The sequence below is a fragment of the Macaca mulatta genome, chromosome 17 (assembly GCF_049350105.2).
Source record: "Macaca mulatta isolate MMU2019108-1 chromosome 17, T2T-MMU8v2.0, whole genome shotgun sequence".
Taxonomy (NCBI): domain Eukaryota; kingdom Metazoa; phylum Chordata; class Mammalia; order Primates; family Cercopithecidae; genus Macaca; species Macaca mulatta.
This window is the reverse complement of record NC_133422.1, coordinates 29,725,754-29,797,842: the sequence shown is the minus strand read 5'-3', so window position 1 is coordinate 29,797,842 and position 72,089 is coordinate 29,725,754. Positions and strand designations below refer to the sequence as shown.

The window sequence follows — 72,089 nt, the reverse complement described above, 5'->3', positions numbered from 1 at the left end:
AGCAGGAGTATTCTGGGGAGACATGGCCAGCTAACTTCACAATTACTTAGTCTGCTCCAGGCTCTCCCAAAATCAAGGTCTGCTTGAATTTTGCCAGTGCTTTTGTTCCATGGCCTAACCTTGACCTCTTTTTCAATATCTTTCTGCACGTAGGTTGCACATAGCATCATCTCCTACCTAGAAGCGTCCTCTAGCTATGAGCAAGTCTCTCCAATCCTGTTTTCACAAAAGAGGCTTCCATGCTTACCTAATTCCCTGGAGGGCAAGCCATCATCCATCACTGTGCTACAGGGTGGTCTCTAGAGCTATCACATCGTCCACTTCACTGCTTCTCTGATTTCTGCTCCCAGACCCTGGGAAATCCCTCTCAGTCTTATGGGTGGGATGAAATTTTAAAACAGCAGTTCTCAATTGGACCCTTGTGGGTAAAAGCCACCTCCCTTCAATCCACACTCAACACTTTCCCATTCCCCATTGCAATTTTTCTTTGTTTACTTTTTTATTATGTGTGCAGATGTCACCCTCACTCTTAGAATGAAACCCCATAAGAGCAAGAATTATTTAATTCATTTTTAATATCCCCTAGGCGCTTTTTCACCAGCATCTGGTTCTAAGTTTTATTCATAGCAGGCGTTCTGCAAATATTTTATTTACTTACTTACTTTGTTTGTTTGTTTGCTTGCTTGCTTGCTTCCTTGCTTTAAAGAGCACCTAGATTTTGAGGCCAGGGGAGTGTGCTCATGGCCATCTTAAAGTTTCTTCAATATTTTGATTACTAAAGCCAACTGACATGAGGGATATAGGGCTAGAAAGAGCGGGAGCGCAAAGCAAGTCCAGAATTCTTTCTTTTGATTTTCTGTAATAAACTTGCTCTGTAAATACGGTACTTGCCCTCCCAAGGCTGCAGCAGGTCCCCATTCTGACCACTACTTCAACATGCATCACTCTTCCTGCTCTGCCTAACTTTGTCATTGCAACAAGCTGCCAATCCTTCTTCAGGACTCATTCAAGGATTTCCTTCACTGGAGAGACTTTCCTGCCTCCTGCTGAGGCTCCTCTGCTCTCAACCCCCATAGGACCCGATGAGAATCCCTAACATATCCCTTATCTGTTTGACTAGTTTGACTGCATGGAATAAACAACTCCAAAATACAGTGGCTTAAACAAGATAGAAATTTTCTTCTCGTGTTAGGAGAAAAAAACCAATTATGAGTAAGCAGTTCAAGGTTGGTAAAGCTACTCCATGGAACCATCAGAGACCTAGGCTCCTAAACTTCAACACTCTTGTACTTGGCTTCCATACTCAGGGTCACTTCATGTTTCAAGATGGCTGCTGGAGTGTTAGGCCAGAAGAAGGAAAAAAGGCAACTAGGAAAAAGCAGCCCCTTCTTCTCCGTTAGCTTCCTTTAAAGCACTCCTGGGAAGTCCACATGGCACATTTCTATTTACATTTCCTTACACAGACAATATTTTTGCTTCTTTATGATTTTCTTAATAATATTTTCTTTTCTCTAGCTTGCTTTCTTATAAAAATACAGTATAAAATACAGTATATATGTATTATAAGGAAGAAAAAACATGTTTACTATTGATTAAGTGGAAGTGACACACTAAAGTGGATTAAGTTCTCCAACCTCATCATCTTCATTTTAAGTAGGTTGAAGAGAAAGATGTGGGATTGGTCTTGCTGCCACAGGGGTGACAGAGACAGGAGAAGTAGACACACTTGGTGTAACTTTACAGAAAGACATCATAATTTCTGCCTTTTTTGCTTTTTCATTTCTTGAGAAATGATGTTTCTGTATGGTACCAATTTTTCTTTCACCATTTGCTTTAGTTTTAGTGCCCATACCATGGAAGAGTCCATGCGTAAAAGAAGTCAAAAGCAGTCTTGAATAATCACCCTTCTGCCAGACAGTAAACTGTCAATTTGTATTCTGGCACTGCTTCTGGGTCATCTTCCTCATCACCTGGCAGTGGTTCAGAACCACTCATCTCCATCAAGTCATCCTCTGTTAATTTCTCTGGTATGGTGTCTATTAGCTATTGAATTGGATAACTGGAGTAACAAGATCCATATCTTGAAACCCTTCATCTTCCACCTTTATTGCCTTATCCACAATCTCTTTTATGATTTCCCTGGTTGGCTCCATCATAAATCCTGTGAAGTCATGCACAACATCTGGATACAGTTTTCTCCAGCAAAGATTTATTGTTTTAAGCTTGATGGCTTTCATGGCTTCTTCTATAACAACAATGGCATCTGCAACATTGTAATCCTTCCAGACTTTCAGGATGTTCTCTTGGGCTCTATTCCACAGTATTGACAGGGTACCATGTGTAAGGAGGCTTAAAGGTCCTGTGACTCCTTGATATAGAGGCTGAATTAGAGACGTTGTGGTTGGAGGCAAGTAGACCACTCATCACCTTCAATGTTGAAGGCATGAGGCTCTGAGTGGCCAGGGGCATTGTCTATTATCAAAGGAACTTTGAAAGGCACTCCCTTAATGCAAGGTGCTTCCTGACTTCAGGAACAAAGCATTGTTGGAACTAATCCAGACTAAGAGTTGTCCAGGCCTTCTTCTTGTACAACTGAAAGACTGGCAGCTGGTGTTTATCTTTTCCCTTCAAGGCTTGGAGATTGGCAACTTTCTGGATATGAGCAGCCCGGTCATAAACTTGACTGCATTTGCACAAAACAGTATAGTTAGCCTAACCCTTCTGGCCTTAAATACTGGTGCTCACTTCTTTTCCTTACTAATAAATGTCCTTTGTGGCTTTTTTCTCCCCCAGAATATGGCACTTTTGTCTGCATTAAAAGCCTATTTGGGCAGATATCCTTTCTCTTCAATGATTTTCTTTATACGATATGGGAACTGGTCTCCTGTCTCTTGGTTGGCAGAAATTGCTTCTTCTATTAGCTTGATATTTTTTAAGCCAAACTTTTCCCTAAAATTATCAAACTATCCTTTGCTGGCATTAAATTCTCCAGCTTTAGATCCTTTACCTTCCTTTTGCTTTAAGTTGTCATATGATGACATTACTTTTTCTCTAAACATATTAGAGTCTACAGGTATGGCTTTCTTGTAGCAATCCTCCACCCACACTAAAGCTACATTTTTTCAATACAAGATTAAACGTATTTCACAAAAGTGCAAGATTTCCACACCTGCTTGTGTCACTGCAGCAACAGTTTCACAAATTTCCTTTTCTTTTTTTACTATGGTCCTTACGCTGGATTTACTTATTTTGAAATGGTGGGCAACTGCAGCTGCAGACCTCAATCTATAGTATGTATCAGGCAATTCAACTTTTTCTTGTACTGTCATTACTTTTCTCTGCTTCTTGGGAGCACTTCCAGCATCACTATGGTGTGATTCAAGATTTACTGTATTGTACCAAACATGATGAAAAGTACAGGAGAGGATTGTAGCCCAAGATGGCCAAATAGGAACGGCTCCAGCCTCCAGCTCCCAGCACGAGTGACACAGAAGATGGGTGATTTCTGCATTTCCAACTGAGGCACCGGGTTCATCTCACTGGGGCCTGTCAGCCAGTGGGTGCAGGACAGTGAGTATAGCCCACCAAGGAAGAGCCGAAGCAGGGCGAGGCATCGCCTCACCCGGGAAGCACAAAGGGGAAGGGAATTCCCTTTCCTAGCCAAGGGAAACTGTGACACACAACACCTGGAAAATTGGGTCACTCTCACCCTAAGACTGCACTTTACCAAGGGTCTTAGCAAACGGCACACCAGGAGATTATACCCGTGCCTGGCTCAGAGGGTCCCATGCCCATGGAGCCTCCCTGATTGCTAGCACAGCAGTCTGAGATCCAACTGCAAGGCAGCAGTGAGGCTGGGGGATAGGCACCCACCATTGCTGAGGCTTGAGTAGGAAAACAAAGTGGCTGGGAAGCTAGAACTGGGTGGAACCCATGCAGCTCAAGGAGGCCTGCCTGCCTCTGTAGATTCCACCTCTGGGGACAGGGCATAGCCAAACAAAAGGCAGAAGAAACCTCTGCAGATTTAAATGTCCCTGTCTGACAGCTTTGAAGGGAGTAGTGGTTCTCCCAGCACGGAATTTGAGATCTGAGAACAGACAGATTGCCTGCTCAAGTGGGTCCCTGAACCCCAAGTAGCCTAAGTGGGAGACACCCCCCACTAGGGGCAGACTGACACCTCACACCTCACATGGCCGGGTACCCCTCTGAGATGAAGCTTCCAGAGGAATGATCAGGCGCAACATTTGCTGTTCAGCAATATTCATTCTTCTGCAGCCTCTGCTGCTGATACCCAGGAAAACAGGGTCTGGAGTGGACCTCAAGCAAACTCCAACAGACCTTCAGCTAAGGGTCCTGACTGTTAGAAGGAAAACTAACAAACAGAAAGGACATCCACACCAAAACCCCATCTGTACGTCACCATCATCAAAGACCAAAGGTAGATAAAACCACAAAGATGGGGGAAAAGCAGTGCAGAAAAGTTGCAAATTCTAAAAATCAGAGCATCTCTCCCCCTCCAAAGGACTGCAGCTCCTCGCCAGCAACAGAACAAAGCTGGACGGAGAATGACTTTGATGAGTTGAGAGAATAAGGCTTCAGACGATCAAACGTCTCTGAGCTAAAGGAGGAAGTTCGAACCCATCGCAAAGAAGCTAAAAACCTTGAAAAAAGATTTGACAATTGGCTAACCAGAATAACCAATGTAGAGAATTCCTTAAATGACCTGATAGAGCTGAAAACCATGATACGAGAACTACGTGACAAATGCACAAGCTTCAGTAACTGACTCGATCAACTGGAAGAAAGGGTATCAGTAATTGAAGATCAAATGAATGAAAGGAAGCGAGAAGAGAAGTTGAGAGAAAAAACTAAAAAGAAATGAACAAAGCCTCCAAGAAATATGGGATTATGTGAAAAGACCAAATATATGTCTGATTGATGTACCTGAAAGTGATGGGGAGAATGGAACCAAGTTGGAAAACACTCTGCAGGATATTATCCAGGAGAACTTCCCCAACCTAGCAAGGCAGGCCAACATTCAAATTCAGGAAATACAGAGAACACCACAAAGATACTCCTCGAGAAGAGCAACTCCAAGACACATAATTGTCAGATTCACCAAAGTTGAAATGAAGGAAAAAATGTTAAGGGCAGCCAGAGAGAAAGGTCGGGTTACCCACAAAGGGAAGCCCATCAGACTGACAGCAGATCTCTCAGCAGAAACTCTACAAACCGGAAGAGAGTGGCGGCCAATGTTCAACATTCTTAAAGAAAAGAATTTTCAACCCAGAATTTCATATCCAGCCAAACTAAGTTTCATAAGTGAAGGAGAAATAAAATCCTTTACAGACAAGAAAATGCTGAGAGATTTTGCCACCAGCAGGCCTGCCCTACAAGAGATCCTGAAGGAAGCACTAAACATGGAAAGGAACAACTGGTACCAGTCACTGCAAAAACATGCCAAAATGTAAAGACCATCGATGTGGCCGGGCGCGGTGGCTCACGCCTGTAATCCCAGCGCTTTGGGAGGCCGAGGCGGGCGGATCACAAGGTCAGGAGATCGAGACCACGGTGAAACCCCGTCTCTACTAAAAATACAAAAAATTAGCCGGGCGCGGTTGTGGGCGCTTGTAGTCCCAGCTACTCGGGAGGCTGAGGCAGGAGAATGGCGTAAACCCGGGAGGCGGAGCTTGCAGTGAGCCGAGATCGCGCCACTGCACTCCAGCCTGGGCGACAGAGCGAGACTCTGTCTCAAAAAAAAAAAAAAAAAAAAAAAAAAAAGACCATCGATGCTAGGAAGAAACTGCAACTAATGAGAAAAATAACCAGCTAACGTCATAATGACAGGATCAAGTTCACACATAACAATATTAACCTTAAATGTAAATGGGCTAAATGACCCAATTAAAAGACACACACTGGCAAATTGGATAAAAAGTCAAGACCCATCAGTTTGCTGTATTCAGGAGACCCATCTCACATGCAGAGACACACAGGCTCAAAATCAAGGGATGGAGGAAGATCTACCAAGCAAATGGAAAACAAAAAAAAGGCAGGGGTTGCAATCCTAGTCTCTGATAAGACAGACTTTAAACCAACAAAGATCAAAAGAGACAAAGAAGGCCATTACATAATGGTAAAGGGATCAATTCAACAAGAAGAGCTAACGATCCTAAATATATATGCACCCAATACAGGAGCACCCAGATTCATAAAGCAAGTCCTTAGAGACTTACAAAGAGACTTAGACTCCCACACAATAATAATGGGAGACTTCAACACCCCACTGTCAACATTAGACAAATCAACAAGACAGAAAGTTAACAAGGATATCCAGGAATTGAACTCAACTCTGCACCAAGCGGACCTAATAGACATCTACAGAACTCTCCACCCCAAATCAACAAAATATACATTCTTCTCAGCACCACATCGCACTTATTCCAAAATTGACCACATAGTTGGAAGTAAAGCACTCCTCAGCAAATGTAAAAGAACAGAAATTATAACAAACCGTCTCTCAGACCACAGTGCAATCAAACTAGAACTCAGAATTAAGAAACTCAATCAAAACGGCTTAACTACATGGAAACGGAACAACCTGCTCCTGAATGACTACTGGGTACATAACGAAATGAAGGCAGAAATAAAGATGTTCTTTGAAATCAACAAGAACAAAGATACAACATACCAGAATCTCTGGGACACATTTAAAGAAGTGCATAGAGGGAAATTTATAGCACTAAATGCCCACAAGAGAAAGCAGGAAAGATCTAAAAGTGACACCCTAACATCACAATTGAAAGAACTAGAGAAGCAAGAGCAAACACATTCAAAAGCTAGCAGAAGGCAAGAAATAACCAAGATCAGAGCAGAACTGAAGGAGATAGAGACACAAAAAACCCTCCAAAAAATCAATGAATCCAGGAGCTGGTTTTTTGAAAAGATCAACAAAATTGATAGACTGCTAGCAAGACTAATAAAGAAGAAAAGAGAGAAGAATCAAATAGATGCAATAAAAAATGATAAAGGGGATATCACCACCAACCCCACAGAAATACAAACTACCATCAGAGAATACTATAAACACCTCTATACAAACAAACTAGAAAACCTAGAAGAAATGGATAAATTCCTGGACACATACACTCTCCCAAGACTAAACCATTGTTCTATTCAGGGAAGAAGTTGAATCCCTGAATAGACCAATAACAGACTCTGAAATTGATGCAATAATTAATAGCCTATCAACAAAAAAGTCCAGGACCAGATGGATTCACAGCCAAATTCTACCAGAGGTACAAGGAGGAGCTGGTACTACTACTTCTGAAACTATTCCAATCAATAGAAAAAGAAGGAATCCTCCCTAACTCATTTTATGAGGCCAACATCATCCTGATACCAAAGCCTGGCAAAGACACAACAAAAAAGAGAATTTTACACCAATATCCCTGATGAACATCGATGCAAAAATCCTCAGTAAAATACTGGCAAACAGAATCCAGCAGCACATCAAAAAGCTTATCCACCATGATCAAGTGGGCTTCATCCCTGGGATGCAAGGCTGGTTCAATATACACAAATTAATAAACATAATCCAGCATATAAACAGAACCAAAGACAAAACACATGATTGTCTCAATAGATGCAGAAAAGGCCTTTGACAAAATTCAACAGCCTTCATGCTAAAAACTCCCAATAAATTTGGTATAGATGGAACATATCTCAAAATAATAGGAGCTATTTATGACAAACCCACAGCCAATATCATACTGAATGGGCAAAAACTGGAAACATTCCCCTTGAAAATTGGCACAAGACAGGGATGCTCTCTCACCACTCCTATTCGACATAGTGTTGGAAGTTCTGGCCAGGGCAATCAGGCAAGAGAAAGAAATTAAGGGTATTCAACTAGGAAAAGAGGAAGTCAAATTGTCCCTGTTTGCAGATGACATGATTGGATATTTAGAAAACCCAATCATCTCAGCCCCAAATCTCCTTAAGCTGATAAGCAACTTCAACAAAGTCTCAGGATACAAAAATCAATGTGCAAAAATCACAAGCATTCTTATACACCAATAACAGACAAACAGAGAGTCAAATTATGAGTGAACTCCCATTCACGATTGCTTCAAAGAGAATAAAATACCTAGGAATCCAACTTACAAGGAATGTGAAGGACCTCTTCAAGGAGGACTACAAACCACTGCTCAATGAATAATAAAAGAGGACACAAACAAATGGAAGAACATTCCATGCTCATGGATAGGAAGAATCAACATCATGAAAATGGTCATACTGCCCAAGGTAATTTATAGATTCAATGCCATCCCCATTAAGCTAAAAATGACTTTCTTCACGGAATTTGAAAAAACTACTTTAAAGTTCATATGGAACCAAAAAACAGCCCACATTGCCAAGACAATCCTAAGCCAAAAGAACAAAGCTGGAGGCATCATGCTACCTGACTTCAAACTATACTACAAGGCTACAGTCACCAAAACAGCATGGTACTGGTACCAAAACAGAGATATAGACCAATGGAAGAGAACAGAGCCCTCAGAAATAATACCACACACCTACAGCCATCTGATCTTTGACAAACCTGAGAAAAACAAGAAATGGGGAAAGGATTCCCTATTTAATAAATGGTGCTGGGAAACCTGACTAGCCATAAGTAGAAAGCTGAAACTGGATCTCTTCCTTACACCTTATACAAAAACTAATTCAAGATGGATTAGAGACTTAAATGTTAGACTTAAAACCATAAAAACCCTAGAAGAAAACCTAGGCAATACCATTTAGGACACAGACATGGGCAAGGACTTCATGTCTAAAACACCAAAAGCAATGGCAACAAAAGCCAAAATTGACAAATGGGATCTAATTAAACTAAAGAGCTTCTGCACAGCAAAAGAAACTACCATCACAGTGAACAGGCAACCTACAGAAAGGGAGAAAATTTTTGCAATCTACTTATCTGATGAAGGGCTAATATCCAGAACCTACAAAGAACTCAAACAAATTTACAAGAAGAAAAAAACAACCCCTATTGCAAGAACAGAAAACCAAACACTGCATGTTCTCACTCGTAGGTGAGAATTGAACAATGAGAACACTTGGACACAGGAAGGGGAACATCACACACCAGGGCCTGTTGTGGGGTGGGAGGTGGACAGGGATAGCATTAGGAGATATACCTAATGTAAATGACGAGTTAATGGGTGCAGCACACCAACATGGCACATGTATACATATGTAACAAACCTGCATGTTGTGCGCATATAGAACAACCCTGGAACATAAAGTATAATAATAATAATAATAATAATAATAATAGTAATAAAGTACAGGAGAACCCAAAGAGATCACTTTTTAGTTTGATACACAATTCCTTAGCATCACACAGCATTTAAGCGAATATTCCCAGCAGGGGAACTCATTGCAATAGCAACTGTAGGTGGCTGCAAAATTATTATAGTAGTACAGCATGTACTACAGTTAATTTTATGCAGCTATGATTTGATACTGTATCATTACTTTTAAATATTTCTACTGTAAATGATGCCATGTATGGTCTCTTTGCGTAAGTTTTAATAAATTTTAGCTTTCTATAATAGGTTTGTGTATATTTTATGGTAGTAAATCACAAAGTAGACTAGTACCTACATATATTTTATGGATTCATGATATACCCCTTTTTCTAGGCTAGTTTGTCTGCAAATTTTTTCAAGCTGTTGCAAATCACCAAGAAATTTTCCAATATATTTATTGAAAAAATCCATGTATAAGTGGACTCACACAGTTCAAACTCATGTTGTTTAAGGGTCAATTGTACCATCTATTTTTAAGACCCTGGAAGGAAATAAGATCAGGCTTCAAACAAAAGACTCTGCATATAGTTTATAAGGATTTGACAGAAGTAACAGAAACCTGATTAAGCCAAGGTATTATTAGAGAATCTAAACTGACACGTAAATATGGAAGAATTGTACCTTGTCAGCATCCTATCTCTCTTGACTCTGAGAATCCAGTGTCAGTTGCTCTTTCTCTCTGATTCACTAGAATCAAACAGCTTTCACAGACCAGCGCAAGAGGCTAAATGATTTGCCTGCTACTAACATGTTTAGAGAGAAATTCAAATCTTCTGGCTTTAAGTGTATTAAATTACTCAACATTAAATTACTGACCATATTGTCAGTTCATGGCAAGTTTCAGTTGATAGGTTCTTTTTGATCAGTGACCAATGGTCATTTCCCAGTTTTGGTTTCTACCTAAACTTCACTGCTGGTCAGCCAGAAACTCAATTCACTCTTGGGTGGCTGGGTTTATTCCCATCAAATGGAAAACACTTCTGGTTAAATAGGAGTTTGCTAAGAAAATGTAAGGATAGCACAAATTGATGAACAAGTACTAATCAGCCCAATTTGGTGAATCTTCCATGAATAAAACCAAATCTAAGTTCCACAAAATATCTTGATGACTCATTTTCATGGGAGAATATGTTGTAGTCCCAGAGCTCTCTCTGAGGACACAAACACTTAGACTTCTGAAATAATTTGCCCTTTGTACAAGATAGACTCAGCTAAAAGAAACTATAAAAAAGTTATTAAATTGTTTGACTAGTTATTCTACTTTGACACCATGAAAAGTCTAGTTCATAAGAGATTTTCAATATTTAAATAATTTTTAAAAGAGTTAATGGTTTTGAAAGTGTACTGTATAAAAAATAAGGGCAGCTTTTTCAACTTTTGAATACCAAATGTGAGACCCTGTGAAATGGAACCCAATATGACCCTGTTTTAAATGTCTATATTTATTGTCTATTTTATCCTGGGAACAAGGCCTAATCCAGAGACATTTTGAGCTCATCAAATATGTAAATTGTTTTTCAAACACTTTGGGATTACCACAAAACCTAAATTGTTTTTAGCCAACCAAGCACTTTCTCTCTTTGGTTTCAAAAGCCAATTGTATTTTTTTTTTTTCAAGAAAATTTAATTCAGATGTTTCTGATTCACTTGCACTTAAATAATTAAAATGCTATTTTGCAAGAACTGATTGGTGTGCAAGAAAGCTCTTGAGTCCCTTGTCTAAGATTCTTTAAATCTGTTTTCTGAAAAACATGAAATCTTGCTTTGCCAAAAGTAAACCAACTCCAATGGCACATTTGGGCCGAAAGTCTGATTTCAGAGCAAATCCAAAGCTATTCATTTGGAGAAGGTTGAATCAGGCCAAGGCATCTCTTTCAGAGGCTTTGCTGAAAACCTGCTTCTAGGCCCAGGTAGATTTCCAACACAACATGCTGGGAGGGAGTGGTAAAGGCACAGAAGTTTTTATCACAAACACAACTGGAGCGTCTCAGGCTGGTAATATTTATTTTTAAAGATAATCTTGCTTTAGTTGATTTCCAAGCATCACTAATGCTTCAAGCTGAGATTTGTTTGAACCATGAAAGTTCACATTCATATTCCCAGGAATCTACAGTTCTCTATCAGAATTTAAGTGTTTGGGGTTGAGGGCAGGTGTTACTTCTATCAATAGCTTCTGAAAATTACTATAAGGATATTCTGGATCATCTGAATGACAATCTTGGAGCCAATAACCATTGCACAAACACATTTTTGTTTGAGATCATTGTCTGACTATACCAACTAGTTATAAACCACCGCCTACTAATGAGTAAGGCATTGATTGCCTCCTCTCCTTCCAATCCAACACTATCATTGTGAAGACTCAATGGAATAACACAGGGAATGAGAATCTAGCACATTGGAAGCATTCCACAAATAGTAGGTACCATTATTTTGCAGGCTTTCCTCCAACACATGACACTCAACAGTATATAGTTTTTGCCACTTCTTAAGGTGAAACCATTAAAAATAGTCTATATCAAGTTATTGCATCTAAGTGCAATATCAGCCCAGGTCATATCAGTTTCCTGGGTTTCCCTAGCAGGTTCTAAGACTGTCTCCCCTTAACCTCTTAGCTATGAGATCCAGAAGGTATCCTGTGGCCCTTAACAAATTCTCACCTACAGCCAGACTTATAGCTGTTTTAAGGGAAATTTAAACCACGAGCCATTAGCAGTGAATATTCCTGGTGTCCATGAGGAGGGGATGTCATAATACATATGCCATAATCCAGAATACTTCATGTTAACAAAAGAAACTCTTCTTAAAATTCTGAGGTTAATAATGTCAGTTTCCCTGTCTTCAAGGGAAAAAAATCCTCCAGGTCTCTGAAAATTTTCTCTCTGGCTTCCAGATGGAACACCTAACCTTGAAGGAGTCTCGGGGTTTTGTCCTTAGTTACACCAAGATCACACCATCGACAAAGGCAACTGGATATAGACAATAAAAAGCCATTAATGAGGATTCTACTGGTTGATGCAATTGAACAAATATGTATTAAGCACCTATTGTCAGTCACCGTGCTTGTCGCCATTGAAGACAGAAAACGAGACCCAATGTGGCACCTATCCTCAAGTTAACGCGACTTGAGAAAAGCAGATTAGATAGAAATACAAATAACTAACAATGCAAGCCAGAATGTGAAAAATTTCATTAGATACACATAAAAAGGTCTAAGGTAGCATAAAGGGAAATGAAAGCATGTGACAGACATGCCATCTGAAATGCCTCTAGAAAGAGTGGTAATATTTAACAGTGAAGGACAATACCATAAGTAATTAATTCGTTTTCTACTCTCAACGGTTTCCCCATTAAGGGGTTCAGGCAGTATCTTTGTATACCCAGCTGTTAGTGCCTAGAAAATAATAAATGCTGATTAATGTTGAATTCAGTAATGAGATCATCAATAAAGTTTTTAAACTTAATTTATACTTGGAAGGTACAAATAAAGGCTGAATAACTGAATAAGTAAATGGGTTGAGTACTCCAAATAAATTAACTTTTTGGGAAGATCACATCACCTACCTCATTTACCAGGGAAGAAAACTGAAGTGCAGAGAACTGACTGATGGGCCTGGCCCTGCTCACAGGGCTGGAGAGTAGCACAGCCAAGACTAGAACCTCAGACTGTTGATTCTCAGTGGCCTTTCCACTCATTCCAGAAGCAAATCACTTTTTATTCTCAGAATTCAACTGAATTCTGCTAAATAATCTCTAATTCAAATTTGTATGATTTTATGGCAAAATGGAGCTTAACTATGTCAATTCCTTTATCTCATAGCTGAAGCCAGATTGATTTCTCCACATCACCATGGTGATAGCTGACTACTCTCTACAGGACCCCAACTCCAAACGAAAGGACTTCATGACTGGCTCTGGGTCCTGCTGATCAGGCCTGGCTGGGAGAAGCTGGCATGGAGTCTGGGGCACTCCCCCAACAACAGGGCCACAGTGTCAAGGGTGCATGCCCCCAACAGAGCCACAGTGTTGAGGGTGCAGAGATGAGTGGAGAGGGAGCAGAGGGAAGCTCAGGGTCACTGAAAGGATTGTTTTATTTTATTGCATTTTGTTTCTTTTTTTTACAACTGGGATCCACATTTCAAAACAAAAGAATAAGACTTCTGGTAGATTTCCTCAAAGGCAACTACTGAGAGATTTGCCAAAGCCATTGCTCCGGGGTTGGTTTACATAAACAAGGGCATTGGAAAGCCATGTAATCTGAACTTTTCTCTCTGGCCTATGCCAGCATTTTAGCTGCCAATAAGTAGACATGCTTTTTGTTTCCAAAAATAAAAAGTTATTATACTCTTGCTACCCTTGGCCACTCCACGGACGATCACTAAGAGAAGAGGGATGCACTTTGTGGTGTTGTTTTTGGAAAGCTCCTGTTTAGAAAACTCTTGAGGGCATGCTGTCATGAAGGGGCTGGCTGCTGTGGACAGGCGGTGACCATCTAATGGAGCCCCTGGAAGTACCTCTCCTGCCAGGGACACATGGCTTCCATTAGTCAAGAGCGTGCTGGCTTTCTGACCTGGAGTTCTCTCCCATTGTCATACATATCTGGTGCTTCTCTAGCCTGGACATGAAGGTAAAGAAGGGAAAACATGGAAAATGGTACATCTTCTGTAACTCTGAAAGAGAAAAATATCCTACGTTACTGTCAGGAAGGACTCAGAAATGTCAGCTTTCTCTTGAAATAATAGAAAATAGGGGAAGTTCTGAAATCGCCATTTCAAACCGTTTTTCTCTGCTCCCCACAGGAGTCCTCTCCTCACACTCTGTCTTCTACTCGGGGTGACCAACTTGTCCCAGTTTGCCTGGGACTTTCCTGGTGTTGGTCCTGGAAGTCCCTTAATGGCCCGTATACAAGGAATGCCATCTTACAATTAATAAACATAGAAAAACAGGAAATAAGAAAGAGAAACATCAGGCCAGCCTCCACTCCTGCAGGCACCATTCAGAATTCTCCAAGGAGGGAAGAATATTGTCTTCTAGGCTGGAAGTTAGAAAATGAGCACAAATATCAAGAGTTCTTATAATAGTCTATTGTGAAAGATTTTGAGACCCTTGCACTTAATATGACTTGTGCAAGAAATTTCATCATTACTTTTACATTTCCAAAGTTAATTTTCTTCTAAATGAGTGGTACCAGTGAAATGCTCATTCTACATTCCTCCAATCTCTGCTTCTCTTGTCACACCGCCTTCTCCCCGTACGACCTTCCTGCATTCCTCTTACAAGTACCTTTGTGATAACATTGGGCCCCCTGGATAATCTAGGATAATGGCCCTATTTTAAGATCCTTAACTTAATAACATCTGCAAAATTCCTTTTACCTTGTAAGGTAACATATTCACGGGTTCTAGGGACTGGGACCTGGACAGCTTTGAGGGGGCCATTAGTCCTCCTACCACAGGAGGGGAGAGGCTAGAGGTGGGAAGGGAGGTGGGACATAGAATGGTAAATCAAGATGGTCTGGCCTCCTCAATAGCAATAGGCAAGATTTCTCCCTGAGACCTCTACCAGCTAGCTATTCTCCCTGTATAACAGGAGTTAATGCTCCTCACAGGCACATTTCCGTGAAGAATGCTAGACTTTCCCTCCACGTCTTAAAGGTAGGGCCAAAAGCTTCATCAAAACTCCAGCAGGCAGCTAAACTTTTTTTTTCTAATGTGGATATTAGAAGTAAAATCACAAAACAGAGAAGCGTAGGAAAGAAGAGATTTAATTTGGGGGTTTAGAATATGAATGGGTCACAGCTCCTCTTTTCACCAGTGTTTTAGCTATGCTTATGCAGAAATGCTGTAGATTTAAAACAACTGTTTTATTCCGTTAAGGATAAACACTGAAGAAGAAAATGTGTATACAAATGTACACACAAATTACAGAGTGGGACTTGCACCACTCAGCATGTTGAATGGTATGGATAAAATGAACCAGAGCTATTTTATATCAGAGACAAATATAAGGCAGAGAGTCCCCAAAGTCGGCTTGCATGAGGGTTTTGTTGATAGCAGAGGTTAAAGGATGCACTTAGTCATCCAGTCACTTGGCAGTCTGAGGCTTCCCTACCCTCCGTTATCCCCGAGGAGCTAAGCTACAGTAGACAGTGTCTTCATGCAAGGGGCACTGAGCACAGGCCTCCAGTCTTACAAGGCTACCTCCTTGCCCAGAAAGGAAGGAATCCTGCAGATTGGTTATAAAGATCTCCATACAGGGCATTTGGTGTGGAGATAAACATAAACCATGCTTTTTCCCCTATAATTATGTTTACAATCTTTTAAAAATTCAACTTCTGCAGTAAATCTAAGTGCCAATGTGAGAAGAGCTAAGCTGTCCATTTTCACTTTGCCAATTTCCACAAAGAGAAACAAAGATTTTTTTCATGTGTGCAAGAATTCCCAAATTTAGTCAAGACTGGAATTTCACTGTTTTTATTTTTATGGCAGCAGTGTTTTGCCCTTGGGGTGGGAGGAATAAAGAAATGGGAAAAAGAGACAATTTGCCATTAGCTTAATGGGAATTGAGGGTGAGGGGTGAAAATCACAAACTATTTTTGATTTTCTTCATGAGTGATTGGGTCAGTTATTTGGTCAAGTCCATAGGAGGATGTCAAATAATGCTGATACAGGGACCTTGAAAAATCACCTTTTGTTTTTGTGGAAAAGGGAGAGAGGAAATTGAGGTGAAACTGCAAAATGTTTCATTTTTTTATGAAACCAGCAAAAGAGAAGGTCCTCTTCAGCCGCCAGTGCAAATGTTTTTGCAGAGTTCAACTGCCAAGTGTCCTTTGATGCCTGCCAATTTTCATAATTGAAAGATACCTTTTTAAATGAACTTGCTGGTTTTCTATTGGGCTAGAGCAACCTTCCCACATCTCGGTCATTCTCTTCCCTCCAGCAAGGCCCAGTTCCTTCAAGGACTTCAGTGAAGATATGTGACACTAGAAGGCATATTGCCATAAGAACGTAATACTCTGTGACACTATTTTAGACCAAAGGGATTTTTCATCATAGTTTAAGACTTTTTACTACAAATTACATAGTGAAATGCAAACCAATAATCTCCAAGCAGTGTCAGACAATCAGTTCATACATGAGAACCCTATTGGTCTGCTATGAATAAAACCAACTCTCGCCTTGTTATTGAACAGCTTTGCATAAAACCTGAACTGGGAGAATAACCAAAGAAGCAGAGTGAAGGCAAACACTAGTGTCTATAAGAAAACTATTATTTTTGTAGAGGGAAAGGCTGCAGAAAGACACCAAAAGTGTGTTTGCATTGCACTTCATCAAGTCATTTAATAAAACTGCCATTCCTAACACACTACTGGCTACTTTGGAATTGTTTTCGCAGTAACTCAGCAGGAAACTAACATTTGAACTTACCAATCTTTTGAGTTGCAAATTCAATTTTAAACTTTTTATTTACAAAGCCTCAAGAATATCTATCACTCCAGGCAGAGGAATGATAATAACATTACGTTTTATGAATTATTACTTTCCAATCAAGGGTGACAGACTTGCTTTATAAGAACAGGGTGAGACTTTTCATAAGCAGTAAAGTTCCATCCAAGTTCTCCTGATTCTATTTTGCCAAAGAAAGGAAAGGATATTACATTTTAAAATAAAATTCCTCCAAATAAAATCCTACCAACGCTTAATGTCTGTGAGTTCTTGTGGTGGCTTTATGTTGTAAATGCTAAGGTTTTATATTACTTATATAAGCTTTAGTCTCCCATAGAGCTGGCAAACAAAACCCAAGAATGCTGAAACAGCTGTAGTACTGTATCTGAGTCATTTGGACCAAAACAGGCACGGGGGCACGAAGCCGGAGCAGTGTTCTCTCAGGCCACTACAACTCTCAACTTTTCATTTCAGCTTCCAGACAAAAACTAGTGATGGCTGCGAATCTCATGAAAACTCAGCGAGGCATACAAGTTGGATATTAAGGCAGGAACTCGCTAATATTTTTATAGGGTCACTTCAAAGGAAAATTCCAGGTTCTTAGAATTAAATCCAATTCCGTAGAGGCTTTGATTCTATTCTTGCAAAGGGTGAATCTTACAGATATCCAAACAGCCAGTGCCAGTCAAGAAGAGATGTATTTTAAATAAGAAAGCCACACAGGGATGGTTACAAATCCTCTACATTAAACTGCGTTAGTTTACACTTCCATTAATTCAGAGTCAGTTACAGAACTGGCCTGAAGTTTGGTAATCAAATCAAGGATAAAAAGAATTATAATTTAAATAGTTTAAAACAGTTTATTAGTCTTTTAAAAATAATTTAGAAGGATTTCTTCAATTATAAATCACTGACATGTTAATTATAAATAATGTTTAAAGAGTGGCACTCTAATTGCAAATAAGGCTCATCTGTAGGTCTTCCAAGATCCCCTGCAAGGCAGCTGTTCTTTGCATACATAGTTCAAGTTACTCAGTGTGTGAGAAGGTGGTAAACTCTTTAGCTTTAAACACAGTTTATTAAAATGTGTGTCTCACAAATTCAGGTTGCCTCATTTCCATTAGCCTAAAATAGTAAAATGTTTACTGCAGTCCTTTAGTACACATTTATTCTCAGACCACCAACTCCTTGTGGAACCTTAGGCAAGTTACTTAACCTCTCTGAGCCTAAATGCATTCCTCCAGAGAAATATTAGTGCCATTCAATTAATGAGCTAATGTATATAACACACTTAGTAGAATACATGGAACAAGGTAGGCCCTTAGAAAATGATAGCTATTATTGATACTAGTTGTCAGGCCTCTGAGCCCAAGCCAAGGCATCGCATCCCCTGTGACTTGCACATATAACCAGATGGCCTGAAGTAACTGAAGAATCCCAAAAGAAGTGAAAATGCCCTGCTCCTGTCTTAACTGATGATATTCCATCACAAAAGAAGTGAAAATGGCCTGTCCTTGCCTTAAGTGATGACATTACCTTGTGAAAGTCCTTTCCGTGGCTCATCCTGGCTCAAAGAGCTTCCCCACTGAGCACCTTGCGACCCCCACTCCTGCCCACCAGAGAACAAATCCCCTTTGACTGTAATTTTCCTTTACCTACCCAAATCCTATAAAATGGCCCCACCCTTATCTCCCTTCACTGACTCTCTTTTCGGACTCATTCTGCCTGCACCCAGATGATTAAAAAGCTTTATTGCTCACACAAAGCCATTTGGTGGTCTCTTCACATGGATGCGCATGACACTAGTTGTAATCATAAAAACGGATTATGAGAGATTCAGCTGATGTTTTCAGTCACTAATTTAGAATTTCTCAGATTTTTTGAACCATAAATCTATAATAATTAAAAATGATTTTGACAAGAGTTCAAGAGGAAATAGGTCCCTTGTTTGCCAAAGGGATTTGGTAAATAAGGGTTGGGTATCAGTGAAGAAAGCCATGTGAGTGAGGAGATCCACAAAGACTCAGACTGATCACTGAGATAAAAATCATATTTCACCACGTCCCCGGCCGCCTTCTCCTCTACACTCCAAGTCTCCAGAAAATGATGGTCAACATGCTGATTTTAATATGACCGCTTTGAAACACTTGTGCCCCTTCACCTCAATTTTTGGGAAACCTCATTTTTCTTAACTCTCCAAGGCAGTTTTCCAGCCAAGGAATCTATGAGCTAGTTGGGTAGAGCTAGTTGGGTTCTTAATCCAAAAGAATGTCAGGTTTCAGTGTCAAAAAGGAAGGGAATCTGAAGCCATTCTCACATGCAGCACTGTCTTTCATATGGTAAATAATGCTTTGGTGGTGAATGCTATCAGTGTCTGTCTCTACTCAAAAGATGAGTGCGGGTCTTTTCCCCTTAAGTAATTAGAGAACAGACCTTTTTTTCTAAAACATATATCCTAGAAAGATATGTTTTGATATCTTTATTGAGCTCTTTCTACATGCTAGTTATTGCTCTACATGCTACTGAGGAAAGAGGAGTGATAAGACGTGGGTTTTGTCCTCCACTTACAAATGCAGGTACCATGTGCAGGACCTATTGCTATTTGCAGCTCCAAGTCTTAGACCTATGGTTTTGTCTCTAACCTTCACCTAGAAAGAGACATCACAACCCAGCATAGATCTCCGTTTTATGCTTTTCCTTGCTTAGGAGGAGCTGTATTATACAAATTTCCTTTGCAATAAAGATATTCATCTGATAGGCAAAGGCTTTATTTCGTAAAAGTGAGTTCAAACAAGCCTCCAGTGATCTGGTCAAAAAGGAAGTTTACTTCTACTTCTTCTATTTTAAAAGGATCATTTTCCAAAATATAATTTTCCATTTCTAAAAGTTCTTCCTCAGCTCTGCCACTTATCTGCTGTGAGAGATCCTGGCCAATTTGCTTAACCTCTTGTGCCTCAGTTCCTGCATCTGTAACATGGGAAAATAATAGCCCCTGCCTATAGGGCTGTTGTGGAGGCATAAATGATAAAAGACAGAAGTCTCTTGGAACAGTGCTTGGCATGTAGTAAGCATCCAACAAAGGTCAGTCGTCATTATTATTGTTATTTTTCTTTTTCTTTTCCTTTCTTTCTTTCTTTTTTTTTTTTTTTAAGACAGAATCTTCCTCTGTCACTCAGGCTAGAGTGGAGTGGCGTGATCTTGGCTCACTGCAACCTCCACCTCTCGGGTTCAAGCGATTCTCCTGTCTCAGCCTCTTGAGTAGCTGGGATTACAGGCACCCACCACCATACCCAGCTAATTTTTGTATTTTTAGTGAAGATGGGGTTTCACCATCTTGGCCAGGCTGGTCTCGAAATCCTGACCTCGTCATCCACCAGCCTCAGCCGCCCAAAGTGCTGTAATTACAGGCATGAGCCACCGCACTTGGCCATCATTGTTATTTTTCAACTACATTAATATTGGTTGTAGTATTCTCCTGCTAGGTTGTTAGGTAGACACTGTGATGGAGTGTCACAGATGAGTGAAGTGGTTTTATATGTATTATAGTATCTTCTTAGTAGACCAGAGTGCCATTAAACCCTTAACCATGCTATGTAGCTTAGAGAATAAAACCACTAAGAGTATAAAAACTTTATTTTAGCCCCAGTTCTTCTATGCATTTGCTGTGTCATTTTGGATAAGCCAATTGCTAGGATCACCAGGTAAAAATATAGAATGCTCAGCTAAATGTAAATTTCATATAAATAACATTTTTAGTAGAGTATAAATATGCCTCATGCAAATGATAAGAAGTTATTCATTATTTACATGAAATTCAAATTCAGCTGGAAGACTTGCATTGTAATTTGTTAAATCTGGCAGCCCTGAGCTTCAATCTCTTTATAGATAAAATAATGATATTGAATTAGGTCAGTGTTTTCCTAACCCTACAGAACATTTTCCAGGAGATATGTTTTAATAAAAAGAATCCATTCCCCAATTAATTAGGGAAATGCAACTGGTTGTTGCCCCCTGTTAGAAATTTACAGTATAAAGTAGTATATTGAATGTTACAGAAACCCCAGCAGTAAATAAACCTGCTTGACTTTGTTTAAGCCACATTTACTCAAAGTATTTCTTCACAGGATTGTCCCTTTGCATTTATAAACACCTCTAGAACACCTTTTGGGACATGACAGACTAGATGATACCTAAGGATGTTTCTATCTCTAAAAGTTTAGGATTCTAAGGATCCAAGATTGAAATTTTGCAGTCTTGGCCAGGCACAGTGGCTCACGCCTGTAATCCCGGCACTTTGGGAGGCCAAGGTGGGTGGATCACAAGGTCAGGAGTTCAAGACCAGCCTGACCAACATGGTGACACCCCATCTCTACTAAAAATACAAGAATTATCCAGGTGTGGTGGTGCGCGCCTGTAATCTCAGCTACTCAGGAGGCTGAGGCAGGAGAACCACTTGAACTCGGGAGGCAGAGGTTGCAGTGAGCTAATATTGTTCCACTGCACTCCAGCCTGGGCGAAGGAATGAGACTCCATCTCAAAAAAAAAAAAAAAGAAAGAAAGAAAGAAAGAAATTTTGCAGTCTTACAATAAACAAAATGTAAGCATTAATAATCTACTTAGTATAAAGCGTCATCCATACAGACAATATTTCTGAGGAGAATCCAATACCTGGTCTTGACTAGAGCAGGTGATGCTACCAGAAACTGAGAATAATAATCTTTTCACTCACCTATTCAGCACTCAACATAGTATCAAATACAGACAACTAAATAGTGTTGAGCATTTGTTTGACTGTAATGTCTATCAAAGTGACATTGCATTCAGTCAGCATTGTTTAGAGAAGGAGTAATGGTTCAGCTGACTCCACTTTTCATCAAGGTTGCCAGGTGAATTAAACAAAATTCTGTTCTTATTAATTCAATATAAGTTCAATAAACGGTGGCTCATTTAGGTGTGATTAAGAGGAAATTTCAGAATTCTTCAAAAAATTCATTGAAAAATAGAACTTGAAGTGATGTCAGTGAAAATGACAAAGTAATGACTTCTGAAAATCCTTTCCCCCATAAAAGTAATGAGAAAACCAGCAAAAATTGTCAGAATTAACTTTTTCAGAAGTCTAGAAAGGAATCAAAAGCTTGCAGCAATCCAGAGAGTGTTTATTCAGAAAAAATGGCTGAATCTCAATAAGTACAGAGAGTTTTGTGGCATTTTAATTTGTCCTATTCCAATCCACTCTACCTTCTCCAGCTCTACAGTAGATATAAAATAACCCACAATCTCAATGAAAAGCAGCAGCATTGTAGTCACTGGAAAGGGCAAAACAAGGTTGGAGCTTCTTCGAATCCCCATTCCCAGAAAAATATAATTATTTGACCTCTCTGGAGGTTCCCTGGAAGACCCTACTCAAAATGTTGTCCTTATAAGATCTGCTTCAAAAGTCGTCTAATGCAAACAGCCTTTTCCTGTGGGGCATTTGTTGACAACAATCTGTTGAATATTGCAGCTCCCTGAAGCAGTGAAACGCAGTTGATACAAATAATAGACTAACCAAAGGCTTCAAAGGAAAATCTGAGATGTTTATGGGGAACTTTGAAAAGCTGACATATTCCTGGGAATCTAAAAGGCTGCATGCATATGTGGAGCCATGTGCAAGTTCAGGACTATGCATACTGTCAGGAAAAACAGAGAATGCCCTGTGCTCTCAGTTCTGGCTAAACTTGAAGCTTCGTATAAGCAGGAAGTAAAGGTTAAGGCAGAATTGTCAAGTTCTTGACTGAGTGTCAAAGCCATGCTCCAAAATGTACACAGAACCTCTCAGCAAAAACTTGCGTATTTATTTCTTCCAGGCATGTAAAATACTTTCTGTCTGATCATTAGCTGACCACTGAGCAGAAAATTCGGTAGCTACTCATAACAGTAACAACAACAAATACAGGCTTTGTATTTAGTTCAGAAACCACTACCACCAGCAAAGAACTGGTTCAGAAAACCACTACCACCAGCAAACCCTAGAAGGAGGAAAGTCTGATTTTCAGTGCCACATCAAATTATTTTAAATACCCAGCTTCCAGAAAAAAAAAGGACATGCAAAGACAAAGAATAGTCTGTATACAGAAAAAATAGCACAACCAACAGAGATTATCCACAAGAAAATACAGCCATAGGACTTACTAGACATAGACTTTAAGTCAGAAATTTAAAAAATGGTCAAAGAACTAAGGAAACCATATCTAAATAATTATGGTAAGTATGAGAATGACATTTCAGCAAATAGAGAATACAAATAAAGAGAAAATCATAAAAATGAACTGAATAGAAATTCTGGAGTTGAAAAATAAATAATTGAAATAAAAATTTACTACAAAGGCTCAACAGCAGATTTCAGCAGGCAGACAAAAGAATCAGTAAACTTTAAGATACGTTCATTGAGATTATCCAGTCTAGGTAATAGAAATAAAAGAGAATTTAAAAAATAAGCAGAGACTCAGAGATAATAAGGCCCAAAAACATGCATAAATGTAGTCTCAGATGTCAAGGATAAAGAGAAAGGGGAAAAAATTAAAAATAATGACTGAAAACTTTCCAAATTGGAAGGAAAAGGTTAGACTATATATCCAAGAAGCTCAACAAACTCCAAGTATGATAAAGTTAAAGAGAGCTACACCTAGATACATCATAATGAAACTGTCAAAGGACAAAGAAAGAATCTTGAAACCTGAAAGAAAGAAACAACTATCAGGTCGATGGATTCTCAATAAAAATAACAAATAATTTCTCATCAGAAACCATGGAAGCCAGAAGCAATGGAATTATATATTCTAAGTGTTTAAAAAAAAAAAAAAAAAAAAAAAAAAGTCAACCTAGAGTTTTATATCCAGCAAAAGTATTCTTCAAAATAGTGAAGTTAAGACATTCTTAATAAACAGCTGAGAGGATTTATCACTAGCAGGCTGCTCTACAAGAAATACTCAAGATAGGCCAGTTGCAGTGGCTCATGCCTGTAATCCCAGCACTTTGGGAAGCCGAGGCAGGCAAATCATCTGAGGTCAGGAGTTCAAGACCAGCCTGACCAACATGGAGAAACCCCCCATCTCTACTAAAAACATAAAAATTAGCCAGGCATGGTGGCACATGCCTATAATCCTAGCTACTCGGGCAGCTGAGGCAGGAGAATCGTTTCAACCCTGGAGGCAAAGGCTGCAGTGAGCTAAGATCACAGCACAGCACTCCAGCCAGGACAAGAGCAAAACTCTGTCTTAAAAAAAAAAAAAAAAAGAAATACTAAAGATAGTCCTTCACACTAAAGTCAAAGGACACTAGACAGTAACTCAAATTCAAATAAAGAAAATAAAGGGCCTTAGAAAAAGTAACTGCATATATAAGACAGTATAAATGTATTTTTTATTTGTAACTCTCATTTTTCTAATTTATTTCAAACCCTCTTAAGGCAATAATTATGAATCTGTGTTATGAGTATATGATGTATAAATCTAACTTGTATTATAATAGCACAAAATTTTGCTGCTGAAATTTTAAATATAGTTAAAAAACTAAGGAAAGCAAAGTTAAGATATTTCTAATAAACAACTGAGAGGATATATCACTAGCAGACTGCTCTACAAGAAATACTAAAGATAATCCTTCAGACTAAAGTAAATTTAGTAGATAATAGCGCAAAGGAGGCAGGAGGAATTAGAGCTATACAATGCAAAATTTTTATATATTATTGAAATTAAATTTATTTTAATCTGAACAAGATGATTACAAATTAAGACAACTGAAAAAACTTGTGGACTGGCATGTCAGCAAGATAGCTGTCTAGACTTGCCTAGTATTCATCTTCCCCCACAAAAAGGGACCAAAACAATGAATAAACAACTATATTTTCACTAGCGTGAATGAGGAAGTACACTGGAGAGCACTAAGGAAATTGCAAAATCCTTCTGGAGCACAGAAACCCAGGATAGCACCATAGACAGGAGAGTGAAGAACCCTATCTCAGCTACACTGTTTTCCCTGTTGAGATCAGCTCAAAGCCAGGATAAACTTCTTATGGGGAAAAGGTAAGCTACAACTGCTCAGCAGTCCTCATCACTGCTGCAGATGCCTGTGGTCTTTGCTACAGCAGAGGTAGATAGTCCTCACATGTTCTAAACCAGTTAGGAGAGTGGCCTAGAGTTCATGTAACTACATTGCCTCAAAACAGGAGCCCATTTTGTGCACACACACACACACCCCACTTCCCATACCAAAGCTGTATGACACAGTGAGCCATCTTGAAACTGGACCCACTACTAGGGTGAGTCCTGCCCTGGGATCAAGTAGCCACTATGTCTCCATATCCCTCAAGCCATGCCATCATTCCAGTATGCTCACTTGAGTGGCTGCATCACCACTACCTTAGCTGCTTAGAGCCTATTGCTGTGTGGAATGGCTAAGATTTTGGTGTTCAAACACATAGAGCAGCCCACCCATAAGGGAATAGGTCGACTTGCACAGTATGGAAGATGACACACAGCTGGACAGTCTGATATACCTACACACTTGGCCTGCCAGCCAGCCCAGCAACCCCTACCCCCACCCCACCTCACCCAGCAAAACCATAGCACTGCCATCACAAACCAACAGCCTAGGTCACTGACACAATTGCAGACACTATAAATGAGGATTGCAGCTGAAGAAAATGCACAGAGATCATGCTACTGAGTCCATCTAAAACCAAAGCCCCAACACACCATACTTGAACAACATTCTATGACTCATGTGCAGGAAACAGATTCTCCCTCTGAAAACTACTCCTCCAAATTTGAAAAGATGACTGTTCCACTGGTATGCACAGATATCAACAAAGGAACACACACACACACACACACACACACACAAAAGTAAGGAAGTATGACATGTCTAAAGGAACAAAATAACTCTCCAGTAACAGAATCCAAAGAAAAGAACAAAATTCCAGAAAGGAATTTAAAATAATGATCTTAAGAAAACTCAGTGAGATACAAGAGAATACAGCCAATATTCAACAAATATTGAATAAGGCCAATATTCAATACAATTCAATGAAATTAGGAAAACAACAGAGATTGGTATCATGAGAAGAACCAAATGAAAATCTTCACACTGATGAACACATTGAATGAAATAAAAATACAATTGAGAGTTTCAAAAACAGACTAGGTCAAACAGAATAAAGAATTTCTGAACTTTAAGATAGTTCTTTTGAAATAACTCAGAGGTAAGACAAATAAGAATAAAAAGAATGAAGAGATCCTATGGGACCTACAGGACATCATTAAGCCAATAAACATATTATAACAATGCCAGAGGGAGAAGAGATGAAGATAGGCACAGAAAACCTATTTAATTAAATAATAGCTGAAAACTTTCTAAGTCTTAGGAGATACATAAACACCCAGACTCAGGAAACTCAAAGGTCCCTAATTAGATTCAACCCCCAAAAATTTCTCTTTGAGGCACATTACAAACAAACTGCCAGACTCTAAAAAAAACCTATAACAAATACAGAAATTGAATTCATAATCAAAAAACTTCCCACAAAGAAAAGCCCATGACCAGATGTACTCACTGGCAAATTCTACCAAATGTTTAAAAAACAATTAAGACAAATCTTTCACAAACTCTTTCAAAAATAGAAGAGGGGGGACTATTTCCCATCTTATTCTATAAGATCAGTGTTGCTCTGATATCAAACCCAGACAAAAACATCCCAAGAAAGGATACGTGCAGAACAATATCCCTTATATATATAAACGCCAAAAAAACCTCAAAAAATACTAGAACACTTAATTCAGTGTGCAACATTTTAAAAAGAATTGTACCAAATAATCAAAGGGAATTTATCAATGGAATGCAAGGTTGGTTTGATATACCAAAATTTTTCAATGTCATATAACATGTTAATAAAAAACACTAAAATTACAGAATCATCTCAAAAGATGCAGAAAAATAATTTGTCTGAATCTACAATAAAAATGATTTCATGATGAAACACTCAATAAATCGGGATGAAAAGGAACTTCCTCTACTTGGTAAACAACATTAGAGTAAAATGCACAGCTAACACCATGCTTAATGCTGAAATCCTGGAATCTTCGCCACAAAGACCAGGAAATGAATGTTCTTTCTGGCCCTTCTATTCAACATTGTATCAGAGTCTCTAGCCAGAGCAATTAGTGAAGAAAAATAAATAAAAAGCAGCCAAATTGAAAAGGAAGAAGCAAATCTATCTGTTTGCCAATGACATTATATGGAAAATTTTAAGGAATTCACAAAGGTCTAATAAGCCAGTTTAGCAAGGTTAAAGGATACAGGAGAAATATAGAATACTCAGTTATATTTTCATATACCTGCAATGAACAACCAGTAAATAAAATAATTTATAACAGCATTAAGAAGAATAAAATAATTAGGAATAAATTTAACAAAATAATTCCAAGACTAGTATACTAAAAACTATAAAATATAATTGAAAGAAACTAAAGAAGACTCAAATAACTGGAAATACCTCTTGTGTTCACAGATTGGAACACTTAATATTGTTAAGGTAACAAACTCCTTGAATTCATCTAGAGTTTTTGCACTGTCTCCATCAAAATTCCAGCTGCCTTTTTTGTATAAATTTATAAGCTAATTCTGAACCTCATGTGGAAATGCAAGGGGTCCAGAATAACAAAAATAATCTGAAAAAAAACCTCAAAGTTAAAGAACTAACACTTACTGATTTTGAAATCTACAGCACAAAGCTACAGCACTAAAGATTGTATAGTAGTGGCATAGGATAGTCATATTTATCAGTGGAATAGGATTGAGAGTCTGGAAATAAACTCATACATTTATGATCAACTGAGTTTTGACAAGAGTGTGAAGACAGTTCAATGGAGGAAACAATAGTCTTTTAAACAAAAGGTGCTGCAAAAATGGGATATACACATATACACATACCAAAGAATGAAATTGGATCCCTATCTCTTACCCTATACAAAAATTAGCACAAAATGTATCAAAGACCTAAATGCAAAAGCTAAAAGCATAAAACTCTTAGAAGAAACCACAGCTGTAAAATTTGTGACCTCAGATTTAGGCAACGGTTTGTTAGATACAACACCAAAAGACAAGCGAAAAAAGAAAAAAATAGACAAACTGGACTTTATCAAAATAAAAAACTTGTGCTTCAAAAGATAATATAAAGAAGTGAAAAGCCAACCCACAGAATGGGAGAAAATATTCACAAATCATACACTGTTAAAGGTCTAGGATCTAGAATATATTTAAAAACTATCGCAACTCAACAATTGAAAGGACACAAAGATAGATGTGTACCCGCCCCCCACCCGCTACACCCTTGTTCTGCTCTCTAATCTTTGCACATACCAGAGATTTCGTAAGTTCTGTGAGTACCTGGTTTTCTGCACGTACCAGAGATTTTGTTTTGCACATACCAGAGATTTTGTAAGTTCTGAGGCAAGGTCACAAGACGTGTTTAAGTTAAACTCTTGCTGCCATAAACCTGCTCTCCCGCCTCAAAGTTTGAACCAAAATATCAGAAATGGCAGGAACCAATCATAGTTAGCCAAATCGCCTTGTTCAAACACTAGCCAATCATATATCTGATTTGTATAATAACTCTATGCCCACTTTTCTTAGACTATATAACATTGTTCGGAGCTGAGTGGGGGAGCTCTCCTGCCCGTCTCGTTTCACGAGCGAGGGAGAGTTCCAGGTTCGAACCTGTAATAAAGATCCTTGCTGCTTAGCTTTGACTCTGGACTCTGGTGGTCTTCTTCGGGGAATAAACGGTCTGGGCATAACAAATGGGGGCTCGTCCGGGATTTCCCCCAAGCCCACCAGACCCCCAAGTCAACGGATCTTAATCTGTAGGTAAGCCGGCTTTGTCACTGTCTCTGTCTTTGTCTCTGTCTGTCTCCCTGAAATTTCGCGAAATCCGCAATCTGTAATATGTATTGGTCTGTTCTGTAAGTGGCACGGTCTTGGCGGACGCGCTAGAAGACAGCCACTCGGGACTGGTGGGAGACGTTCCCCAGTGCCTATCTGGGGGCCTCCATCCTTGGTTGCCCCATCTGACTCAGGTCGGAAGTCCGACACGCGCTCGCGAATGCTCATCGTTATTACTGTCTGTCCGTTATTGTTAAGTGTTAAGTGTAAGCCCAAAACGAAACATAAAACCTTTTCTTCCCCTTCCAGGACCGGACCTGTCGGATACTCCCCTCTGCTTCACACTCATTTTCGTCCCCCCTTCTCTTTGTAGAAGCATTCCAAAGATGGGCAACAACCAGAGCACGCCACTCTCACTCCTTGTTACCAATTTTAAGGATGTGAAGGCTCGGGGGCGTAACTTAAGTGTAGAACTAAAGAAGGGAAAGCTAGTTACTTTCTGCCGTTCGGAGTGGCCCTCTTTCAGCGTAGGGTGGCCCTCCGAAGGAACTTTCTGTCTCTCTATTATTACTAAGGTAAAAACTAAGATTTTCCTGCCAGGGCAGTCAGGACATCCTGATCAAATTCCTTATATTCTAGTGTGGCAGGATCTTGTGGAAAACCCACCACCCTGGATAACTCCATTCATCCCTGAGCCCTGCAAAGTCCTAGTAACGCGACCTACAAGACAAAAGACTCCCTCTGCTCCCTCGGCCCCTGTGCTGCCGGACAGCCAGGACCCCCTAACGTTAGAACCCACATTTCCCCCACCATATCCGCACCTTATCCCGCAGGACCCAGTCCCCCAGGGTGGTGCTTCCGTAGAAGGAAACCGAGAAGCGGAAGCAGCCGAGAGCGAAAGTAACCTGGGGGGGCCGGCCGGCCGAACACAAGGCCGCGTACAGCGGGACCAAGCTTCCCGACTCCCTGACTCCACCGTAGCCCTGCCTCTCAGAGAAATAGGATCGCTCGATGATACCGGGCTCTCCCGTCTCATGTATTGGCCTTTTTCCACCAGTGATTTATACAATTGGAAGTCCCAAAATGCTCGGTTCTCAGATAATCCCAAAGATCTAACCTCGTTGTTAGACAGTGTCATGTTTACTCACCAGCCGACCTGGGATGACTGTCAACAGCTCCTCCGAATCCTGTTCACAACGGAGGAGCGGGAAAGAATCCAAGTTGAGAGCAGAAAACTGGTTCCAGAAGATGACGGCCAGCCAACTGCAAATCCTGACCTCATTAATGCGGCTTTCCCTTTGACCAGGCCCAGATGGGACTACAACACGGCATAAGGTAGGGGACGACTGCTCATTTATCGCCAGACTCTAATGGCGGGTCTCCGGGCTGCAGCTCGCAAGCCCACCAATTTGGCTAAAGTATATTCTGTGTTACAAGGTAAGACAGAAAGCCCCGCTGTGTATTTAGAGAGATTAATGGAAGCCTTCAGACAGTTTACCCCTATGGACCCGGAAGCACCGGAAAATCAGGCAGCGGTAGTAATGTCCTTTGTAAACCAGGCAACACCAGATATTAAAAGAAAACTCCAGAAATTAGAAGGTTTAGAGGGAAAGCAGATTCAGGACCTCCTTCAGATGGCCCAGCGAGTTTATAATAATAGGGATACTCCAGAAGAAAAACAGTTCAAGGCAACCAAAGAAATGACCAAAGTCTTAGTAGCAGCTTTCCCCCAGGCAGGAAATGGCCAAAACAGAAAGCAGAAAAAGCAAGGCCCTAGGCAAGGATTAGAAAAAGATCAGTGTGCTTATTGCAAGGAACGTGGCCACTGGATTAAAGACTGCCCAAAGAAACGGAGACCAGCTAACCCTACCTCCGTACTCGTTACCCAGGACTCTGACTAGGGAGGACGGGGTTCGGACCCCCTCCCCGAACCCAGGGTAACTTTGCAAGTGGAGGGGTCCCCAGTTCGCTTCTTGGTCGATACTGGGGCGGAACGCTCAGTCCTAACCAAACCAATTGGAAAAATGTCTAAGAAAACATCCTGGGTGCACGGGGCCACAGGCATCAAAAAATACTCCTGGACAACCCAGAGGACTGTAGACTTAGGAACGGGAAAAGTCTCCCATTCCTTCCTAGTCATCCCAGAGAGCCCCTGCCCTCTACTAGGGAGGGACTTGCTGACAAAGATGGGGGCCCAAATCCACTTTGAGCCAGAAGGGCCCAAGATAACTGATTCCCAAAACAGGCCAATATCTATCCTGACTATCACCTTAGAAGATGAGTACCGACTCCATCAAGAGCAAAAGCCCCCCGATCAGGGAATTGACTCTTGGCTCCAGCGTTTCCCTGAAGCGTGGGCAGAAACTGGAGGCTTGGGGCTAGCTAAACATCGACCTGCCATATTTGTGGAAGTTAAGCCAGGGACGGACCCGGTTCGGGTTCGGCAATATCCTATGCCCCTGGAGGCAAGAGAAGGAATTACGCCCCATATCCGCCGACTCCTAGACCAGGGAGTCCTACGGGCTTGCCACTCATCCTGGAATATTCCACTGTTACCTGTTCGTAAATCCAACAGTACGGACTACAGGCCAGTACAGGATTTAAGAGAAGTTAATAAAAGGGTCATGGACATACATCCCACTGTGCCCAATCCATACACCCTTCTGAGTGCCTTACATCCCAAAAAACAGTGGTATACCGTTCTTGATCTAAAAGACGCTTTCTTCAGCCTTCCTCTGGCTCCCAAAAGTCAAGAACTCTTTGCATTTCAATGGACGGATCCTGAGAGGGGCATCAACTGTCAGCTAACATGGACCAGACTGCCACAAGGGTTCAAGAACTCGCCAACCCTGTTCGATGAAGCCCTTCATGAAGATCTGGGTGAGTACCGGTGGCAACACCCTGAAATAACTCTTTTGCAATATGTTGATGATCTCTTAATAGCGGCCAGGTCCCCGGAAACTTGTGTTCGAGGGACTGAGGACCTCCTGAAGACTCTGGGGGAGCTAGGCTACCGAGCCTCAGCAACAAAGGCTCAGATCTGCAAGTCAGAGGTAACTTATCTGGGGTACCTATTAAAAGGGGGGCAACGCTGGCTAACCAAAGCCCGAAAGGAAACAGTCCTACGCATCCCTAGACCCCAGTCAACACGGCAAGTGAGAGAATTCCTGGGGTCAGCAGGGTTCTGTAGGTTATGGATACCCGGATTTGCTGAGTTAGCCAAGCCCCTATACCAGGCAACAAAGGAACGGCAGCCCTTCAATTGGACGGGAGAAGCTGAGCTGGCCTTTCAGCAAATCAAAACTGCCTTGTTATCAGCCCCCGCGCTGGGGCTCCCTGATGTCTCCAAGCCCTTCCACTTATACGTGGATGAAAGTAAGGGTGTTGCAAAAGCCGTGTTAACACAGTACCTAGGCCCCTGGCAGAGGCCAGTTGCCTATTTGTCAAAAAAATTAGATTCAGTGGCTGCTGGCTGGCCACCCTGCCTCCGGATAATTGCGGCGACCGCCCTAATGGTCCGAGACGCTGATAGACTTATCATGGGGCAAGAGTTGCGCGTTATAACCCCGCATGCCATTGAAGGCGTCCTCCGGCAGCCGCCGGACCGATGGATGAGTAGCGCCCGGCTCACCCACTATCAAGGACTGCTGTTAAACCCCCTCAGAATAACTTTTCTGCCCCCAACCTCTTTAAACCCTGCTTCACTGCTGCCAAATCCAGACTTGGACGCCCCGTCCCATGAGTGCACTGAGATACTGGCTCAGGTGCATGGGGTGCGGGAGGACCTGCAAGATCGTCCGCTCCCCGACACAGAACTCACCTGGTTCACTGATGGCAGCAGCTATGTCCACCAAGGCCAGCGGTACGCAGGAGCGGCTGTAACGTCAGAGACTGAGGTAATCTGGGTGGAACCCTTGCCTCCAGGGACATCGGCCCAAAGAGCCGAACTGATAGCCCTTACACAGGCCCTCACCCTAGGGGCAGAGAAAAAACTAACAGTATACACGGATAGCCGCTATGCTTTCGCTACTGCGCACATACATGGGGCCATCTACAGAGAAAGGGGACTATTAACAGCTGAAGGCAAAGAAATAAAAAACAAGCAAGAGATCCTAGCTCTATTAACTGCTTTGTGGAAACCAAAGAAATTGGCTATCGTACATTGCCCTGGGCATCAGAAACCAACTACGCCAATTGCTCGAGGCAACTTCTTAGCTGACCAAACCGCAAGGAGCATAGCAAAAGCTCCCAGTCAGCTCCTCGCGCTCCAGCTCCCCGATCCTGGCCCGCGAAATTTGCCATGTTTTCCCGACTATACCGAACAGGATCGCGAATGGATGAACACGCTTCCCCTAAAACAGGTTAAAAATGGGTGGTGGACTGATATAAATGACCAAACCATCCTACCAGAAAAATTAGGACGGCAGGTGTTGGAACACATCCACCGGACAACCCACCTGGGTGCCCGGCGAATGATGGACTTAATCAGGCACGCCAAGTTTAGAATCAGGCGCATAGCTGAACTGGCCAGCAATGTCACAACAAATTGCAAAGCCTGCCAACTAAACAACGCTTGCCCCCAAACCCAGACCACCGCAGGAATTAGGTGTAGAGGAACTAGGCCTGGTATCTATTGGGAAATAGACTTTACTGAGATAAAGCCTGGAAAATATAGGTATCAGTACTTACTTGTCTTTGTAGATACTTTTTCAGGATGGACAGAAGCGTTCCCAACTAAGAGAGAAACTGCTCAGGTTGTAGCAAAGAAAATTTTGGAAGAAATCCTCCCCAGGTATGGCTTTCCCATCCAAATAGGGTCAGACAATGGACCAGCCTTCGTTGCTAAGGTAAGTCAGGATTTGGCTTCCATTCTGGGGGCAAATTGGAAATTACATTGTGCTTATAGGCCCCAAAGCTCAGGACAGGTAGAAAGGATGAATCGGACTCTGAAGGAGACCTTAACTAAATTGACCATGGAGACTGGCGCTAATTGGGTAGTACTTCTCCCCTACGCTCTGTTCCGGGCCCGAAATACCCCTTACAGACTAGGCCTCACACCATATGAAATCATGTATGGCAGACCCCCACCCCTGGTCCCCAGTCTAAAAGATGACTTACTCAAACCTGAAACTGAAAATGTCTCTGAGCTCCTGTTCTCCTTACAAGCCTTACAGAAAATTCACCAGGAAATTTGGCCCAGACTACGAGAACTGTACGAGGCAGGACCTCCGCCGACGCCTCATCCGTTCCAGCCGGGAGACTGGGTCCTAGTCAAGGGCCACCGGCAAGAAACTCTTCAACCCAGGTGGAAAGGACCACTGCAAGTACTCCTGACTACTCCCACCGCTCTCAAAGTAGAAGGCATCGCTTCGTGGATCCACTACACACACGTCAAACCAGTGGACCCAACATCCGACCTTCTCGAGCCGTCTGGAGCACCGGTTACATGGACTATAGACAAAGCTAAGAACAATCCCTTAAAGCTAACCCTGCGCCGTCATCCCCATAGCCGTAACCATGTCTAGCTTACCTATGCTTTTATGCCTTATGCATCTGACTCTCCTCACTGCTGCACTGTCTAATCCCTATGTCTGGAGGTTCTGGCTCTATGAGAACAAAACTCACCCCGGGGAAACCCCCCAAGCGGGTAAACTGCTAGCTAGCGCAGACTGCCCCCCCTCAGGGTGTAATACTATAGTTTACCTCAATTTCACTAGGTTCCAGATTGCCCAACCAGCAATACCCATGATCTGTTTTGAATATGATCAAACCGAATATAATTGTAAAAATTATTGGTGGCACCAGAGTGCAGGTTGCCCATATAGCTACTGTAAGACGCACTCTGTCCGATACTGGAGAGAACAACAAGGGTGGTATTTTTACAAAACTGAGTCTCCCGTCACTTACACTTGGATAATTAGAGACCCATGGGACTCTCGGTGGACAACCCCACAACATGGGGGAGTATATTACTCATCAACTAGTACCTGGCCCAGTAGCCATTTATATCTGTGGAGAAGTCTAGTCCAGATTCAACCCTTAATCCACACACAAATCCACAGGCAAGAAACCAAGCTATCACAAGACTTGCAGCCCTTCTCCTGGCTAACTCTATTACGGGAAGGGCTAGCATTCGCCAACCTCACTGGTTTAGGCGACCTGTCCTCTTGCTTTATGTGTGCAACCCTAGGAAGACCACCATTAACGGCTGTTCCTCTATCCTCCCCTCCCACAAACTATACAGGTTTTAACTCATCGATAGTCACGATACCCGATGTAGCCCTGTACCGTGACCCATACCAAGAGAAATACCCCTATTGTTATTCGGCATTTAGCAACAGCCTCTGTAACCAATCGGCTACATACCCTAATAGTCCCATATATGCTCCCCCTGGTGTGTTCTTCTGGTGTAATATGACTCTGTTAAAAACTCTGTCCAAAAGCATCTCTGACGGACAGTTGTGTATCCCTGTTACCCTAGTTCCCCGACTGACACTGCTAACCCCGGCAGAGTTCATAGGCTGGGCAGGGACCGCCCCAACTAAAACTGCGCGACATAGACGAGCAGTTTTTCTACCACTAATTGCCGGAATATCCTTAACCACCTCTGTCGTCGCAGCGGGGTTAGCAGGAGGGGCCCTACAACACTCCATGATAGAAAACGACAAGCTGTTACAACAATTCTCTGTTGCTATGGAAGACTCCGCCTATTCCCTAGCCTCCCTTCAGCGGCAGCTCACCTCCCTAGCACAGGTCACCCTTCAAAACCGCAGAGCCTTAGACTTACTCACGGCTGAGAAAGGAGGAACCTGTATGTTCCTCAAAGAAGAATGCTGTTTCTATATAAATGAGTCAGGGTTAGTTGAGGAAAGAGTCCAACGCCTACACGAACTAAGCTTAGAAATAAAAAAGCAACAATTCACTACAGCCGCTAACAATTGGTGGAGCTCTTCAATGTTTTCCCTTCTGGCACCCCTTTTAGGCCCCCTAATGTCTTTACTACTTCTATTCACTATAGGCCCCTGTGTGGTAAATAAAATTTTACAATTTGTCAGAGAAAGGTTTGATACCATCCAACTAATGGTCCTCCGTAGCCATCACCAGCCTCTCCTGCACCCAGAAAGTGAGGCTATATTATAAGACTCTGGAAATCCAAGATTGGACATCCAGTTACTTATGAGAAGGGAGAAATGAAAGGACACAAAGATAGATGTGTACCCGCCCCCCACCCGCTACACCCTTGTTCTGCTCTCTAATCTTTGCACATACCAGAGATTTCGTAAGTTCTGTGAGTACCTGGTTTTCTGCACGTACCAGAGATTTTGTTTTGCACATACCAGAGATTTTGTAAGTTCTGAGGCAAGGTCACAAGACGTGTTTAAGTAAGATAAACTCTTGCTGCCATAAACCTGCTCTCCCGCCTCAAAGTTTGAACCAAAATATCAGAAATGGCAGGAACCAATCATAGTTAGCCAAATCGCCTTGTTCAAACACTAGCCAATCATATATCTGATTTGTATAATAACTCTATGCCCACTTTTCTTAGACTATATAACATTGTTCGGAGCTGAGTGGGGGAGCTCTCCTGCCCGTCTCGTTTCACGAGCGAGGGAGAGTTCCAGGTTCGAACCTGTAATAAAGATCCTTGCTGCTTAGCTTTGACTCTGGACTCTGGTGGTCTTCTTCGGGGAATAAACGGTCTGGGCATAACACAATAAAAACATAAATTACCCAATTAAAACATAGGCACAGGATTTGAATAGACATTTCTCTAAAGAAGATATAAAAGTATCTTGTATACACATGAAAAGATGCTTGATATTAGTCATTAGAGAATGCAAATCAAAACCATAATGAGATAACACTTCATATGTACCAGGAGAGCTACAATAAAAGGCAATAATTAAGTATTAGTTTAAATAAGGAAAGACTGGAACTGTCATACAATGCTGGTGAAATATAAAATGATAGTTACTTTGGAAAATAGTTGGGTAGTTTCTCAAAAAGTTAAACATAGAGTTACAATCTAATTCAGCAATTTTATCCCTAAGTATCTACCCAGGAGAATTAAAAACATATAACAAAAACTTACACATAAATATTGCTAACAGCATTAATTATTATAGCCTAAAAGTGAAAACTCATGCGCGTCCCTGTGAAGAGACCACCAAACAGGCTTTGTGTGAGCAACATGGCTGTTTATTTCACCTGGGTGCAGGCGGGCTGAGTCCGAAAAAGGAGTCAGCGAAGGGAGATAAGGGTGGGGCCGTTTTATAGGATTTGGATAGGTAAAGGAAAATTACAGTCAAAGGGGGGTTGTTCTCTGGAGGGCAGGAGTGGGGTCACAAGGTGCTCAGTGGGGGAGCTTTCTGAGCCAGGATGAGCCAGGAAAAGGAATTTCACAAGATAATGTCATCGCTTAGGGCAAGGACTGGTCATTTTCACTTCTTTTGTGGTGGAATGTCATCAGTTAAGGCGGGACAGGGACTTTTTCACTTCTTTTGTGATTCTTCAGTTACTTCAGGCCATCTGGGCTTATACATGCAAGTCACAGGGAATGCGATGGCTTGGCTTGGGCTCAGAGGCCTGACAAAAACAACCCAAAGATTTATTAATTGATGAACAGATAAACAAAATATAGTATATTAAAACCATGTAATATTATTCCATCATAAAAGAAATGAAGTTCTGGTATATGCCATAACATGGATAAATATTGAAAACATGTCTAAAGTAGGCAAATCCATTGTAGAGGCAGAAGTAAACTTCCTTTCTGCCCTTTCTGAAGGTTCACTGAAATAAAGTGACAATAGACAGATTAACAGGAGAAAAAGTTTACACATTAATTAATATGTATAACCATGGGAGCCATATAAAATATGAGACTCAAAAAAAGGCCATATGGTTGAGATTTTTTTTTTTTTTTTTTTTGAGACGGAGTCTCGCTCTGCCGCCCAGGTTGGAGTACAGTGGCCGGATCTCAGCTCACTGCAAGCTCCGCCTCCCAGGTTTACGCCATTCTCCTGCCTCAGTCTCCCGAGTAGCTGGGACTACAGGCGCCCGCCACCTCGCCCGGCTAGTTTTTTGTATTTTTAGTAGAGACGAGGTTTCACCATGTTAACCAGGATGGTCTCGATCTCCTGACCTCGTGATTCGCCCGTCTCGGCCTCCCAAAGTGCTGGGATTACAGGCTTGAGCCACCGCGCCCGGCCATGGTTGAGATTTAAATGTCCTCTTCGTAGGGGAGAGAAAAGTAGGGAGCTGTAACCAATTGAAGAGGGTTAGTAAACGATTTTCAGAGGAAACGAATGGACCCAGGAGGCAAATATTATTTTGTAAATAATTCTCTTAGGAAACTGAATGGGACTGGCAAGTTAAAGGAAAGAGAGGGGTGGAACTGCCTTGTGAACGAATGCTGTCTTAGTACGTAGAAAGTCTCCTAGGTAATCTCTCCAACCTACCCTCAAAAGAGTAGATGAAAAGTCTAACTGCATGTAGTGATGACTTTCATAGTCTCTTCTTTTCTCAGGTGGGTAATCTTTCTGGATTATTTCATGAGATTCCTGTAGCGTGAGTCTTAAGACAATTGCATTTCTTTTGAGAAGTTTCCTTAGTTAGATAAGAAAATTCCAGAGAGAGTCCCTCCTTGCTCTCGAGGTCAAGGGAGAAGAAACAAAAGAGGGTTAAAACATTTTGGGTTCTGAGGCAGCTTCTAAGGTACTCCAACTTCATTTAATTCAAAGTACTCAGTATGCCAAAGCACCACTGTGCGGGGTATCATTTTCTCAGCCCCAACACCATAAACACTAAGAGTAGTTTAGTGGTTACCAGGGATGGCAGCAAGAAGTAATCAAGGGTTACTGATAATGAGCATAAGTTTTCTTTTGGGGGTGAGAGAAATATTCTGGAATTAGATCATGGTGACATTTGCACAACTCTGTGAATATACTTAAAAGCCACTGAATCGTACCCTTTAAATGGATGACTAGTGTATGTGAGTTATATCTCAATTAAAAACAAAAGTCTAGAACTTGACATATAATTCCAAATACTCAAATTAGAAGAGTCTGCTTCTAAGGTAAATAAGTGGAGAGTGGTCACAAGATCTAGAACGGAGGCTATTAGGAGATGAGGAAAATCAGGAATGAGAAGTAGGAAGCCAACTCTTCATAATTTTTTAGGTGAGCAGCAGAGGGAGCCCTTGATAGCAAAGAAAATTACAAAAATAATGTTTATACTTCTGATCATAAAGTTAATACAACCTTTTTATAGAAAATTTGAAAAAGTACCACATAAAGGTAATAAAAACCCACTAATCATTCCACTATCCTAAGAACCACTATTAACATTTCATTGATGCAAATCCTTCCAGTCTTTTTTCTGTGTGTGTACATATGTATGTATGTACATATATAGCCAGATCCACCCACAGCTCTTCTGTACATGCAACTTTGCCTCTTATATTTTTCACTTCATGTTACTTTTTATATTTCTTCCAAAGCCTTAAATATTCCTGAGAATGTGGTTTTCCATGCCTACAGATGAACTGTCATTAATTAAGCCTATTTCTAGAATTTTTCAGTCACAAGTAACCCTGCAATAAACATCCTTATACCTAAATCCTTGTATTTCCTAAAATTGTATCTGAAGCAAGGATAGATTCCTTAAGAAGGAATTATTAGGTCAAATACTGTTTACAGCTTTAAGTCTTTGAATACATACATATTGCCACATTTCTAATCAGAAAATTTAAAAGATTGTTATACTTCCATCAGCAGTGGATAAGATTTTCCTTTATCTTGAACTTTTACCCAACTATGTAATTATCAAGGTTTTTTGAAATTTAAAATATTTACTAATTTAATGGATGGAAATTGGTGTCTTTTTAAATTATTTTTAAATAAATAATGAGCCTGAAATTTTTTCATGATTTATTGTCTAATTTTTTTCTGCTTGTACAAATTACTTTTTTGTGAATATTGAAAATTTTTCTGCTTAGGATATTTAACTTCTAATCATTGACTTCGGAAGCTCTTCACGTATTAACCATGTTAACCTTTGTCTTCTATTTTGCCTTTTTTCCAAGTTAGTCTTTGCCTTATGCTTTTTTAATCATGAGTTTTGATGTATATGTTTATAATTTTTATGTAAAAACATTCTGTCTTCTGTTTTATAGATTCTTCCTCTACCTTTTTGTTTAAAAAGTGCGTCTATACATTGCCGAGTCGATGGATATTTACCATAATTTCTTTTACTCATTTGTGTTTTCATATTTTAAAATTTAATTATTTAATTCATTCAGACTTTATTTAGGGATATGATTTGGGTCTCTTCCCTTAAAAACTGAATTAATTTCCCCAGCACTATTCACTGGCATAATCTTTCATTTCCTTCCCTAATTTGAAGTGTCTTCATCAAATACTAAGTTCTTATATATATTCGAGTGTGTTTGGGGACTCTATTCTCTTCTCTCTGTCTAGTTGTATACCAATATCATGTTATTAAAGCTTTATAACAGGTTTTTAACATCTGAAGTACAGTTTACCTTGTTTATAAATCTTTATTGGTGATTTTTATCCACAAATTATTCTAGATAAACCTTACAGTCACATTTTCATTCAAAAATATTCCAACTGGGATTTTGATTAGAATCATATTGGACCTAACAATCAATTTGAGAAAAAGTGACATCATCCAATAATATAAAATATATCTCAATTTATTCAAGCCTGCTTTCATATTAACTAAAGTTTTACAGCTAAATTGATAGAAGCCCTTTATAAACAAACAAGTTTGTTTCCAGGTTTTATTGTTCTTATTCTTGCTGGTTTTGCTTTGTTTTTCCCCTATTGTAAGAGATCTTTTCCCTCTTTACAATTATTATCTAATTATGGATTTTTTTTTATAGTTTGTATCCAGGTATCATAATGAAGCATTAGTTGTAATAGTTGATTTCTTAGGTTTCTCTAAATAGGTTATCCTTAAGAATTTAGAAATTCTCTACATAGTCATGACTTTGGGGTCTCAAAACCAATTCAACTTTTGGAATTACAGCTCTCATGCTTCATAAGCATAACTTCTTTTTCTAAATAAAATCAAAAATTAAGTGTGTAAAATGACCACCTAAAAAGCACAAACAACTCTGAAACATACAGATTCCACTCCTCCATTTGGCTCTTAAAGGGTTAATACTTACCATGAAGAATTTTTTTTTTAACCTAATAAAAAAACAATCCAAAATATTCTTAAAGAGGCATTAGTGACTCAAAATGTTATTTGGTTTTATATGGCCTCCAAAACTACAGTGTTTTTAAAAATCAGGCTTATCGAGTTATAATTTACATACAGTAGAATTCACCCTTTTCAGGCACACAGTTCTACACATTTTTACAAGCATATACAGTCGAGTAGCACCACCTCAATCAAGACAGAATATTTCTGACACCCTGAGAAATTATCTGTGCCCCTTTGAAGTCAATCTCCTTCCTCTCACCCTTAGCCCCTGGCAATCTCTGATTTATTTCTGTCACTAGATATTCTGCATAGCATTTTTGTTTCTCGAGCTTCCAACCAGAGTCAAATTTGGCCAGTAGCAACTAGGACAGAGTCCTCTGCTGCTCTTTTGAAAACCACCTTTTCTTTGCTGACAACCAACAGATCAGTCTCCATAGTCAGCAAAGCTGAACTTCAGCTTTAGACACAGGCCAATTCCTCCCGTAAAACTTGGCCTGGCGTCAACTGGGCGGACATGCCCAGACAAGCCTGCTGGGGTAGCCACACCTGCAGGAGGGGGTCCTTACAACATGGAGCACCAGTTGCACACTGTCCCCTTTTGATCTCAGTTATCTTTTTCAGTGTGGAAGTGCGTGTGTATGTGTGCATGTGTGTGGGTGCATGCATTGCGGAGCCCCAGTATACTTTGACATGTTTTGTGCATCTACAGTGTGAGTAATACACTGGAGGGTAGATGAGCCAGCCCTTTCTGAGAAATACAGTAGTCCTCTTTGAACCTCTCCTCCTCCTGTCATCTGATTGCTGGATGGCATGAGCCTGTGGTGTACTGGTGAGAGCTGGAAGGTCTGAGACTGGATCACTCCTACTGAGTCAAAATACAACATAAAAACCTTGGGGGGAGGATCTGAGGCTGAGAACCAGCTTCAGAAAATTATAAGTTGCCAAAGAAACACACTTTTAAGCATCACGTCTGAAGCAGTTAGGAAGGTTTTTCACTTTTGTCATTTCTGCTAAGGTCCGCTTTCTCCTCTGACACTTCTTTCCCCAGCTTTCTCCACATGACTTGGGCTGCTTTCCTAGACCCCTTAAATACTGCTGTAAAGAAACCTATCTGTGGTTTTATGTTACCCCATTGGAGTGTTGTCTGTGAATACAGGGCATAAAAGGGGATAAATTGCCTAACTCAATCCACCCTCGAGGCCTGCCACATTAAAAAGATATACCACGGAACTTTGGTCTGCCCTGAAATGATTGGAAATACTGTGAGACTGCAGAATTTAATGAAAACTCCAAGTCTCACTTGATGCTCTCTGATCTACTCTTGGGCTTATATATAACATTTTATATTTGTCAAGGCCTCTCAACATTCACGGTTAATAACTAGTCCTGGAAGAATATTTATAGCTTATGTTAATTCTTATCCTGGAAACATGCAAGGTTCAAATAGGTGGGAGAAAAGCACATTTGGTAGGCTTAAATTCAAACCCACGGGCACACCAACTCTACTATCCACCAAAGTCTACAGCTGATCAGGTAGGGCCTCTTTATCTCAAGCACAAAATATCTGAATGGTACGCTACAAAAAGAAGTTGCCTTACTTATTTCATCCGGTTTTCTCTCTCTCTCTCTCTCTCTTAATATGCCCTGGTTAATTGTTTACTTGCTTGGCAAATTGCTTAGCACTATGTACAGAAAAAGGCACTAGGTGTTTTTTTAAATTGACTCAGAAAACGTTAAAATGGAGAAACTTCCATCTGCTTGCTTGGTCCTTCATGGGGAATTCCACCACTTCCCTTGGTCCAGCTCACTCAAGGCCGGTACCATGACAACTCCTGGTTTGAGAATCACTGATTTAGATGGGATTTGACCACATCTGTCCCCACTTGTGGCTCTCTGCTCTGTAGATTTGCTGACTCACAGAGTCTACCGGCAAAGATGCTGACAGGCATGAACTGGTTGCAGGACACTTGGAAGGCATAGCGGGACATCTGCCTCACCAGCTTCCTTCAGGTGTTCCACTGAGCCCCAGCATTCAAATTTTCATCTGTGGGAGAGGAAGGGAAGGGAAGGCTCTGGTCTGTGGTGCCATAGGATTCCAGCGATGCCTCGTAAGCATCCCCCACCATTCTCTGATCGTTTCCCACATGCAAAGTGCCAACCTGGTCGTGCAACAGTGTACACTGTGGTGAACACCAAGCGCCCTCCCATGAGACTTCTGCAGCATTCCAGCACTCCATCCTCCCCCAGCTTCCTGTTTAGGACAGGCCCAGGAGAGGAATGGTGAGGACAAAGTAAAATGTGACTTTTGCTTCATCGTGGGTTCCTTCTTCCCATCCTCCCGGCCATCAGACCCCCTCCTATAAACAGATGTGTGCTCAGATTAGCTACTTTTTGGAAAAACAAGGAAATGATAATACTAGCAAAACTTTATTGAACTAATGTTTGTCTATGTACCAGGAACTGCGCTAAATACATAACATTTATCTCATTCAATTCTGACAAGACCCCTACACAGACAGGTGTTGCTGCTGTCCCATTTTGTAGACGGGAAAACTGTGGCACAGAGGTGAAAAAGACTTACTTATATGGGTATATTGCATCAAAATTCAAGCCGAGGTTCTGATCCTAATGCCTGTGCTCCAAACTAGAGTCCTCCCATTATAAAGCATTTTGCAATGACTAAAATAGGCACATGAATGAAGATGTATACAGGTCTGCCTGAGAGGAGACGCGAAGCCAAAGCCCAGCTCAGCAAGGTCAGAGAATTTCAGCGTATCTCCATGGGCCGCTGGAAATTCGTCTGGGTGCATTTGTTTTTATAAGCCTGGGTACTGCACAGTCACTTAAAAACATGTGCTTGCCAGAGCAGAACATCATCTGATGGCAGCAACCACCTGGTGCTGGCCACGACTGAGGAGGGAACACATCAGGTGAGTGTGGGCCAACCCTTGCTGCACAGAACAGGAGGGTGGCGGGGTGGGATGTTTGATTTTTAGTGGGAAGGATGAGGAAAGCAGTTCTGAAATGTTTTTCACAGAAATAGAAACTAGTGAAAAAGAAGCTGGCATTTGACTACTTTAGAAAAAAGGGAGGAGGGTAACAGGGAGGCAAGTGATTGGCTGCTGCTGCCAAACTCAAGAACTTTAAAAATTGTGTTTGTTCCCCCAAAGAAGTGCATGCCCAAACCACCAAGAGAGGGTAAGTGATGACAAGCAGATCTGCAAGTCCGGGCTCCAGTCACCGTAGCAAGCACCCTATCTCACAACAGCCCTGTAACCGGCAAAGTTGCAGCTTCTGCTACAGTGTGTGTGCATGCAGGTGCCCTCTCCCCTCCCTGTTCGTTCTCCCCTCTCCCCTCTCCCCTCTCCCCTCTCTCTTCTCTCCTCTCTCCCTTCAGCCCAGATCCCTCCCTACACCAAGACCGTTCCAGCTGCATGCAATAATCAGGCAAGCAACTTCTAACCCAGCCTGGGGGACTCAGACGAGATAATGCTTAATTTTTCTGCAACGCCTTCTTAAGGCTCCAGGGATCTGTACCCAGGGGTGGAGAACACTTTCCCAGAAGCAGAGCCTGTTTCTCCAGCCCGAGTGTGTGTGCTGCAGAGCTGGGGACCCCACCCTGTATCTAAAGTAATTGCTGTATCTAATGGTGTGGTGCTGCTGACTTCCTTACCAGCTGTAGCTTTCTGTTGCCCGACCCTGTTATTACTGGCTCCTGCTTTATTTCAGGGATGTTAACCTGCTCGTATGTGTCTGCTAGTACCTTGCTGGTAAACTCCATCTTAAAGGCTCTTCAGAGAAGGGCTTTGTGAGTTTTCCTTTTACAGGTCTTTATTGCATTTTTTTTCTCCAGGTTCCTCTCTCTTCCTCCTCTCACTCCTTTCTGCCTTATCAGAGCAGGGGATGTTAGCTTTTCTTACGGACACCTTAGTCACATTATATGAGAATATGTTGTTCTAAGAGCCTGCCCCTAGGTCACAGATTCGGACCTGTGGAAACGGACTAGGCTATTCTGAAATGCTCAGATGGGGTTCCAGCATTCAGCCTCCAGCTAAGCTCCATCCTTGTGAGCTGTAAGTTGGAATGAGTAAGTAGGCTAGACATCTAATCCTCCCTGTGCCAGCATCCCACCTGAAGGGCATGGCAGAGAAAGGGGAGCATGGGGACCCAACTCATTCACCATCAACAGGTCTTGTTCATTTCTCTTCTCTAGGAAAAAGCAACACTTCTCTCCATCTGCGCGAGTGGACGCCAAAGGCCCGTTTATTGTAAGCACGCTTTTCTCCTCTGCACAGAGTGCTGTCATTGCGGCCCTATCTGTGCCATGGACCCACACAGTTCAACAGAAGCCCACCAGGGGCTCAGGTGTTCTTTCATCCAAGTAGTTCCAATATCCTCAACCACTACGGTAAGATGTCTACATGGCAAGTTAATTCAGGCATAAAATCCAGTGCGGGCAGCATATGTGGGTGGTCTCCAACCAGTTCTGGTGGCTGCTTGGACCACTTCATAGAGACTTGTTCCAAAGAACAAGGAGAGAGCTTTGTGAAGTGCTTTGACTCCCACTGAAATGGCTGCTACAAGAGGTTATTTCTCACTGTAGGAGGATTTGGGAATAGGGATAAGGGATAGGAGATTATAAAGCCAGACTAAGTCCAGCCCGTTTTGATCTTTTTTTTTTTTTTTTTTTTTTTGAGACGGAGTCTTACTCTGTCACCCAGGCTGGAGTGCAGTGGTGCGATCTTGGCTCACTGCAACCTCTGCCCCACCAAGTTTAAGCAATCTCTGCCTCAGCCTCAGGAGTATCTGGGATTACAGGCGCATTCCACCATGGCCGGCTAATTTTCTTGTATTTTAGTAGAGACAGGGTTTCACCATCTTGGCCAGGCTGGTCTTGAACTCCTGACCTCATGATCCACCCACCTCAGCCTCCCAAAGTGCTGGGATTACAGGTGTGAGCCACCGTGTCCAGCCCGTTTTGATGTTTTGTGGCCTTGGGTGTTTCTGAACTACAGTTTTCTTATCAATACAATGAAGACTGAACACACCCTATAGAACCATAGTGAGGTTCACATTACCCAATGTGAGAAATCACTTTGTAAACTGGAAAACACCACAAATAAAAAGAGGCTCTTGTTATTGGGTTTATTATTCTGAGGCAGGAGAACCAAGGTATAAAAAAGAGAAGTAAGAGTTAGATATCACACAGTCTGAGATGCTGGGAGAACAACATGAGCCTCTATAGAGCCTCCTAGGACCTTTCTTCTGGAATGTTCTACGATGACAGTGGCAGAAATGGGGGGAGGGGGGCAGCACTGCTCTTGTTAATGATAAAATGGACAATTCTGCAATTCTATCAGCTGTGCTAGAACTCAGTCCAGATCATTTTATTGCTAACCCTCGAATCACCTGACTAGTTATCAGCTCATTGGAAAGAGAGTGTAGTGCTAAGAGCATGGACCATGGGACCTGGCTACCTGGATGTGAGCCCATCTCTGTGTCCCTCTAAATAGACAATTAGAAGTAAGTGACATGACTCATCTGTGTTTCAGTATACCCATTTATAACATGGAGATGATAATACTGTCTACTTCATAGTGTGAGAATAAATTGAAAAAGAAATGGAAAGTACTTCAAAAAACTTCTGACATGTATTAATAGTAAGCTAAGTGTAGCTACTATTGTTTTCCAATAAAAAAGCCCACTCTTAAAAATAAAATGTGGCCGGGCGCGGTGGCTCAAGCCTGTAATCCCAGCACTTTGGGAGGCCGAGACGGGCGGATCACGAGGTCAGGAGATCGAGACCATCCTGGCTAACACGGTGAAACCCCGTCTCTACTAAAAATACAAGAAAATTAGCCGGGCGAGGTGGCGGGCGCCTGTAGTCCCAGCTACTCGGGAGGCTGAGGCAGGAGAATGGCGTGAACCCGTGGGGGCGGAGCTTGCAGTGAGCCGAGATCGCGCCACTGCACTCCAGCCTGGGGCAAAGAGCAAGACTCCGTCTCAAAAAAAAAATAAATAAAATAAAATAAAATAAAATAAAATAAAATAAAATGTGTGTTCTAAATTGTAGGAGGAGATGGATTCTTCAGGCACGATGGAGAATAAATCCAATCCCTCTTCCTCCACTCTAGCGTGAAGGGTCTGCCATGCCAAAATAAGTTAGATTACAGAGTCTGGTGGAGCTAATATAGTGTGCATATGTACTTTGATCCTGAAAATAAAGAGTGGCAACATTTCCTCTCGCTGGTAGAGCCCAAAACTAGATAAAAACAGGCAGTGTGGCTGAATCTGCGCTCCTGCATCAACTGCTATGTGACTGTGGATGCCTGACTTCTCTCTGTGCCTCACTTTCTAAACTTGCAATGGAATAACAGTAGTATCTGCCCTGTAGGGTTGTTGTTTAGAGCAGTCACTGAATAGCTACACAATACAATTCAGCTATTATTGTTATTAGGATACCATTTGCCATTACCCAACTTTGTGATTCGGGATCTTGAGAAATTGCATAAATTTCATCTTTCAAGTTAAAGTAGAAGAACCAAAACCCAGATAAATGTAACCTAAAGCCATATGTTTTGTTAAAGACAAGGAAAGGAAATGCCACATCATTATAACCATGTTGTTTGGTCATACAGTATGACAGTATCTACAATCATCAATTCATGTCACTTTTTAAAAAATTACAGTGGGTTATTTGAATTAGAAAGCATTTCCATACATGAAAGCTTAATCCCCCTTAGACATTCCTCAATGTTCACAAACAAACTGACCTGGCAGGCATGGGTGTTCCTAGTCTTTGTGTTTAACATCAGATGTGGACGATAAGGGTAATAAACAATGTCTACTGATTCTGGTCATTCTGAAGTGCCACTTTTTTTTTTTTTCAGTTTCACTAGAGCTTGGCACCCCTTCATATTTAGAAGCAATGTATCCTCAAGGATCACTCATCAGAATATTTGCACAAACTCATAAGTGGCAAGAACTGAAAATGCCTTGTGATTTTCAAAGTTTTAAAATAGTCCTACGGGACTGGTGACCTCAGGCAGGTCAGCCATCGAGTTTGGAATCCGACACTAAAAGTCATAAAGTGAGTCAACTGAGTCAGAGAGGATGAAACAGCATTATTTTTCTCTTCTGGCTTCTCTAGTAAAGCAAAAGTTTTGGTGTTAGGGCTGTCTCTGAAGATAGGCAGTTTGGTTTCCAACACGCTGGGAGCATTCCTGGAGAATGCTGAAAAGCAGAATAGGCTGCCAGAGTCCAAGAGCCGGTATCAGTAAAGTTAGCACAAGATTTAATAGACTAGAACATACCTGCCCAATCCATTTCTCCAGCCTGATAATCCAGGGCAATTAAGAGAAATTGCCCTGGTATTTTTAGCATTTTTAAAGTTTCATCTGGGCAAACATAGAAATGGATAACTATGTTATCCAGACCTTACCACTGTTTGTTTTTGAGACTCTAAGATTAAACTAAAGACCGGCCCAGCACAGCAGATACGTTTGCTCTTGGCTGAGAGGAGGCAGAAACTTGGGAAGAAACAAGGGTCTTTGGAGTTACTGGGCTTCCATGAGGATCCTCAAGGTTTGCAAACACCAAATGGACAGGACTCCATCCCTGACGTGCAGGCCAGTCCTACCTCCTTCACAACGACGTGCTAACATCATGGTGCAAATTTGCAAACATTTTTTTGCCTTATTAAGAAAATTATTCAAACATAGAAAAATGCAAGGGTTAAAGCCTTGCTTTCATAAACATAGCCTGTGTGTGTTGCAGGGTGACTTTTAGATATTATATGGAAAAATGCAGTAAAAAGTGCTGAAGTAGCGCATTTCGTTCCATTGAATTATTAGGCAATTATGGTCATCCCAGCCTTAATAAATTAAAATACATGATGAAAACCCAATCTAAGGACATCAACTGCTATGTACTAAATAAACTACACAGCCCATGTAAGAAGCATTTAAAACTGTGTCAAGAGAGGCTATGCTGGAGGGACTATAATTTTAAAATCATTTACTGTACAACCATACATTTAAATTTTAACTTGAAGCTAAATGTTGCAAAATTAAATCAATTTTATTTGATAACATGAGGCAGTTTATACTCTTTAATTTGGGGGTCGATGGAGCCCCTGGCCCAGTCTTGAATTTAAGACCCCTACCCCACAGGAATAGTTAACTCTTTTTTTTTTTTTTTTTTGAGACGGAGTCTCGCTCTGCCGCCCAGGCTGGAGTGCAGTGGCCGGATCTCAGGGGAATAGTTAACTCTTAATCCTAGCACACTGTCTCCTCCTGGAAGAGTTCTTTAAAGTTAGATGTGTTTCTTGCTGTTTTTTTTTCTTAGCCACTTTTCTATCCCAAGCCCAGCAAAGACATTCAATTCATCCCCCCTACACCTCTCACTCTTTCTTTCTCTTTCCTCCCTCCCCTCTCTCCCTCTCTTTTTCTCTCTCTCCCTCTGAAGTTTCTAAATCAGTTCCTACAGCTTCAGTTTTCTTTTTCTAAAATTAAAAACATGGCTTCTGGCTATAAAACGAATCTCCCACCTTCCGCAGCCCCAGTCCCCAGGGACTGTTACTGGCGTGATCTGTAAATTAACGGGAGTCACTCAGAGCCCTCAGTTAGCTTTTAGTCAAACATTAGCAGCAGTGTTTACCCTCGTGTAATCTGCAGTTGTTACTTCATTTAATGCCCATCAGCATTTTTTTTTAAAGAACATGTTCAGCAAATCCTTGGCACAGGCTGTTTGAATTCCTTACTCTTCCCTTCCCCCACCTTGACCCAAATCAAGCTAAACGTATCTGAGTAGAAGCTTGCTAATATTTTTAATTTGCTAGTGTAGTTTTCCTTCTTCTTGAGGAAAGTAAGAAGAGTTTGCTTTCTGTGCCAATCCAACTACATCCTACTCAGAGACCTGGGCTTCGTGTCCCCACTGCACCTTACATCAAAGAGGGTAAACTGTAAATTGTTAGGGTTTCTGTTTCTTGTTGCTCTGGCAGTGATCTGTGAGTGATGTAAGATGGGAAGCATCCTCAGATTCCCATTTAGAGGATGCTGGTGTGGCCCCCCTGAAGAAAATCCATTGAAAACAAACTTTGAAGTGCTGCCCAGTAGAGAGCTAAAAGCTGAACATATCACATCATAATTCATACATAACTTTGTGTGTTTTGAATCTTCCTCCTCCACAGCCACCACCTCGAATGTAAATAAATAGAGCCCTGGCCTTCCTACAGGGCTCTGGTGCTCCTTTCATAATGTGAGATCCATTTAGATCCAGCAGGAGAACTTCTCTAAGGCCATGATAAAGGCAGTAGGAAGTACTGATCTCCAACAGCACAGAGGAGGCTCCCCTCCAAAGAAGAGTGAAGCACATCGTTAGAGAATAAAAACACAGGGGGAAATTAAGAGGTGATCTTCAAAGGCTACAATGAACAGCTCCTCTCTGCTTTCACACACTGTACAAGAGAAGACTTCCTTCAGTTCAGGAGGCTTTGGTTAACAGCCACATTCTCAATATTCTGAGTTTCAAGGACAACACAATAAATGTCACGGTGGAAACCTCATGCTTTTTCAGGTGATATAATCCAAAAAAAAAAAAAAACGTGTACCTCTCAATAGTATAAAGGCCTCTGAATCAGCCAGGGCTCAACTTGCTATTCTCTTCCTTTTCTGCAAGATTTGACCTTGAGTTTCAGGGTCTCTCAGCCGTACTTCTGCTTCCTGGTGACTAGAAATCAGGATTCTCTCCCATTTACTACTAGGGAAAACCCTACTGCTAAGGACCATAAATGTCGGGGGATCACCCTGAGTCTCACAGATGGCACTTGAAGAGGAGCAGTGTGGAGACATAGGACACGAAGAAGGAAACAGAGACCCTGAGGACAGAGGCTCATCCGACTACTGCAAATGAACAAACACCAAAACAGGCATTCTTGCACTTTCAGACAGGGAGTTCCAGGACTGAGTGCACATACAGTCCATGGTTAGATTTCCAGGAAAGCCTCCGTGAGGGGCTGAATTATGTGCCATTAACACAAGATGCAGCCATCTTGGGAGTCAGCATATCTGTCTGAGCCCAGGTTATAAGTGCACACTGGTGATCTGTGGTTGGGGGCCGGTGTCACTGTCCTGTCACAGTCCTGAGATCTCCAAAGCAGCCCAGGTGACACATATGTCCCTGTCTTTGACTCTCCTCCAGGCCAACTCTGTGATATTACTATCAAGGCTCCAAAATGTAGCTGTTTTGCTACATAAATTATGAATAAGTTCTACAAACTTCTTGACCCATCTGGAAAGTGCTCAAAACACAAGACTGCACAGACAAGGACTTTAAGGCTCAACTCACTCCCAGGTGATATTAGTAGCTCTTCTCAGCAAGACCATGCGCCCAGGTCCCAATAGCACTATTGAAAAAGAAAGCTCTGCTGTAGAATGGGTCCCCCTTTTTGCTCTTTCTACTGCTGAGTGCCCCCATCATGGGCATGCAAGATTTCTTCTGCCATTTTCCTTTCACAACTTTCATCAACTGCCTCTGCGATTTCCCTGTCTTGCACAGTCTCAACCCAACTTACTTAACAGCACGAAGTGTTCAGTTCTTATGGAGAGTGTATGCCTTTAGTCTTCCTCCAAGGAGAGTGCTTGACAAACATAAAATGGAAATCTTAGGAACGCTTTCACACTGTTGGTGGGAATGTAAACTACTTAAACCATTGTGGAAGACGGTGTGGTGATTCCTCAAAGATCTAGAGCCAGAAATACCATTTGAACCAGCAATCCCATTACTGGGTATATACCCAAAGGAATATAAATCATTTTATTACAAAGATACATGCATGCGTATGTTCATTGTTGCACTGTTTGCAACAGCAAAGACATGGAATCAACCCAAATGCCCATCAGTGATAGATCGGATAAAGAAAATGTGGTACATATACACCATGGAATCCTATGCAGCCATAAAAAGGAATTAGAGCATGTCCTTTGCAGGGACACAGATGAAGCTGGAAGCCATCATCCTCAGCAAACTAACACAGGAATAGAAAACCAAACACTGTGTGTTCTCACTTGTAAGTGGGAGCTGAACAATAAGAACACATGGACACAAGGAAGGGAACAACACATACTGGGGCCTGTTGGTAGATGGGGTCGGGGAGGGAGAGCATTAGGACAAACAGCTAATGCGTGCTGGGCTTAATACCTAGGTGATGGGTTGATAGGTGCAGCAAACCACCACGGCACATGTTTACCTCTGTAACAAACCTGCACATCCTGTACACATACCCAGAACTAAAAATAAAAATAAAAACAAACAAAAACAAAAGAATGGAAATCTTTCTAGAAAAATGTGTCACTGAATTGGAGGTGGAATCCATAATGATCAACAACAATAAATTCTTTTCTTCTCTGTGAGGTCATCTCCCTCAGTCTGTGTGTGTGTGTTCATGTGTGTGTGCCATGCCGGGTCCCCACTTTCCTCAGCACATTTGTGCATGTGTTTGTTTACTGACCAGTGCCCAGTTTGTGAGGCTCCCCCAAAGGCAGCCTCAGTCTGCTAGTGCCTGCCCAGGACCCTGCACTAGTCAATGAGAAATCAAACAAACTGGCTGCAATAAGCCGTTTACACCAGTTCTCAAAGAGAAAACTTTGGGCCCATTCCCAGAAGGCCAGGCATGTGAGTGAAAGGAGCCTGACTTGCAAAGCTTCCCCCACACTCGGGGTTTATTCTGTTTATTCTGTCATCCCTGTTTATTCTTTCAACTGTGGTTTCTCCGTGGAGCAGCGCATCACACTGCACCCAGAGTGTGGAGACACACAGAAGACGTCCAGAAAGGGCCAGAGAAAACACAATCCCGCTGATTCATTCGCTAAGCCATTTGTTAACAAGCTGGTTTGGGGCTTTTCTTTTCCACAATTTTTCAACACTTGGGGAATTGAAACTGCCAGTTGTTTTCATCTTTAAATGAAATAGCCTGAATAATTGGGAATTTAAGCTAGTTTTCATTATTATAGTCCCCTTCAGAAATACATCTGACCAAAATAATGAGCTAATGAAATAATTTGGACATCCTGACCATGCAAAACAGATGTGTAAGGTATTAAGTGCAGAGCCAGTCAATACTTAGTAAATGTTGATGCAGACTTAGTTTCCTAAGGTTTAAAATGTATAACTAAATGACATTAACTTCTGAAATATCAGGGCACCAAGAGGGAATTAACAAAAGGCCACCAAAAAGCAGACTGCACATAATGTAGCCTAGAGACTGTGGAATCAGGCACACTCGGACTAAACTAGTTTCCACGCTGGCTGTGTCACTGGAGCTGATGGCACGTTCTCAGCAAGCCTCAGTGCTCTCACCTCTAAAATGGGGTTCAGAAGAATAGGGCACCAACTCAGCAGATTGGTGTGGGGATTCAAATTAAAAAATGCAGGTAAAACACTTGACTAACTACAGTTTCTAGCTCAAAATAAACTCCTAGTAAATGAAAACTACTGGGCACTCTTGTCTTACAGATAACGGCTTTAAAAACTGGGAACTTAAAATAATCCTAAGACTCAGGAAACAAGGAACACCTCTTTGAGGGAAATATCTGACTCCCAAACCAGGTAATGGAACATCTTGGAAACGCAGACGTCTCAGAGTAGACTTGTTAAAAGTGCCAGGGACAGGGCTCATACTCAGTTGACACTCCATAAACATTTATTGATACTGACCATGGTTTCCTCAAGTTTAAAGTTTAAAATAAAATGTCTGGAAGAATTACAGAATTAACCACTTGTGGTTATTCCTGAAATATGATGGCATCGATGTGAAAATTGAAAACATTACCCCCCCCATAAAAAGCTGTATACCAATTTTGTTTAAAAGACTGGAATGACCCTAAATACAAAGATACCATGAAAAGCAGAGATTCGTTAAATTATAAGAACAAAATTAAGAAGGATTTCCTGGAAATGGAGGGGGCCTCACTACCTTCAGCAGAGAAATTTTCTTCGTCTGTCACCCCCTGACTCCACAGGGTCATGTAACAATGCCAGGGAGATGTCTCCATAGACCCAGGGTGAGACCACCAACCCTTTGCATGTAGCCAAAGGGCTACCAAATCATGGTGCAACACTGGCTGATTGAATCATTCAGAGTCCAATTCAAACAGATGAACTCACAGAGGAGAGCTCCCACGCATAGATGGAGAAAATTCAGGGAGGCCATAGTTGAAAATGTTTCTTTTTATCAAGGTAGAGTTTGCAATGTGACAATGATTAAGCTGTAGGGGAGGCTTTTAATAGAATTCCCTCTGGCCTTCTACTAACTTACTGAAATACATCATTTGCTTTTCTCAACTTCCTTTAATTTCAGTCTAGCAATAACCATTTATCTTAACATTCACTCTCACATGGGACAAAAGAAAAAACAAATTTTGCAGAATTTAGAGAGGCATTGATTAATTGATACTGGTCTGTCTTTGAGGAATACCTGGGAATTAGAAGGCAACTAAGATATATTACCTCCATCCTTGAGAATATGTTCCTCATCTTTAGGGACTAACCCTTTAAATGAGCTACCTCTCCTCACTAATATTGAATAAATTGATTTCTGGGACACTTAAAATGCCAGGCTGTGTGTCTATATGGTATAGTAACACCCCCCCCACACAGACAGGCATGCACACACACACACATATGTGCACACACACACATATGTGCACACACACATGCCCTGAGTTGAATCAGCAGGGACTGTTTCTTTGGCTCGCTTTCCACAGTCATTTGCACTTTTCCAGCACAGAGCAGAACCATAATAGTAAACCCTTTGCAAGAAACGGGCACATCTCCACACTAAGAAGGTTTTGCTGCAGGTGGGTATGAGAATGCAGAGTTTATGGAAACTTTGCCTTTTATTTATTTTTTTATATCCTCTGTTGCAACTGCAGATCTGTGTGAGTGTAGCCAGCCTCCCTACCATGCCTTGTGGGAAACACACCTTGAGGTCTCAGCAGCCTCCTGGCCTGATGTTTGCACAGTTGAGTTGAGGAGGCTGGTAGTTTTCGGCCCAAACATCAACCCAGAGGTTTACTTTGCCCTTGTATTAGATTAAAATGCTTGAACATATTTATAAGCTAAATTTGTTGTTGCGTTGTTGGTCAGTCTTCTTAAAAAAAAAAAAAAAAAGAACTTATTCTATAATTATATTTAGCAGAAAGCCATTTTCTACTTTTTCCTAACGCAGGTCTCATGCTTAACTGTTCTGACATCACCTGGCTCCTCTAAGGCTTAGCAACAAAAACTTCACTGAAATGAAGAACGCAGTTATTTATGCTGGCTACTCTGGCAGGAAAGAAATTCAAAACATAATTTTTTAAAGTTATAACTATGGCTTGCATATAAACATGAGCATGTGGCAAATATTTACGTAATTCGTCAATGAGGTAATGAGCAGAATGATAAAACTGGTGCAGAGAGTATTTGAGAAACTAAATATATGCAGGCATCTGAGAATGAATGTTGGAATAAGATTGCTAGATTAGACAGAACACAAGTTAATACTACACTTGGCGATAAAACTATAACCTTTAAAGTCATCCTTTTTTTACCAGACCAAAATCACTTGCATCACTACTGAATAAAATCTTACAAATCAGCATGTCATTTCATAGAGTGTGAGCCTTAAATTAGTAACAAATAGTATGTCAAATAAGATACACTCCCCCAGAGAATCAGGTCATCTTTGGGTGGATCCTTCAGAAAATGCTCTTACAAGACAGTGAAAACTGAGGCTATTCTACTGCCTTATTTCAAATTTGATACTCCGTCTTAACATTGGTAAAGGCATTTGGGGAGGGCAAAGGTGCCTCATATTAACAATTGAGGTCATGGGACAAATAGTTACAGAAATATTAATAGAACAGTATCACCCCTCAGATTATGTTGAATACCAAAATACAGAGTTGGATGTAGAAGCAACCAAGTATCCCTCAAGGAATGAATGAATGACATGTGGCCTAGCCATACAATGGAATATTGTCCAGGCTTTAAAAGGAAGGAAATTCTGACACATGCTACAACATGGATGAATCTTGATGACATTATGCAAAGTGAAATAAACCAGTTACAAAAAGAAAAATACTGTACAATTCCACTTAAGAGTTATCTAGAGTGGTCAAATTCACAGAAACAGAACGTAAAAGGTAGTTGCCAGGGCTAGGGGAAGGGGAGAATGGAGAATTGTAGTAAGAGGTATATAGTTTTAGATTTGCAAGATGAAAAAGTTTTGGAGATCGGCTGCACAACAATATGAACATACTTAACACTACGGAACTGTACACTTAGAAATGGTTAAGATGGTAAATTTTATGTTATATGTTTTTTACCACAAAAAATTAAAAAATTTACAAAGTTGGTATCATCAGTTCAGATGCCAGTTATAAGGCAAGGGAATGATTCCCACCAGAGTGAGATCAAAGTGTGCATGGCAGGGAACCATCTTTTTACTGCCTGAAGTACTAGTTTATCACTTAACTTACAATGGGACACGAAGGAAAAAAATGCCAATCTAGCTGTAGTGGACTTCACCTCACATCATGGAAACCATGAAGCAATTTAGTAAAGTTGGCTGCCTAAGCAGCCAAGGGCCCTGTGGTGCCTGTTAAAATCCAGCAGGAGCAGGGATGAGGTGCATTGGCCAGGGCCCAGTGTGCAGCCCCACAGCTGCAAAATGCTATCTGGCCTTTGAATCAGCACTCAGTGCTACCCTTACCACTCTTAACTCTTAACTTCAAGAGTTAAATGCTGAAAAAGCTCAACCTAATATTCACTGAACAAACACTGAGAACCACCTTTGTAATTATCATGTTTGCATCTTTTCTCATTACCTCCAGACTTCTGTCATAGGCCCTTGAAAAACTAGACCTCTTGCAAAAAGTGCAAAGAAAATCTTCTTGTTGTCCAAGGACAAAGTTCTCACCCTTTTCTGATGTGACTACCTGAAGTGGTGTCTACACTCCGGCAGAAAGTGGGAAACCCTCACATAAGAATCTTTACCACATCCCTACAAAATATTTTTATTCCTTTATAAAGTTGATTAATCTTCACAATAGAGCAATTATGTCTCTTTTCTCTCTTCTTCCTTCCTCCCTTCCTCCCTTTCTCTCTTCTTTTTCTTCTTTTTCTTTCCTTCCTTTCCTTTCCTTCCTTCCTTCCTTTTCTTTCTTTCTTCCTTTTCTTTTTTCCTTTCTCTCTCTCTTTCTTTCTTTCTCTTTCTTTCTTCTTCCTTGATCAATAGAAAGTTTCTCTAATTTTTATGGTGAACTGACATGATGCCATGGAATGCTGATTTAGATGGAACATTAAGCCCAGTTGGATTTTAAAATCCTTTATGCAGTCAAGGAAAACTACGCCCACCTCCATTAGGCAATGTCCTTCAATGCCTTGCATTCCACCCACAGAGTATTTTACCATATGGTCATTAATTTTTCAGCATTATAAAAATTAGAAAATTTATTTATTTTCAAAAATGTTTAACACTAACACTTAACCCTACACTAAAAATAAAAAAGCAACAATGTCTAGAAATATGTTTTGTTCCATCATAGCTTCCATTGTTAAAATGTGGAACAACAAGCTGTCAAAATTCAAACACCCCTTAGCACCAAAAAAAAAAAAAAAAAAAAAAATCGTTCATTCTGACTCAGGAGCCTCCTCTTGGTATGATCTGCTTCACCCTAACTGAATTCATTGAGGATTACCGAGGTTGTGCATTGAAGTGTCCCTTCCAAAACCCAAACGAATCTCTCACACAAAGAGGACAACAGAAAAAGAGGCATGCAATTTACCAGGGCAGGCTGCTTACTGTCTTTTTTTTTCTGATTTGCTTTGCTTGTTTTTGTTTATGTTTTCATAAATCCTGTTTTGTTTAGCAACAGGTGTAACCCAGTTGCACCCACCCTAAAGTTTTTCTATTTCAGACTGTCTCCTGGCATGGAATGACTCCAGAAGGCTCAGCCAAGAAAATAATTATGACAAGCTCAGAGAAATCTATAAAATGTTTAAATAGCTAACTAGCATGTTAACTACTGGAGGAAGCAGGGAGAATTAAATGGAAATACTTTGAGATTAAAAAAAAAGAAGACAGCAAGAAAGCAAGCCACAGGGAAAGTAAGGGAAAGGAGCAGTGAGCCAGGAGCGAGAGGAGGCTGGCCTTGGAAGCAGCGACAGTCTGAAAATATAGGTGCTGTAAAATATTTACTTGTCCTAAGTGCTTTCTCCTCCCCTGCCTGGTTGTGCCAACTCAAAACCTCTTGTAAACTCTGCCATTTTTTATGGTTTTCTAGGTGCAGATGCTCATCAGCTCAAAGGTGAACTGCAGCTATTTCACAGAAAATAAACTTGGAATATGTTTATGTGATCGTTACTCCAAGACAGCAAGGGAAAAAAACAAAACGAAAAACAAAACGAATTCGGCACCTGAGCCATTTTAAAAATCTTGATCCTCACCAAACCCCACACCAAATTTGTGTCTTAGCCCCCTTTCACGTTCCTCCCCACCAGAATAGAATCATTTGGACAACCCTAAGAGTCGCAAGCTAAGTCACTATTGTCACAGCTCGGCTTGTCTGGCAGTTTTGACACTGCCCAGCGTCCCCTCCAGGGAGCAGAGGAATCCGTGTAAAGATTTTACTTAATCATTATTTTTAACCTTTGGGGGTTGCAGCTAATGATATGAAAAAAGGCTTCAAAACCACACAATATACTGGGGCATAAAAATGGCCTATATCTGAAAATAACTCCAAGTTTAGCTGTTTTGGAATAAAGCAAATGTTTAAAGTAGCCTGAAGTGAAACTTGAATGTTTCAATAGGCCCAGCTGCCTGTGAGGCAGGCGTGGGGCTGGGGGCGGAAGCGGTGGTTTCTCTTTGAAGCCTGGCTGCCACAAGTCCAGGAGCGGCCAAATTGCAGAGAGGAGCTGCCTCCCCAGCCTGCGGGTCCCCCCCGGGAGCCGCTGAGACAGAGCCATCATCATCTCACTTCTTTCCTGAAGGCAGAAAAAGAGGAAGAAAACAAGAAACACAAAAGGAGGACTTGGAAGATTTAGGGCTCTGGATGCAAACGTTTTTGGGGCAATAACAGTTTAAAGAAATCAAGCCGCCGCCTGCAGCGGGAGGAACTATGTTGAACACCGAGCAAACTGAGGAGGAGAGAATTGGAGTTTTTATTTTCTATTTTGATAAAACAAACAAACAAACAGACAGACAAGAAAAAACTGGGATCCAAGAAATGAAGGAGACAAGATGACCGAGTGGGAACTTGTCTCCAACGGATTGTTGCATTCTTTGTTTTCGGTAATGAACCACCAGCAAATCCAAAGGACCTACACCCTACGGTGTCCCCTCCTTGTCTTCCAAGTGACCTAGCAGCAAGCTTTTTTTTTTCTTTTTTTTTTTTCAAATTCTGTGGTCTATAGTGTGTGTCAGAAGAGAACCTCCTCCCCCATCCTCTTTTCTCAGCTGAAAACTGGCTCCCTATGTCACTAAGATTACAAAAGAGGAACTTCCAAGCACTCCCACGTCCATAAATACTCACCTCTGTGTGCAAACCTCACATTCTGCTTCCTCTCCTGTCGCTCTGTATGAACAGTCCATAACCCTTCGGCCACCCTCCACCTATGTGCTGGAACCCAAACGCACTCACCTACTCCAGGACAGCATTTGTCCCCTGTCTCTTCTGCTGCATCATCAACTTATACTTTTTTGACTATATTATTCCTCCATACAAACATGCTGCAATTCTCCCATTTCAGGAGAAAAAAGTTTCCCTTTATCCCACTTCACCACCAGCTACCATCCCATCTTCCAGTCCCCTTTATAATAAAACTATGAAAAGCATTATTTATATCAGTGCTGTCCAGTAGACATATAATGTGAGCCACATCTGTCATTTTAATTTTTCTAGTAGCCACGTGAAAAAAATTTAAAAAGAAACAAATGAAATTAATTTTAATAATAAATTTTTGGGGTTATTTTCAGATACAGGCCATTTTTATGCCCCAGTTCTGTACAGCCCCAGTTTCTCCTCCTTCCATCCTCTTTAGAACCCACTTTTCAGGCTTTTGCCTTCACCACTCAACTGACACTGCTCTTATCAAAGTCTCCAATAATCTGCTCTATGTAGAGGTCAGTTCTCAGCCTATCACTTGCCTGATGTTCAGCACTGTATTAGTCAAGGTTATCTAAAGGGACAGAACTAATTGGATAGATGAATGTATGAAGGGGAGTTTATAAGGAGAATTGACTCACGTGATCACAAGGTTAAAGTCTCACAACAGGCCATCTGCAAGCTAAGAAGCCAGGAAGCCAGTCTGAGTCCCAAAACCTCAAAAGCAGGAAAGCTGACAGTGCAGCCTTCAGTCTGTGGCTGAAGGCCCACGAGCCCCTGGCAAACCACTGGTGTAAGTCCAAGAGTCCAAAAGCTGAAGAACTTGGAGTCTGATGTTTGAGGGCAGGAAGCATCCAGCACAAGAGAGATGGAGGCCAGAAGACTCAGCCAGTCTAGTTCTTCCACGTTCTTCTGCCTGCTTTTATCCTAGCCGTGCTGGCAGCTGATTAGATGGTGCCCACCCAGATTGAGGGTGGGTCTGCATCTCCCAGTCCACTGACTCAAATGTTAATCTCCTTTGGCAACACCCCCACAGACACACCCAGGAACAATACTTTGCATCCTTCAATCCAATCAAGTTGACACTCAATATTAACCATTAAGCATCATTTAACCCAGCAGATCACTCTTTCCTGCTTGATAAACTTTCTTCCCTTGGCTTCCAGGATACCACCACACTCTCCTGGCTTTCCCCTTACCTCACTGGTGGCTGCTCCCCCGTCACCTTTGCTGGTTTATTCTCATCTATTCACCCTCTAAATTATGTCCCAGTGGAAAGTCCCAGCACTCGTTCTTCCATCCTCTTTACTTTTCTAGTCACTCTGTCTCCTGGATGCTCTCATCCATCTATTTGTTGACAAATCTCTACCGTGGATCTCCCTTCTGAACTCCAGTCCCATAATCTCCCTTTGGGCCCATATATCTCCAGTTGGACACTGCAAGGCCTATCAAACCTAATGTGTGAAAAATTGATCTGATCAAAGTTTGCAGATCCCTGCAAACTTTCTTCTCCTGCTACTTATCTTATCTCAGGATATGGCACCTTCTTGCTCCAGTCTTGAGAACATCCTTGTTCATCTTTCTCATACACTAACTCCAATCCTTCAACAAATCCTCTCAAGTCTACCTTCAAAATATATCCCAAATCTGCCCATTTCTTTCCTTCTTGTCTGCTTTGCTTCTCACAGTAGGTGGCTGGTACTAAGTGGTCAATAATAAATGAATGACCACTTCCTGAACCCATGAGAAGCAGAGACAGGCTGGTGTTCCATCGTTTTATGCCCAGCTGCAGTTGATGTTACAGACACTATAATAATACTACAGAGCTGGGGGTGGGAACCAGAGGGGGCTGGAGATTTCCCTGAGTAGGGAAGAAGAGACACAGCAGAGTAGCTTGGTTGTGATCATTTGCAGCCTAACTAGGTGGAATGCCATGGCTGGGCCACTCCACTTTGCCATTCCTTATCCATCCAATGCCATTAACCTAAGTGTGCTAATCGCCTCCCCCAACTCCCTTCAAGAATCACCATCAATCTCTCTGGCATCGGTTGCTCTGATTATAAAGGCCCTCATGCCAGTCCCATGTGTCATCTTCCCTTCTCCCTCAACTTGATAAAAGAGATGGAAAACCCTTGAAGGCTCCTACTCTAAGGTCTAGAAATCAGTTTTGTGCTCAAGGAATTTTTTCTATGTCATTGAATCTAACATTTTAAAATCAAGTTGGAGAAATCACAAACTAGAAGATGTATAGATTTTGTATATAAAAATAAAAATTACTGCATTCATAAGAGACTAAACAATCTTAAAAATTGCTCAACAAACTGGAAAAAAATAGTCACAGAAACTAAGTCACATAATTAATATTTAAACAAAGCTGTAGGATCCAAAAGATGAATAAATACGTAAATGATATGAACACACAGTCCTCAAGAGCCAATACAAGTGGTTAGCAAATACTGAAAACTGAGTTGGGCAAGGTGGCTCATGCCTGTAATCCCAACAATTTGGGGGACTGAAGAGGAAAGATGGGTTGAGCTCAGGAGCTTGAGACCAGCCATGGAAACACAGGGAGACCTCATCTCTAAAAATATGTTTTAAAATTAGCCAGGCATAATGGCACACACTTGTGGACCCAGCTACTCAGCAGGCTGAGTGGGAGGATTGCTTGAGACCAAGAGGTCAAGGCTACAGTGAGCCATGACTGCTTTACTGCATTCCAGCCTGGGCAACAGAGTGAGACCCTGTCTCAAAAAAAAAAAAAAAAAAAAATAGGATTTGGACATTGCTAAGGAAATAAGAAATAAGAAATCTGAAATAAGAAAAATAAAACTTGTATTCAAAAGGTTTTATAGTAAATATATTTTTCTGGTAATAGTAAGACAGTTAAACTATTACATATATAATACTATTATATGTAATAATATATATATATACTTGGTAGAATATCATGGAGTCATTAAAAAGAATGTTATACAAGAATTTATGATGATATTAATAAATATGTTAAAAGAGTAGATGTTAAATTATATATATGGTAGGATGCCAAATTATAAATTGAATAATAACTACATATGGAAAAAGATAGGATGAAAAAACACTAAATTATTAGTATCTTTGAATAGTGATAGTATGAACATTATTGATATTACCTATAATAAACATGTACTATTTATAATGCAAAGAATGACCTTATTTTCATAATAAAAGAAATGGGAAAAAATATACTTCTCATTCCATTGACTCAATTCTCACCTAAGCCTCGATTGTTCACTAGTTGGTTTGTATTTAATAAACACAATTTTTTTGTTTATTTAAGGGCATTATTTTAGAATTTAAATTATTTGCAAACATGTTTCCCAAAAAATGTAGCACACAGACCAGGTGAAGAAATAAGCAGTCCTAATTTCTTATTGGCTTAACAGAATAAGAAAGAATTTTAAAGAATGTATCCCCCCATCCCTCGCTGTTCCTCAAGGAGCTAAATAGGGCCTTATATCCCTGGGGTTTCCCTTCCTTGGAAAGGGACAATCGAAATGTGACTTCTTATCTTTCTTGAAAATGCAGGATATAGAGGTAAACAAATGAATTCTCTAAGCAACGAGTAGAGAGACTGATGTGACACTAATCCAAGAAAGCCAATATAACACAAAACAAATTAATACTAATTTTGTATCATTGAACACCCTTTCAATATTCAAAATTTCCAGGTAATCTCGAAAATGCCTTTGTACTATTTGTTTCAATCAGGATCTAAACAATACTCATTATTTGGTTATATGTCTCTTAAACCTAAGAGCAAAATATTCAAAATGATGTAAGTGCCCAATAATAAGAAAATGCTTAAATAAATTATGTCATCACCATGGAAAGAAGAAATACACAGTTGATAGAAAAAATAATAATAATTGTTTTAAAAACCATTTACTAGTATGGGGAAATGCTCCTGAGCTCAAAATAAATAATAAAAATGTCATGCTCTTATTTCCACGGGATAAGTTTCTAGATAGGAAATTTCTGTGTCAAAATTTGTATATGCAATTCCAGCAAAAGTGTATGAAAGTTCTCACTTCTTCTCATTCTCACCAGCACGGGATACTGTAGGTTTTAAATCAATTTGATAAGGGAAAAAGTATACCTGGACACTTTAATTTGGGTTGTGATACAGTTTGGACATTTGTCCCCTCCAAATCTCATGTTGAAATGTAATCCCCATTGTTGGAGGTGGGCCTGGCAGAAGGTGTTTGGGTTGTGTGGGCAGAGCCCTCATGAATAGCTTTATTTCCTCCCCATGGTAATGAGTGAGTTCTCACTTTGTGAGTTCACATGAGAGCTGGTTGCTTTAAAAAGCTTAGCATTTTTCTCTTTCTCCCTCTCACCATGTGACATGCCTGCTTTCCTTCTGCCTTCTGCCATGAGTTAAAGCTTCTTGAGACCTCACCAGAAGTCAAGCATATGCTAGCACCATCCAGAACTGTAAGCCAAATAAACCTATTTTCTTCATAAATTACCCAACCTCAGGCATGCCTTTATAGCAATGCAAAATGGACTAATACAGAAAATTGATAGCAAGAATAAGTAGTGCTATAAAGATACCTGAAAATGTGGAATTGGCTTTGGGAACTGGGTAATGTGCAGAGATTACAAGGGTTTGGAGAGCCTAGAAGAAGGCAAGTGGAGAAGGGAAAGTTTGGAATTTCTTAGAGACTGGTTAAGTGGTATCGAGCAAAATGTCAATAGAGATATGCACAGTGAAGTCCAGGCTGATAAGGTCTCAGAAATGAGGAACTTCTTGGGAACTGGAGCAAAGGTTACCCTCGTTACATCCTAGCAAAGAACTTGCCTGCATTGTGCCCATAGCCTAGGGATTTATGGAAGGTTGAACTTAAGAGTGATGACCTAGGGAATCTGGTGGAAGAAATTTCTAAGGAGCAAAGCATTTAAAAAGTGGCATGCTACTTCTAACAATCTATGATCAGATATGGGAGGAAAGGAATGACTTCAAATTAGAACTTATAATTAAAAGAAAAGCAGAGTATAAAAGTTTGAAAAATTCACAGCCTGGCCATGTGGTAAAGAAAGAAAGAGAGAACTTGCCTTGAGTCTCAGAAGAGACTTTGGACTTTGAACTTTTGAGTTGATTCTAGAATGAGTTAAGACTTTGGGGGACTATTGGCAAGGCATGATTATTTTTACAATATGAAAAGGACATGAGATTTGGGGGGCCACGGGAAGAATGATATAGTTTGGATATTTGTCTTCTCCAAATTTCATGTTGGAATTTGATCCCCAGTGTTGGAAATGAGGCCTAGTGGGCAGATCCCTCATGAATGGCTTGGTGCCCTCCCTACAGTAATGTGTCCTCATTCTATTAGTTCATATGAGAGCTGGTTGCTTAAAAGAACCTGGCATCTCTCTCTTTCTCCTTCTCTCACCATGTGACACACCTGCGCCCACTTCATCTTCTGCCCTGAGTAAAAGCTTCCTGAGAACTCACCAGAAGCCAAACAGATGCTGGCACCAAGCAGAACTTTGAGTTAAATAAATCTCTCTTTAAAATAAAGTCCCCAGCCTCAGGTATTCCTTTACAGCAATGCAAAATGGACTAATACAGACTGTTTTTATGTTGAGGTGAAGGTAAAAGTTATCCACATATGTATTGGCCATTGTATTTCTTTGATAGATTGCTTTTTTCTAGATTTTACCAGTCTTAACTTGTTTGTTTTTCCTTTCTTTTAAAAATATTTCTATTAATTTATAGAAGCTCTTTGTGAGGTAAAGCTATTAATTTTTTGTTTTCTATATGTGCTACAAATATATTTGCTCATTTTATTGTTTGCCTTTTCATGATAAACATTTTTAATTAATATATTGTGACATATAAAAGTTTTGAATTTTTATGTAGTCAAATACAATTTTGCTTCAAAATTGATTTGAAATGACATCATTATTACATCTTAAACTGACATATATATACTTCAGTCTGTTCCTAGATTCTACTCTTTTCCAATAATTTGCTTGTCTTTCTCTGCAAGTACCACATTATTTTTATTATAATAGCTTTAGTGTATGCTGAAATATCTGGGCAAATCTCTTTTCAATAATCTTTTCCAAAATGTGTTGGCAACCCTTACACACTTTTTCTTCTACAAAATTTTATAATACATAAATAAATTATATACATATATCCCTCAATATCTGTGGGGGATTGGTTCCTGGACCTCCTGTGGATACCAGAATCTGGGGATGTTCAAATGCCTGATATAAAATGGTATAGTATTTGCATATAACTTATGCACATCCTCCCATATACTTTAAATCATCCCTAGATTACCTATAATACCTACTACAATGTAAATGCTATATGAAAAGTAGTTATACTGTATTGTTTAGAGAATAATGACAAGAAAAAGTCTTACATGTTTAGTACAGATGTAATTTTTTTTTTTTTTTTTGAGACGGAGTCTTGCTCTGTCATCCAGGCTGGCATGCAGTGGCGCAATCTCGGCTCACTGCAATCTCCGCCTCCTGGGTTCACGCCATTCTCCTGCCTCAGCCTCCCAAGTAGCTGGGACTACAGGCGCCCACCACCAGGCCCGGCTAATTTTTTTGTATTTTTAGTAGAGATGGGGTTTCACTGTGTTAGCCAGGATGGTCTTGATCTCCTGACCTCATGATCCGCCCGCCTCGGCCTCCCAAAGTGCTAGGATTACAGGCGTGAGCCACCACGCCCAGCTACAGATGCAATTTTTTCCAAATATTTTCCATTCACAGTTGAATCCATGAATGTGGAACCCATGGGCATGGAGGGCCGACTATATATATATATATGTGTGTGTGTGTATGTGTGTGTGTATATGTTTGTATTTATAATAACTAAGTAAAACAAATAAAAGTTCTCAGTTTCTGTTTTTCTTTTGTTTTGTTTTGTTTGAGATGGAGTCTTGCTCTGTTGCTGGACAGGCTGGAGCGCAATGGCATGATCTCAGCCCACTGCAACCTTCATCTCCCAGTGATTCTCCTGTCTCAGCCTCCCAAGTAGCTGGGATTACAGCCGCATGCCACTAAGCTTGGCTAATTTTTTTGTATTTTAGTATAGATGGGGTTTTACCATGTTGCCCAGGCTGGTCTCGAACTCCTTAGCTCAGGTGATCCACCCACCTTGGCGTCCCCAAGTGGTAGGATTACAGGCATGAGCCACTGCATCTGGCCCTCAGTTTCTTAAAAATGTATATTCAATTGCAATAGCATTAGATTTGTATATACATTTAAAGACTGACAAAAGCACATGAAAATTATGTTCTCTACAGTAAAGTTTACAACTTGAAATAATTTAATATTACTTATATAATATTTAATAATTTAAATACTCCAAATTATTATAACCCAGAAGGGGAATGGTTAAATAAGTTATGGCATATCCACACATGGTAACTAGTCTCCAGCATTGGCCCCTTACTGAACCACACCTCCAAAGATGAAGGTATGGCTCTTGTCTAGTTCCCTTCCACATTAAACCAAGGCTGTCATGTGTGCCTAATAGAATATAGAAAAAGTATATACAATATCCAAGATTGGTCTTAAGCATTTCAGATTTCACCTTGGTCACTGGGAACACATGCTCCGGGGGAAGCCAGCTGGCATGTGAGAAGTCTGGATACCCTGAGACCTTCCTGTTATGAGAAAGCCCAAGCTAGTTCTGTGAGAAGTCACATGGAGAGGGAGAAACTACCTGCTATTCTCAGACTGTTGCAGCCATTCTAGCTGAGCCACCAAAAATATGTAAATGAAGAAGTAACCTTGGATATCCAATTCAGTCAAACCTTGAACTCCAGTCCTGCAGTTCCTGCCACCATTTGACAGCAACCTCATTAGTAACTTAAAATGAAAAGTACACAACTGAGCTTAGTCAACCCACGGAACAGTGAGAGACAAAATAGCTGTTTTCAGTCACTTACTTTTGGAGTGAGGGGTTATCTGGCCATAGATAGCCATGACAGAAACTGGTACCTGGAAGTGAAGTGCTACCTTAACAAAATCTAAATCTAAAACATGTGACATTGGCTTTGGATGAGGCAGTGGGCAAAGGCCAGAAGGCCTCAAAAAGATGATGAGGAGAATATTATTGGAGGCTAAAAGTAGAACTAGTGTTATGTAATGGTGAAAAGTCTGGTAATATCTTACCTATGACAATGTGGAAAATACAAAATATTTCTAATGAATTGGTGAATTTGACTGGAGAGTTCCAGACAGAACATTCAAAGTTCTGCCAAATAGTTTCTTTTAGCTACATATAAAGTAGATAAAAAGAGATGAGCAGGAGACAGAACTGTTCCCTTTTAAAATATAATTTGGAGAAAATATAGAGGTCCTAGAATCCTCTGTGTAGCCATCAGAAGGGTCTCAAAGTAAGAAAGAGCCTTAGGGTTATGATAAAGTAAAAGATGTGGCTGTAAGACATTTTATGAAACCTTAGATTTTAGGTTACCTATAAGAGATTTATAAATATTGCTTTTGTCCAACTGAATGACCCCCAGTAAGATTCACAGGCAATGCACAAAATTATTAACAGACTAGTACTGAGAAAAACACTATCAGCTTAGACTGAGACAGAAACAGTTCAAAATCAAAAGAGCCACAACATCCTACAGTCAGCAAGTCAACTGAGATAACCACTCAGTAACAATTACAACTTATTTCTTATGGATAAGAAGAAATGTCTCAGCAGAGATAAGAGCTATGAAGAACCATTTCTAGGTAACAGGACTGGGCCCTAATTTGGCACCTGGCGCTGCCAGCCTGAGATTCAGAATTGCTGTGAAATAGTAACTGCTGCATGCCCCAGCTCTCCCCTTTTTTGTATTACCCTATGTCAGTTTTACCATTGTTTTTTGGGTCTGGGGGCCATATAACATGTCTCTTCAGTTAACAGGCCTTACACTCAACAAGTTTCACCTGAGAAACAGTACATGCAGTGTACTGAACCTGGTCCTGATTTCAATAGTGAGATTCTGGACCTTGACACTGAGCCTATTTCTATGATGGCATGAGAACTTCAGGGCAGTTTTAGAAGGAAATAAGTGTTTTTTCACATGAGAGATAAACTGTGGTGGCCAGAAGGTAGAGTAGAGTACTTGTCACCAAGCGGCTACCATCAATTCCTTTTCTCCTGTATGCATATGGCACTCCCTTGTCAAGAAGTGGAGTCAGGAAGATCTGTTGTGCAGTGATAACCAGTACAACACACCAGGAACACTAAGGGACATTCAAAGAATATGATAGACTTATATGCACCTGGAAGTAAGCCTGTAATATAGCATTAAAAAAAATAAGTATTTAATATATGTAGTATGACTCTATCATTAAACAAAATATATATATACACACACATATACATGCTTTCTATGTTTATCAGCAGGGATATAGACACATAGATACATACATAGAAATGTAGACAGATATAGAGTTGGTATATGTATCAATATATCTGTATAAGCATAGAATAAAATAGTCAAACTATACCTCAAACTGCTCATAGAAGTTATCTCTAAAGATTAAATTAGATGGATAGAGGGAAGTGAAACTTTTGTTTATTTAAATAAATTTTTTAAATGTGCTGGAATTGTAAGTAATTTCTGCTTTGAGGGATTTTCAGGATATTTTTAAATAAAATTTTAATTTATTATGCTTAAATGAGTGCTAGTATGTAGAAGGCAGTGTGTTCCTTGTCATTTAAGTTACAATAACAATATCAACCATCCTGTAAAAGTAAAAAATCATTTTAGAAAAAATGATGTATTTTTATGATCAAAGAAAAATTATGTACTTAATGCAAAATATGGAAAGAAATACAATGGGTTCTCCTATAAAGCCACATTGTTTTCAAAAACCTAGAACCTCTGCAAAGTCAGGCATTGCCAATAATAGGACTTATCAGTAAAAATAGAGTCTATACAGCCCTGAAAACTTACAAAACTATGTAACGAAAACAATAGCACAGTAAAATCTTCTGTGGCATTTGCCCAGCATCACAGTCAGACGATCTTTTTCAGCTTTAAATACTGGAACTTAGAATTCCTTCTTCAAGAGGGAAGTCCTTGAAGGCATTTGCTTCTAGTAGACACCAGTTTCATCTCAACTTTAAAATCTATTTAAACTCTATAGGAATTCAAAAACATGTACAGGGATAATAAATACTTTTTATTATACATCAGCTTTGTTTCTTGAAGCATATTGATTGGGCTTTTTCATGAATTGTAAGAAAGCTTGCTTTTATCTCTTCAAAACATTAAGGTGCTGGGAAGAAAGATCTCATATGAACCTACATGACTTCTACCACAATATAAGCATTCTTCTATTTATCAATCACCTATGAGTTAAATGACATTAACTAAATTCATGCTATAGCAGAACAGATGGTGCAACAAAATACTAATATTAGTTCTTTCTAGCAAAGCTGCATCACAGGAGAGGATCCCCAAAATTATGAGACTTCGAGCTTACATAGGGCAGCTAGCGCATTTGCCCCTCATTCCTTCTGGAAAGAGAGAGCGACTTTCACTCTGGAATGTAAGAAACCCTCTCTGAGGATGTGCGGGAAAGGTCTCTAGGTTTTTGCTACCCAGAAATGTAATGCAAATGACTCTACGGCAGCGAATTCTCTAAAGCTGTCTGGAACAATACACTATTTCTAGCTTCTCAGGCATATTTGCTATTCAATTATTGTTTAACCATTTTTGCCAACTTTCTTTGCTCAGAAAGCCAAGACTGTGCAGAAACATGAAAATATTCATGGAAAATTGTCTCCCAACACTACCCTGGAACTTGTCATCACCCCAAACCTCACTACCACCCAAATCACTAAATCAGGTTCCTACTAACTCCTTTCTATCCAGCTAGCTAGTTCGACTCCTCAGATTACAAGTGTTCTTCAACTTCTTCAGGACCCCTATTCCATTGACTCTTCTACTCTCTTCCAATCTATCAGCCTTCTTTTTCAAATTCCTCCTTTCCAAGCTTGAATTCCATTATATGTCATTTCAAGAACATATTTGCCAGGACCCCAAACTCCATTCCTTTCTGTCTTTATATCAGCAGCTGCTAACAAGATCCCAATGTTGCCTGAACCCAACTGTCTTTTTTTCCTTTTTTTCCCTTAATCTTTCTAAACGCAAATACAGAAGTATTGCTGGAGAAAGCCACACACAGAGCGGATCTGCACTCTTGTGAAGTCATGAACATCAAAACCAGCATGTCCTCGACACATCTCAGCAAGATTCCCACAAGCACCTATCAGTTCTCTCTCCCACCTCTCTAGTGAATTTCTCAAACTTTCTCCAGTCTCCTCAGATCTCTGACTTGCCTTTTTATCTCGCACCTTTCCTCCCACTCTTAACAAATGACCTCACTTCCCACTTTCCATAGAAAACAAAAGCCAGAAGACAGGAACTCCCACAATGGACCCTTGTATCTGCACCCATTCCATTTTTTTCCCCTTTCTGTAGAATAAAATTAGTGCTTCTCCTTTCTAAGGCCAATTGCTCCAATCATTACACTGGCTTTCAGGAACCTTTCAGTAGCTCTTTTTTCTTTTTTTCGTTCAGCATTTCTCTCTTGCTTGGATCTTTCCCGCTGACATTTACACTTACTCAAGTTTCTCCCATCTACAAAGGAAAAAAACAAAACAAAACCTCCTTATACCTTCTAACCAGTTTCCCCACATTGATACTTGCTGCCTTCCCAATCTGTTCTCCACCCTGCAATCTTTGTGTTCTTTACAAATTACACAGTCACCGCCCCGCTCCACAACTCTACCCCACTTAAATCTCCTCAGTGGTTTCCCTAACCCTTCAATTGACAACCCAAATCCTTCACATGCCTTACAAAGTCCTGAATGACCTGACATATGCCCACATTTTCAGCTTTATTTTACACCACCCTCTTCCCTCACTCTCTATACTACAGCCTGACTGTTCTTTTCACAGTCCATCAAACGTACCACAGCCCTCTGTCCCCAAGGCCCTTGCACATGCTGCTCAAGAAGTTACCTGTGGCCTCATTCTGTTAACCTCTCCCCAGCCCTAAGTGACCACCTCACCCAGTTCAAAAATTATCTCATTTAGGCAAGACTTCCCAGAAAAACAAAGTCAGATAACTTTCCTTTAGAATAATTACCTCTGAAATACATATTTGTGATTATTTGATTAGTATTCATGCCTTCCCACCAGATCATAAGTTCCATTAAGGAAAAAAAAAAAAAAAAAAAAGATTATTTCACTGAAGCCCAGCTAATAGTAGGTAAAGTATTAAAAATACTTTTGACGAATGGATGAACAATTTAAAAAATGAATGAAAGAATGAATGAATAAATAAACTAATGAATTAATTAAGACTGACACATTACTGGTCCTGTAATCTAGTTAGGATCTATAACGGGTCATATGAGATATACTGGAACTCTCTGTACTTGTTGC

At 40.7% G+C, this 72,089-nt stretch overlaps 1 protein-coding gene across 1 annotated transcript; it reads left to right on the top strand.

The window, feature by feature from the left end:
- Positions 1–32,271: 32,271 nt before the first annotated feature.
- On the top strand, positions 32,272–34,134 carry LOC144336299 (uncharacterized). Its single transcript, XM_077974264.1, has 2 exons — positions 32,272–33,585; positions 33,905–34,134. The coding sequence occupies exons 1-2, from the start codon at positions 32,278–32,280 to the stop codon at positions 34,007–34,009; spliced, it is 1,413 nt and encodes a 470-aa protein (XP_077830390.1). The 5' UTR covers positions 32,272–32,277; the 3' UTR covers positions 34,010–34,134.
- Positions 34,135–72,089: the final 37,955 nt, after the last annotated feature.

Bases quoted from the DNA above. Each gene is read 5' to 3' on its own strand.
- LOC144336299 (XM_077974264.1), top strand. From the start codon at position 32,278: ATGGGGCAAGAGTTGCGCGTTATAACCCCGCATGCCATTGAAGGCGTC. The intron at 33,586-33,904 runs GTAAGTCAGGAT...TCTCCTTACAAG, and splicing joins GACCAGCCTTCGTTGCTAAG to CCTTACAGAAAATTCACCAG.